Source organism: Pelecanus crispus, chromosome 8 (genome assembly GCF_030463565.1).
Source record: "Pelecanus crispus isolate bPelCri1 chromosome 8, bPelCri1.pri, whole genome shotgun sequence".
Classification (NCBI taxonomy): domain Eukaryota; kingdom Metazoa; phylum Chordata; class Aves; order Pelecaniformes; family Pelecanidae; genus Pelecanus; species Pelecanus crispus.
In genome coordinates this window covers 35,051,641-35,123,729 of record NC_134650.1, presented here as the reverse complement: position 1 = coordinate 35,123,729, position 72,089 = coordinate 35,051,641, and positions in this window count along the sequence as shown.

The window sequence follows — 72,089 nt, the reverse complement described above, 5'->3', positions numbered from 1 at the left end:
GGTACTACCTGACAACTGGAGTTTGGGGTCAAACAATGCTATATCTGGTTGAACCTCAAGTACAGGGTAGATATATATATCAATTTGGTTTTTGAATGTATGTACCTTGGATTGAAAACCATAGACATAGCACTGCATGATCCCAGTTTCCAGCTCACAGTTGGGCACCACTGGGCACACTTCTACTGGCAAAAAAGCAAGGAAATGCCAAAGAGAGAGCACCACAACAAAGCAACAGTAACCGAGAGTGGTACTGCTGGGCCCAGGAGCATAGAGCTTGCCTTCTGTAGTATGTGGCAATATCTGGGTTAGAATGCAGAAAGAGACAGACACATTTTAGCCCAAATGTTTATTCTTGCATACTACAATCTAAATGTACCCCCTATGATAAATACAGCAGAATAATCAGAAGGTACTGAATGCTTAAAATGCACCCTTAACAAAACAAAACAATGTAATGCATATCTCTCTTTATGTGTCAAACAATTTGCCTAACAAATCATAATTATGCAGAATGATATAAAATTCATCCATCGAGCCCAAATGCATGCACAAAGATTACCATGGCAAAGAATTGTGAATTTCATTAAATATGTTAAAGGCAAAAAAAAAATTCAGCTTTGAAAAATAGTAATCCTGTCTTTCAACAAAAATATTATAGGAAGCTATGAATTTGGTAGATCTGAATAGGATGTTGGTACATGTTTTACTAAGGTAATATAATGGCACACTATTATTAGATCACATTAATCATTACTGTGCCAAAGGCACTGACAGCACCACTGAAAAGGATTGAAAGGGCTGGTAATGGATATAAATTACCCATTGTGTGATAAAAGGATTTTTACTAAGAAGGTAAGAATAAAACAGCAAATTTCTAATATAACTGTTGTGTAAAAACCAAAATAAAAGTAATCCAGTCAGTAATATCCACAAAATCAGAAAGTAAGCACTTTTGAAACAAGATAAAGTCACAATAAAAACTGTATACAACGTAAAATTAATTTCGTGGTACATAATATTACTATCAATTTAAATAGTTTACATGATGACCTCTAAGGGGTATGGTCAAGAGAAAGGTAAGCTTTTTTAATTAGAATCAAGTATGAGTTTCTGCCTGCATATTTTAAAGTTTGTGGGCTTGGAATTCTTTTTCTTTTTTTTTGTTTTTTAACCAATAATGGCTTCATGACGCCCCCCCCCGAAATTAAAGACGTGTTGAGAGTTTTCTGTTTTCTGCATTAACATCACAACAAACAGCACATCTCTCAGATGGTTTTATTTGGATTCCAAATGCTATTACAAAACGAACCACGTCTTTGCTGAGCTATTTAACCATTTGATTGAAACCATTTGTATTACTAATTGTCCAGTCCTGTGCTCCTCCTTTACTCTGGCAAGTATTTCCTGATATTAGTAGGGATCAGTGAAGTGAATTGGTCAAACTACATCCTTATTTACAGCATTAAAAATCCACATATCTTCTCTGAAGTTGATGGAATTATTCTAGAATCAAGTCACTGTAATTCTTTTTGAGTCAACTATCTAGAATGAAATCCAGTAGCTCACATTCAATTAGTAAGTTTTAAAAATTGTGAGCCATATTCTTAAATGATATACATTCGTAAGTACAGACATCAATCCTGAAAACACTTACATCTATGCTTAACTTTACTCACGTGAGTAATTCCATTAGCATCAGTAATTCAATACCTGCTTATGCATTTGCAGTACTGAAGCTTTAATATGCCTGAATATCCTCTCACTTACATCAGCTATAAATCAGCACAATTCCTCTGAATCACACAGTTTCTACTGATTCACAAGATATAAAAATGAGTGGACGATCCAGTATAACAATTATAATAAGGAAATAACATAAGAATTTGATTTGGGAGCAGAAGCTATCAGAAATTTTGATTTAAGAATCAATTAACGGGTGTAGAATGTAGAATTAATTATTGGTTGTTTCCTGGGAAGCTAGACTTTTATTTCAAACTGAAGGCCAAATAACCCAATTCTGATTTCACACTGATTTCCACACCAATCTGATTTCTTAGACTTTACAGGAGCTTTTCTTCTACTGCACTGGAATAGCTCAGAGGAGAATCACATATACAATGTAGTACACCCCTCCACCCACTGATTTTCATGGGTGTTCTTCTCATGCTAATATACAACAGAATATGGTTCTTAATAATATGCATGAGATGTTCCACTGAACTTATGGGAGAAAAAACAACAAAAAGTGATAAAATTAATTTAATCATGAATGTCATGGATTTTTTTAAAATCAGCAGTCTGTTGATAAAGTAATAAATGATGATTCATCTCTAACACAATTATTACATATCAACTGCAAAAGATGAATGCTCATGATTTTACCAAGCAGATTTGTTTCTTGAAAAATCTATTTGTAGTTCACTACACCCTAAAAGAACTACAATAAAAAGTTTTGCTCAAGACATAAACATAATATTTTTGAAGATGTAAAAAAACATGTGAGAACAGATTTTTAAATCTAATTTAGGTACCTCATATTTATGTATTTTAATATGGAAAAAACAAACCTAAAACTCAGATCCATAAGCAGAAGAAAATGTTATGAGAACAATATAAGTAAGTTTTCTTACCAGTTACTCGTAAACCAACGAATCTGTTCCCTGGCTGAGGAAATTCTTAAAAGACACAGGATAGGTACTGAAGGTCGCAACTGTAAAAATAAAACCTGTGAGAAATTTAATATGTCAATACTCAGTGTTTGAATCAGACATTTAGTTAAAATATTACAATGCCAACTCAAACAGACAATCCATAGAGCAGCAATGAGTACTAAGAATTAGAATATTAATGGGATTAACACCTTTTATTTTTTAAGCCTTCATAATGTACGTGTTTGGTGGTCATTTCATTTTGGGAACTGAAAAGTTCTTTCAGTTCTGGATTGTTTTGAGAGGGAAAACCTCTCCTCAAGATAATGCTGAGGAACAGAATGAAATTCTTCTGATCCTTTCCCCTAGACAGTGCAGCAAAAGAGGACAAAACAGGATAAAACAAAAGTTGCATAGCATACTCCAGAAACCCAGTTATTCTCTTTGACATTGATATTCTAATCTTTCAAACTGAGTAAAAAGAGAACAGCTACTAATTGTATTTTTACTTTTTTTTAATTCCATTTTATAACAGAAATAAGTCCTTTGTAGATGATCTCATCTAATAAACCCTACTTAAAAGAGATAAGAGCCAGCAGTAAAAGCCAAGCCAGAATACTTCCAAGATATTTGTCAGTAGTGAATTTAGGGCCATTACATTAGTAAGCAAAATAGAAACAAAAACAAAGGGCATTCTTAGAGCAAAATAAAGTTCACTTGACTGAAGCTATAATCTGAAGAATTTATGACTGAGAATTCTAACTATGTTTATTCCTATGCATGTCTAACAAATGAAATTAAAGGTCACTTCCAAATAATACACTTTGTACATCTACATCAACCGAAATATTTCATACAGCAGGCTCTGGCTCTAAAACACCAGTTCAAGCACTACAGCTTTAGGGCTTCACCTTACCAACGCCTATTTCCCAGAGAAGCACTGACTTCTCTGCAGAGCCCCAGTGGTGGGCTGCAGTAGTCAGCTGGTACAGAATTGCATCCTTAATTTCTGTGGGAAATAATTAAGAGCTTGGCCATTTTACTGCATTTGGTTTAAGTCGGTCAGCACCAACAGGACCACACTCTGGGCAATGCCATTTGTTGTTGGCTTGAAAGACAAACAACAATTTTGAGGACTCCTACTGATGATGAAAACAATATTAAACAATTCTGCAAAATTGGAGTTCACTACTAAGCAGCTCAGCCCTCCACTAGTGTAATACCGATACAACACTTTTCACATATCCTCTAAGATCTCTCCAGACTCCACCTTGTCCCAATTAGATCCAATGCAAAATGCTACTGCAGAGTGTCCCACTTTGTCCATGCCACCTCCTCTTCTCACTCCTTTGGTTTCTCCACCACACCAAACACAGGCTACTTATTTTAATTTTGATGGTCTACCACAATGTTTCCTGATTCCCACTCCTTCCCCCCTCGCTTGCAGATTGAACCAGTCTTTATCACGCGCTTCGAAATATTTTCCAAGTGATAATTCTGCCATACAATTTCTCTGACATAGGAGAATTACCCCAGTAAAAGCTTCAAACCCCTCCTTTATAACTCACATTTCCACAGTTAACTGCCAACAATTCAGCAGTAGACATCTGGTTTGCCATCACCATTGTTTCTCACGCATAGGAACACATTTCTTTTTTGCTCTCTCCTCATGCCTAGTTTTCTTTTACATGCCAATTGTCTCTGGTTTTATACTTGAATTATAAGCCCCGAAAGGCAAAGCCGATCTTCTCATTACATATTTCACAGTATTGAGCCTAATGGGTGGTGAGCATGTACAAGCCATGACTCTGATCTGGTACCCCATCTCCCAGGGGTGCACCCAGCTACACAAGAAGCAAACCAACGGGCAGTCAAGCCAAGCACCTACAGTGTTGGCTGGAGAGAATAAAAACCTTTTGTAAATGGTTAAAAAACCCGCTTGTCATCAGATTTGGTCTTCCCAAATATGAAACCATACCTAGATAGGATTCAGGTCCCCATTTATAGAGGCCAATACCATTTTAGAATTCAAATAAGTGAATTTTGGTTACAATATTTGGACACATAGGAAAAGCAAATTCCTGGACTGCTACATATAAACATAGGTCCCATCCAACGTTTTCAGTTGCACAGTGTCTAAAAACAGTGACAGCTTGTTTGTCTGGAATTTCTGCTGTTGATGTCTTAAAACCTCAAGAATATACCTTTTTAGTGTTTACTTGCAGCTCATTCAATGTAAGAAAGCCAAGAAATAGAAACAAAGAAGATAATAAGCTGTTAGGTTTCGAAAAGATGTGATCTCGCCAAACAGGTTCTTAGTCCTCCTACACCGACATCGTAGACTATTTTTTTGCTATGCTATTACAAGGCTACTTGTGTTTAAAAAAAAAAAAAAAAAAAAAAAATCAGATTTTACATACATGCTCATGACTTGCAAAATTCTAGGAATGATTCTCAAGGGGCTTTCACTAAGATGCTTTATAAATTCTGATGACAGACAGAACACAGTAAGGCTTCATCTCTTAAGGTCCTGTACTGATTTGTTTGGAGGCTTCGTGTCATTGATCAGCATGTCAATGTCTCTTGCAATCTGCTTTCGAGTTCATGACTGTGAGTGAACCCCTCAGGTTTAAAACCTTAAATGATTTAAGGTCTGTGATACATAACCTTACGAACAAATTGGGAAAATCTGTAGCTTTACACATTAAACTGTAGCAGAAATGATTTAAAGCCTTATAAAAAGGTATTTTACTTACCTGTGCTAATATTATTCTAACACATTTGACACTGACTATGTAAAGCAGATATTTTAAAGGCACAGGCAGCAAGCTGCATGGAAACAAATTAAGATAGTTCCACTTAGGTCAAATTGGGCCAGTTCACCGGTGTCTAATACACTCGCTGGCATTAAAAAATTGCACTGTGAACCCCTACAGACCAATTTATCATGGTAAAGCCTCCCAGAGTAACACTCCTGTGCAGTTGCGCTCAGCTCAGCGAGTGAGCCCATTCCCCCGGCATACCTCCACCCCAAAGAAGAAGAAGAAACCACAAAGGCCTTCAGAAAGAGGATGGTAAAATAAAAGTACTATAGAGACATAACTGGGGCAGAAGGGCACAATTTTTGCTCATTCTTAAACATGCTTATGTAGCTCATTCCTTGAAATGAATTACAGACATTAAAGGGAGAAAGCAATCTCTCATCCCATTGATGAGTGGGGGGCAGAAGGATTTCTGCAGGTTACGGATGGAAATCCAATACACAGCAAGGGAAAACAGATGCTTGAGCATGTGCTTGTTCTGAACAATAGGACTTTTCCCCAAATACTGAGGCTGCAAAGGCTTCATCGTGAGGCGCTCAGCACCACATCCCATTCCGGTTAAACTCAATGATGAAACCCCAGCTAATCTCAAGGGGACAAGGTTTGGACCCTCTGTAAACAGCGTACCCTTTCTGATGGAATGAGGTGTCATGTTTAAATAATTATTCCCTATCAGCTGCTTTTTGAGGGCCTCTTGAAATGCCGTGGCGTAGCTGCTCTCAGCCTAGGCACATCAGAGATGCAGGGACAGAGAGATACGTGGGCAGGGAAAGAGGCTCAATGACAGGACGAAGCCAGCCCAGCAGCCGCGCGGGACACCCTTCACAGGCCTCCATGTGAACGCGCGTACATTGCAAATGCAGCATAGGACCGATGGGGCCTTAAGGGTCCATTTAGTGTCACTGGGAGTTACATGCATAAACTGAGAGAAACAGTCCCTAAAGCAGGATGTTGGAATAAATCTCAGTATTTTTCCACTGTTCCTGGAAAACGTAAGAGCTGACACCACTTTTCTCAGGCTGGGGCATGGTTTCCACCCGTGCCATCGCAGCCTCCCCAGCTGAGTCCCAGCCGTGGCACCGGTCCTCCCTCCCTGTGCACCCTACCCAGGTGCTGAGAGATCTCCAATGCATAAAACTGTCTGCCTACAAATACAAGGTATTTAAAAACTCAAATCTCACCATGACAGGATTTGCCCATGTCTCCTGGCAAATCTGTGGTGTTTGATCTAACATCCTTTCAGGGAAGCTCCTTTACACTACTGAGATCACGCGACAAACTACTGCTCTCGTTTTCCCTCCTGATATAAGAAGGCAAAAGACAGCAAAGAGAACAGGACAAGAACGCACATCATTTTAACTTCTGGGGAGCCAAGGGATTTGCAAAAAATATTTTATCAAAGAGGCACAACTCTCTTCAGCTCCTCAGGTTTTTCTACACACATTTGTGCTTCAAACATCCCAGTTTGCATTTATTTTGCGCAGCTTCTACCTTGCTGTGTTCTTCGGCACTACCACCATTAACCTGCCCCTGTTAGGGCTAGCTGTCGGTTGCAAAGCAAATCACTTAACTTCAGCATAGTGCTGCTCCTGCCTTTCATGCTCAGGCCTGATCCAAAGCCCTAGAAGTCAGGAGACATCATTTGACTTGGTGGTGGTTGGATCAGGCCCTGCTGCAGACCAGCGGCTCAGCGTGACTGCCAACATCACCCGTACCGCTGGTGGCGAGCGCGGTTTAACTGTACCTTGGCACTTGCCACTGTGGATCAGGAAAGGGGTAGGATCCAGCCCCAGGGGCTACATCATGCCCTGGGAACCTGCAGGCACACTTCCCCTGATGTCAGCAGGAGATCCACGTGGCTGAGGTTGCACCATCCTCCGGTAATCACACACTGGGGGAAAACCTTGCCCACTACTAAAGCGGGGTCCTTGGGGGCAGAGGAGGAGGGGCAGAAGCATCCCAGAGCACCAACCCCAGGGGACAGGAGCTGCTGCCCTCCTGCCCCAGTGCTGCAGGGCAAGGGGGGGTCTCCAGTAGCTGCTGCACATCCCAGACCCCAAGGACAGCCTCTGCCAGCTGGGGTGCCCCAGGGCCTGGCACACAGCTCCCCTGGATGACACCCCCCAGGTCCCCTCGCACCCATGGGCTACCCTGGGAGGCAGTGAGGTGCCCACGGAGTAGCACCTGTACCCTGCATCCCTGCCCTGTGCCTGGGGAGCTGTTCTGGGGCTGTGCTCCCTACAAACAACCTGAGCGCTGGCTCTTCTCTACCTGGTCTTCTTCCCTCAGAAAGATTTGTTTAAAAATGTAGAAAGCTAAGTCGGACAGCTGCCCACTGAGTTCCAGTGCAGGTGTTTAAAAAGGGCCAACTTACTTTCCACCTATATGAAAAACAACTTTGCTCGGAGGGAAATTGGATACCTGAGCTCTCTTCCTACGGGTTTTCTGGATACATGGGATGAACAGACATTTGTGGCAATCTGATTGAGTTGTAAGAAAACATTATGAATTTAAAGTAGTACAAAAAAAGGTTTCCATCACCTCCGTGCCTATACCATGACACATGCATCTTAATATATTACATAATAAAAAAGCCATGATGTTCCCAACCAATCAAATTACACTACTGTCTCTTTAATAAACAAATCCATGTGCACATTAACAGTGTTGAAAATTCAATTTAAACTCTTTGTCTGTTGCTGCTTACTCTAAAGATGGTCTTTCTTAAACAACAGAGCACCAAGGAGTCGTTAGGGCTCTCTCTTCATTACTTCAAAAAACCAATCATTAGACACCAGAGTATATACGTAATTAGAAAATCACTTCCTTTGCAATCCAAGCTAAGTAGTTTACATACTGTAATTACAGGGACAAAATCAATTTTTAATCATTTCACTGATTGGGCTCATCAGCTCTGTGGGAACATTGTAACCTGCTTGTTGTGCAAAAGCAACATCTGGGCTAAAACAATTACCCTTTGTTTGCTACAATATTCCTTAAATCTTTTTGCTTGCATAAAAAAATGAAAACATGAAGACAAGATATTTCGATGTCTTTTTGTCCTTGATCAACATATATCCTAAAGTACTACTTGCAATGAGAGTTTAATGTTCCTCAGAATTTACAGTTAAACAGTACACTTCCAAGGAATGTATTTTTTCAGGGAGATAAAAGTATCTGATTGTTTTAAAGAACCATTCAGCTGGCTAATTGTTCCATAGCTAACACATGGTATTCAAACAACCCACACATTACAAAAGCTCATCTGGATAATAATGGGCAACTATTATTGCAATGGTTTACACTTTTCTAATACAAATGAATGGATTTTATCAAAATTTGAAAAAAAAAAATCTAAGAAGCTGGGTATGTGTGAAAAATAGATGGTATGAATTGGCAAGGCAAGGCTAAGCATTTTGTTCTCTTAATAGGAAATGACCTCATTTACACTGGAGTAATAATTAGTACTGCTTCACTGACAGTTAAGAAAAAAAGTTTCACGGTATAATAAGGCAGCATCTCCTTTGTTAAGATCTACATTGATTATTAACCCTTGCCAAGAAAACCCAAATTTAACTCTGCATTATGTGTGCTAATGCGCTATGGCAAAAAGTAAGGGGGGCGGGGGCAGAGAGAAAAGAAGAGAGCACAAGCTAGAACTAATGCAGGATCCTAACCTGCACCCACCAAAGTCAGCAGCTGCTGCGTGGCTGGTATCACAGTGAACAGGATAGGATGTCAAGCCTTATTAAGTGAGGATATTGATGTCTGAAATATTTTCTAGTTGGTGAATATTTAATAATAACTGTTAGAGAATGTATTTGCTCTTGCCTGGATTATGAAACAAGCGTGCATCAGGTGTGTGGTCAGGCTTGTTCTGCACTTCATATTTGGCCATTCTGAGAGCCAGATCCTGCCACCTGCCTTGGACCCACAGGGATCCCGCAAGAGAGGAGGAATTACCTATAAATTCCCTACACTGTCACCATTTCTCCTCCCTGCTAGAGTTCCTGGTACATGGAGACACGGCAAGCAGAAGACAGGGCAGGTTCAACCTGCTGAGGCAGCGCGGCGCGGCCGCCAGCTGGGAGCAAAGCAGTCTGTGCTAGAGCAGTCCGAAGGCTGCTCCGCGTTACCCCTGCACGTAGATAGTCCTGCTCTCTAGTGACTGCCCTTCCTCCGCACCCCGCTCTGCCCAGCGCCGAGTGCTCAGCTCCGGCCAGACCTGGTGAGGCACTGGGGGGCACGGGCTCCTCTGCTGGCCGGGGTCTCAGTCTGCAGGAGGCTGCTGTGCTGGCGAACCGAGTAGGTGGGAGTCCTGCAGCTACCCAGAGATCAGGCATGCTACAGACATTGGCAGCCCGAGCTCCTCACGCATCCCTGTCAAAGGAACCCTGTTTCTGAATAATTTACGCAACATTTAGGTGAAAATATTTTGTATTTTATTCAGTAGATGCATTTTTTTTTTATAATGAGGCCCTCATTAAAACCAATATGTGTGTCATATTGTCAGGCAAATATATGTTAAAATGTCACTTTGAATATGAAATAATACATTTTAGGGGCTTGACTCATTAAAGAAAAATATAAGCGAAAGAAAAAATTTCTGTGGGTAAGCCTGGAAGAGAGCTGGGCAGGAAACATTTTCCTGTCCTGCAGAAGTTTTTGAGATTTGAGATCTCCCCCGCCGCCCCACATTTCAGAAAAATCACAAACTTATGAGGGCTTCCATGAAAATAGAAGGCTAACAAATGAGCAGGATACCCTGCGTCATTCTCCTTTTCCTTCCCCTCCCACCCACCACTGCCGCAGGGCAGCTGAGAGTGCAGCAAAGCCGAGGCCGCCAGCCTGGCAGGTCCCACACCTCACCCGAATGCACCCACCCACAGCCCTTAGCGTCTGCCACTGTCCCTCATCTTGGAGCTACTCCACTTGGGCAACACAACTCAGTATTCACTGTCCAGAAAAAAAATGGCTCTATGCAAAGCCGTGCCTAAAAGGCAGATCAGGGCTTCAAACTTGACCTGAACAACAGCCCCGTAGATAGCACAGGCCCTTCCCCCTTTCCCCATTCGATGACAAATTCAATCCCAATCCATCCATCCCTGAATAAAAGTAGTCAAAATTGGCATGTTCCAATTCAAAAGCATTTTGTCCGAGAGCTGCCAGTCAGGAACCATCATAATCCAAATTTACTCCGGTTTAAGCAGACAAAACTCCCCTGAAGTGATCTACATCTACATGCACAGGTTGTAAATGCAGACCAAAGATGACACAGGAACAATCAGTAAAAAGCTACAAAATAAACACAACCATAAAAAGCAAAAGTAAGCCCACAGATATACAATAAACATTGGCATATCAACGCTAACGAAGGCCACAATTATTTTCTTCAGCTGTCCAGATGTTACAAAGGAATAGGACAGCTGTGTTTGGGCAGCAGTGCCAGCAGAAGGGCAGTGCAGGAGGCCCATCTCGCCTGCCCTGCATCCCTCTTCATCCCTCCCCTCGCTCCTGCCCTGCCATGCAGGACAAGCCCTTTCAGTGAAGTCTGAGAGCACCTACTGAGAGCAGCCCCTTCCCAGTGTCAGCCCCCCAAAAGCCCTCAAGACAATACTACGCCATTCCTGATAAAAGCATTATTTCAAGAGGACTGGCATCTGACACCCACTTACAACAGACGGTGAAACAGGTGAAACGCAACGTTTTTGCTAATATCTACATAAAGACTTAGGGTAGGGCAAGCATACAAGGGCAACCCAGCATCAACACCAAATATTCAGTGTGCCAGTTCTTCAGCCACCTAAAAGAAAACAGTTATGTGAAAACCCCTAAAATAAACAACCTCAGACTCTTCCAGAGTCTTCCTAAGATCTGCAGGACTACTTCAGTTCGCCTCTGGGCTTGTATGACTTGTATGCGCAATTAATAGCAAAAGTTAGAGGGTTTGCAGGACCAAGCCCACTGTCTATTAATTGCTGAAAAGATCTGAAGTTTCTCTTTACTTGTGCTCATTTAGAGATGGGTGTTACATGCAGGATTTTGGTATGGAACAGTCAGAGGAAAATGAAAGTCTCCAATTCTGATCCTGGGGCATCTCAGAAGCACCGCTGTTGGGAATAGGTATGTGCTAAATGACAAAAGGCAGTTTTATGGTGTATCTAGTTCCATAGGAGTGCCTCGAATTATAACTGTAATTGAAGTTGGTGGCAATAGAAAAAAAAAAAAAAACCAACATAGAATACAATAATATGGTCAGGTGTTAAGGGTGTCCTGTTGGAGCCTAATTGTCACCAGGACCAACTATCCACTGATATACAACTCTACTTCTACTGAAACAATCATCGATTTGCAGTTTTAAAGAGAAGAAAATATAAAATACTTATGAAATGATAGCTGGAGAAAATGCATTTTTCATTCCTAACTATCTTGTTAGTGCATCAAATTACAAAACACCATCTGAGGCAGTTTTCACCGCATCACATAAGAGGACATTTCATAAGTGATACTGCTCTCATCACAGTCTAGTAGAGAAAGAAAGAGGGAGTTTGTTTATGGATTCTTTCTTGTTTGTTTTACATTTTCTATGTAGAAAAAAAATCCAATAACCCACAAAAAGATGTAGGTCAAATGTTCTCATCTCAAATCTTCTTTGATAAGTAGCGATTTAAGAAGTCTATATAAAAAATGTGTTATTCCCTTTCAGCTCATAGGAAAAAATGTTTCAGAAATAGCACATAAAAAAATATTCAATGTCACTAAAACTGGAATAGAAAATGTTTTATAGATTAACAAACATTGTAATGAATTTGCACAACCTTAACTGACTGTATACATAGCATAATGAAATGGTCTACATCCTTTCAAAGAAAAATTAGGTATTCCAGCACATAGCTTTAGAAAAGCATTGTTCGGAAAAACCTGCATTTTTTCCCAGCTACCATGTAATTTGTGAGATGCATTTTTAAATGATCTGCAACTGCAGCAGGCTTCATCAGTCAGATGATACAGATAGATAATTCACCAAACTGTCACATGATCTTCCATCAGTCTAAAAGATGTGAATATATTGCCACAAGCTTTGGGAATAATGGGTGCACCTGTTTACAGTGTCACCTCTGTTTGCTAATTGTCTCCTTGAGCTACATTTTACTTCTAATGCATTTATTTTTGACAGGCAGTGTCTATTTAGAAATCACATTACTTCAAGTGCAATTGTTCTTTTGTCTATCAAGTAAATGAAGTGTTGTTATACAGATTTCAGGTTCTGATTAGTGAAGTATCAGCACACCACAAAGGTCAATCAGTTATTTACCTGAAGTAACAGAAGTATGACAGGCCTCCTGGATATCCTCTAGATCATGGTATAGCTCATATTAGTATTATATTTTATATTTCAAATATATATACATACACCTTTGTATTTATATATTACATAAATGTATTAAATCTTCTAAAGCATACAGTACTGTACACATACAGAAGAACATAAGGAAAAAAGCACTCAAGTGGAAAATGTCAATGTCGACACAGATCCAACTCTTCTACCCCAGTATTTTAAGTTAAGCCAAGATAATGGTGAAAACCAAGGGGTCATTCCCTCAAACATTTTGCAATGGTTTATGCGCATAAGCTGCCACACCAACAAAACCAATGTTTTAAAAACATGCTTTTTTCATTGTGCTTCCTGCTTTTTATAGAACAGTGAGGCAAAATTTAGTTAAGGTTACTTGCATTAGCTTCAACTAATAAGATGCCATAAGAAATTAAGATGAGCCACTTGAGGTCTAAGAAGGACCACAGGGGATTTTTATTCACACCCGTACCCTCATGTCTGCAATGTTACCAACATTCAGTTAAATATGTCTCAATAGGTACAAACCCATGCCTTTATATGTATAGTAACACATTCAAGTAGAACTATGCTATCAAACAGGAAATTTTGAAAAACTAAATCAGCACATTGATCACACAGCCACTTCACTGCATATATATTGATCCTATTAAAAAAAAAAAGGGGGGGGGGGGGGGCATTTTAACTGTTTATTACCGAGGAGGACAATACTACTTCTGTAGTGGCAGCAGTGGTTTGCCAAAGCCTCATTATTTCTCATGTACCTCTCTCCAAGTTCCACATCCCATACTCAGCTCTGCCATGCAAGGACAAGGTAGAAGAAAAGCGTATGAGAGCAATACTAATTTCCCAAAACAAAGGCAAGGTCCAAAGCTAACACCTACCCATCCTCACGAAGGTCTAGGTACAGACCGGTCTCCCTACATGCACAGCAACCTCAAGGGCTTACCAGGGATTTACAGCCACCACCGCTGTTTTACCAGTTTGCCAAAAGAAACAGAGACAAAAAAGCCATGCTTGCCTTAAGTCACATTCTAAATTGGCTCCCAGGAGCATTCCTGTACCTTGTTCACTAAAGCACGGTGTATGTTTTCTCAGTGTTTAGCATATGCTATGTAACCTGAGCAGAACTTGTATTGTTCCAGTAGTTGTTTTTCTAAAGCATGTTCCCATCAGGACCATAATTACATGCAAAATACTAGAGTTGGAGTTATTCATAAAGTCATTTAAAATTTTCTCTAACACTTTCTAGCAAGATTGGGGCACATCTTGAAAGAGAATATGGAAGAAATCACAAATCTTGGCCAAAGATGCAAACCGATGATGAAAGTTCAAATTACTCCAGGTTAGTTTATGTATTCCAAGACACAAAATGCTATAGGGGAGATTCCCCTAATGTATCTTGAAGAGCAGTGTATTTTTCAAGTCTTTCTGCAAATGTAAGCACAATTTAGATAGAGTTAATCATTCATGAGCATCTTATATACCTGTATTTATGACTAAAGCTCCTGGAAACTTGAGTCTGAAGTTCTCAACGCGTATTTCTCCTGCAGCTTCTAAAGTTAAAAGTCACAACTGCCATACACTTAGCAGCAGCAGGATTCAGCCTGACGCTTGTAAAAGAGGCAATGGACGTGGAATTGGCATTTGCTCACAAGCCCAGCTTGTGTCTTTGGGAAGATGCGTCTCCTACCATAGCCTGACACTGCACAAAAGAGATCATTTATGTGGAAAGCGTACAAATTTATTTAGTAACTTTACACTTACACCAGGAATTACTGTTTTCTTTTACACAACAGCAAGCAATCTTTAGAATATTACTTTGCATAGAGGGAAGTGGATACTCTAGCAATAAAGCTGCTTGCCTAAGACTAAATCCTGCCAAGCACTTCTTTTGCACACAAACAGTCTCCTTGAAATCAATGAGATTTCTTGAATGAGCTCTTCACACAAGTAAAAGGATCAGGTCCTTAAACAGCAGAAAGTACAGACAACCACGTTAGCATAAAGCATCAAACAGGAGGAGGTCTCGGCAATGGAGTGAAGTATAGTCACCTACCACACATGGTTAATGAGATGTGACAGGCCAAATTCAGATCAAATGTAAACAGGGGCACTTTGCCTGGAACAAAACCTGCTAAAGAGGTCTAAGCTTTGCTTCATGTGTAGTATCAGGTAGTAGCAATGCAATTAACAATCATCCAGTAAATTACCAAGGCTTACCAGCATGACAATCACCAAAATAACACCACAAACACTCTAGATACACAGGAAATACGTGACCATCTACCTTCCAGCACCCAGGGCTGGACTACAGGTGACTGTCCAGCCCTGGAGACCAGAGGAGAGATTCGGCATGATGCCATCAAAAGGGATCCAGGACGTATGCATGCCAGAGAGCTTTCCAAAAACACCAAGGCACTCTTTTCCTGAATAGTCTGGGTTCCCCTCACTTCTAACACAGTCCACCTGCATGCCTCCCAGGCAGTCTGACAGCAGTTGTTGCAACGCAGGCGCCAGGCACTGCATCTCACCTGTCAGGCCCCTTCTCCCCCCTGCAAACACCTCACGGCACTGCTGAAGAGCTAGCCAGCCTTTGACCCTATTTTACCTCAACTTCTGGACCTCTATATAATTGACAATGGAAACATTTAATTCTGTTTCAGTCACTGCACTTCTCTTCTATTTTAATACATATTTTAATATTGGAGGGAAGGGGGGGGTGAGGACACAGCTCTTTCCAAGCAGAACTAATCCTCCTTTGAGGATGGGTGAGCCCCACACAGCTCTCAAATCCAAACGGCAAGAAGCTCTGGTTAGCTGGGGAGGCTGTTCATCTCAGCACGTTACAAAACAAGGATAAACAACAAATTATAACTTAGTGGCAAGTTCTGTTTTCCCCCTGAAGCCTGGGATGTGCGAGACCGGCCACTGAGCGCGTGGATAAGCGCAGGGAGTGCATATGTGCCAGCAGAGTTTATAGTGAAGGAGGAGAGCACGTGGGTGGTAGCAATTTAAAAAGCAGCTGTGTGTATGTTTTTCCCGGTTAGACTGTGAAATCACAAATGGTGGAATCAGCACTGTAAGCTTTAAACCATGCTAACCCACTTGGCTGCATTTTATTGTTAACTTTGCGTCTACATTTCTCATTTTTATAAAAAACACAGAGCTACTCCTCTGCCCCAACGACCTCCTTTTATTAATAAAAGGATAAAATTACACTAAATATTTCTAATGTAGTGATAAAATGGTGAAGAATGAGAAAGTGTTATAAAACAGGACATTTGTGGCCAGAGCCTTTGGAACGTTCATACTGTTACATATATTTTCTCTAAGTAATCAGGAATGTATTGGTATTTTGAAATTATGTATCTCTAATAACACAAAAGTACTTAAGAACAGAAATAGACAGTAATGGAAAATGCAGTCAACTGTTGACAACATATAGAATTTCAGAAAATAATTTACAGAGAACAGCACAGCAGATGAGTCAAAATTTTCACAAAAATATTTCTTGCCTCCGATAGTCCAATGTAATTCATTTTCTATCTCTGTTCATTAATCATTGTTAAAATTAGTGATCCATTTCTTCCACTCTGCCATCTGCACTCAGCTTCGTAACAAACATGACACCTTCCTGCATAATAAAACCTGACAACTACGAGGATGCATTTCCAAATAGCTTTCTGCATATTTGCACCTCTATAACTGATTCCGTTGTCAGACAAAAGTGGATTATTTAACCAGAGTTCTTTCTTTATCAATTCAGTACACAGACGTGTGCTTGTGAGGGAGTGCATACATGTGTGTGTGTATAAAACGATCAAGTAAAAATCACTTAATTTGAATTAAAACCAAGATATACCAGTTATCTTTGAATTCTCAGAGTAGGTAAAATTGATCTTATATATGTATGTTAGTTTTAATCTTCTACTATGAAGCTTAAGGATGTAACATTTGGATTGGCTTCATCTTGTAAAGTTTGCATACACAAGAATTATCCTGACACTCCAATTTCCTCCAAAAGAAAAAAAAAAAATCATATCCAGCTCGGTTTTGTTTTCCAGCCTTTGATCACTGACAATTTCAAATAAATATTTTTAAGATAAGATGAAATATCCAAGCAATGAGAAGATAGAAAAAAGTGCACAGATAAATAATTAAAATTCAGGATCTCATTTCCATCCTGTTCAGGCTAGCCTCTAATCTCCTGGTGGCAGACAGGGGACCGCAGAACAGGGTTCGGTTCTTGGTCTCTTTCCATTCCATCAACAGACTTGGAAAGCTGTGGCAGCAGGACATCTGAGTGGTCCCTTCATAAATACTAATTACGCTTAGATCCCACTGATTAACAGAAACTGCAGTTCTCAGCACACTGAAAATCAGGCTAATGGTGGGAGCATTAGGCCATACACATGCAAGTCAACAGGAACCTGTCTGTCGACCATGAGGAATCTGGTGCCCTGTTCACAGCTCAAATCCGGTGCCCTGTTCCCAGCTCTGACGGGAACTGCCCAGCCAACGGGTGAGCAGAGCTGGTCAACCATGAAAGCCTCCGTCCACTTGTGCTCAAAACATGGTAGGCAGTAAGAGGTGGGGAGGGGGCACTAAGGAACATGGAAGTGTACACCAGAGTCCTCTGAAGCTAAAACTAGTTACCAAGTCCTTTAGAATACTCTCAGTCAGGCCTGGAAAGTATACTAATCTTTATCTGGAATTGGAAAAGGCAATCTTTTCCAATAGAGAAGATTATCGTTCCATAGTTCCACCTCAAATAATTGTGCCTACAGCAAGTTCTGCAGGTGCCCTGTAACAGCAGGCAGAAGGACGAAGAGAGCGTCCAAGACAGGAACTGTTACTTTTTCAGTCAGTTTCCTCAATTTTAAGTCTTGAGCCATGGCCACCAAAATAACCCATACCCACATACATACTTGTTTACCTCCAAGCCAGGCGAGCCCATGGCCACCGAGCAGCCCTCCAGGCACCGGCACAGCTGCTCCACAAGCTGCTGCACACACACGTCTGATGGCTGCCACCTCTGAGGACAGACAATCTCTTGGGAAGAGCACCGAGGGCTGACAGCACGAACTGGTAGACAGTGCTGCGTTCAAGAGCCCATGCTCACTTCCCAGCTCTGCCAGCTGACCTACTCACTAAACGTGGACAAGCTGTCCCAATTCCAAATGTCCCCATTTTCCCATTATTAATGGAGATGCTGACACTTGCCTCCTTTGCGACCCGCTGACGAAAAAAGCTAAATGGCTTTCAATAGCATCACAGACTGCAACACGTATAAGGAAACTGCATTGCTACAATTTGGTTAACACATCTTCTCTCAGTGTCCCAATTTTCATCTGAGCACTACCACTAGTATCATTACTCTCTCTGATAAATTTGTGACAGAAGCTGTCAGTGGAGAAAAGATCTTCCATTGCTAACATCTTAAAAAGCTTATATAGCATAGACATTATAAATTACGGAATATATATTGCAATGCTTCTTTTTGAATAGATAAAATGTAAGGGAGAACTTGAGTACAAGCCCAGCAGGTCAAATCCAAATTCAAGCAACATCTCCAACGTGCACCATGAGAAGCAGCAGAACATTTTAAGAGCAAAGGACCCAGTTCCGCCTTCAGATGTATGCCTGCCGGTTCCACATGCACAACAGGCCAGAATGAGACCCAAAGTTTCTGCAAGAACTATTTCAGAAAGTTAAATAATTTTTATATTGAAAGAAGTTAAAGAAAAATGAAAATCAATCTATTTTTTTGATACGACACTGTCTAATACAACAGCAAACGTATGTCACTCTTTGGAAGAAAATCTGCATCTGACATGAAAGTGTCTGTTCAAAATTTAAACCAGATGTGATAGAGCACAGCTGAAATCTAAAGTTTGGAAAAAAAACCCCAAGACGCAGAAGAGAGATAGGAACTGACTTCTCCTGCTAGATTGCACAAGGGTAAGAAAGCCCTCTTTTTAAAGCGTTCAGACTGGAAACTTTCTAGGTACACACAAACACTTTAATCTGGTGGTACTATCTTTTAAAAATGTATTTTATTTGGGGGTCTAGAGTTGGGTTTTTTCGTTTTCTTTTCTCTTTTTATTTTTTTTTAATTTCCTCTCAGTTTGTCAATTTGGAAATTGACTGTCTAGCCGATTTATGAATTTTCTGTCTGTTCTTGTCTCGGTAAGCATTTGAGAACAACTACCAACTATTCTTTTTATTCTTCACTTGGAAGAAAAAAAAATCAAACAGGCATTGTCTCTATAGCTGCCTCTTTTGCCTTTTAGTTTCCTTTTTTCTTCACATGTCTGCATACTGACACATTCAATTTCAGGTTATCAGCACATCTGAATTACAGAATACTGATGGGGATAGAGGGCAGGCCTCTCTGGACTGATTAGCATCATTTAAGAAAGCATTCACTTGCTTGCTTCATTGGCTGCAGGGATTCCATGATGGGTGGCCTTTTAGCATTAGAAGTCAATATGGAGCAATCTCATTTGAATTAAATATGGACAAAAGAAAAGATTTGATTGTGGTTATTCATAGCTAACCTTTTAATTTCACAAAGCTCTGAAATTTGGGGGTTTGTAAGCCATAAAACTTAAACATACTTAGTTTTTCATTTCTTTTCAACTCGCTTCTCTTCTCCTCCTCCAGTTTTTATGTACTTTTTAATTTGCGCAAAACTTAAACCAGAAGCTTATTTCAAAAGAAATGTCTGGATGAATATTCAGGAAAACCTTTTAACCTAGTTAAACCTACATTGACTATAAAAGGAGGAATGCTTGATTCTAATCCATAAATGTATGTAAATCCACACTGCAAAACATATTTGTCTCTATCAGACTCATACTTGTTTCGAATGGACCATAAATGCAGCCAAGTATTTCATTAACACAAAAAATTATGTATGGCTAGTCATATTATGACCTTCGTTAACAAGACCCTACACCCATGGAAAGGTTGCAATGACTTAAGGTACAGCAACAAAATCTGATCATAGGGAAACAAATTTCTATTCTCGTATTAAAGTAAAATTATTACATGAGCCAAAACATAAAATAGTAATGACAAGTTCTCACTAACTAATAAAATCACAGAAATGTACAACATCAGGCTACAGAAATAGTTGGGAGAAAATAAGTAAAGCTTAAGTTTTCCAAGAGATTAAAAGAAGTTAAGTGCAAAATCTTACTTCCAAGTAGATGAAAGCACTAAAAGTGTAGCCAGCCCCTCTGAATATCTGATCCCTCTGCACTTGAAGACAGTGGGAGTTTTGCCATTAACTTCAATGGAAGCAAAATCAGGCATTGAGAAATGAAGTGGAAATGGCTTTTGCTGAGCTGGGCTGACTGCCATGATACAGGATAAGCTCAGCCTATAAGGAGCAGAGGATAAATATCACACTACTTCTAGCATGACTTGTCCCTTTGCTACCTATCCCAACAGACTAGGCTTAAATTTGAAATATACAGTTAACTGCAGTCCAGACAATCTCATAGATATCCTGATGAAGGAGAAAAGTATTAAAAGTCCCTCAGTGGGTGTCTCGTAGAAAAAGATTCCAGCAAATCATTCCTGCATTGCAGACACCATCAAAACTGAAATCACGATCTGTTTAAGGTATTTTCGTAGATCATGTTAAAGATTAAATCAGCCCCCAAAAAAGAAGCAGCAAAACACTACCTGCATTTACACCTTTTAGCTGTTTTATGGAAGTTAAGCCTGGAACCATCCAAAGTATTCAGAGAATTACTCCCATATTCCTCAAGGTTTTAGTTCATTCCTGCTGTTGTAATGTAGAGAGCACCTAGATGAAAGAGAATGGAAGGTAGGGAGTGTATTTCCTGAGGAAGCATATGCATTCAACTTTTTCAAATTGTATGATGTCACTGTAGCATTCAATAGTTTTAAAACTCAGCTTTTCCAAGTTTCCCTCCTGTCCCTAATTTACTAATTTCCAAAAAATTTTGATTTTAGGTTTTTACAAGCCAATATACCAGACCTCTGCACCCTCACGCAGCATTACATCAACAGCATCCTTAGCATGCATTTTGTCCGTTTTTAAATGGAATTAAGTCTAAATAAAGAAACAAAAGCGCTTGGGAGTACTTTCACTGCAGCATAAGCATTCTAAAAAGGCCCTTCACAAATGTTTCCAATATGCTTTATACTGCAACCCAATGTGCAACTTCTAAACTACACCACCACAAGTAAGAAATTAGAAATGTTGAGGGCTATTGAACACTGAATTTTCACAGTGCATCTGCACAAAGTTATTTAGCACAGATGTTTCTGTAATTGTGATCCACTGGAAAAACTCAAAGTGTTCAATGGCCCTCACACTTCCACCTGCAGAGCAGTACTGGTCTAGTACAGCTATGCTGAGCTGTAACGTATAAAAAGCAGCAGTAGAGGCTCTATCAGACTTTGTAAGATTTTCACAAATAGTGTTATTCTGCTTTGTTTGTGAAGGGGTGACATGATTTTGGGTTTTTTCTTTTTGTTTACAAAAAGACCCACATATTAAAAAGGGGTGAAATAGATTTTACATGCCTGGCTTTGAACCTGGGAATCTCCCACAGTGCAACTAATTGCATTGCCAACAAGACACAGGAGTACACCCACAAGCAGCATAAAATGTAACTGTGAGGGGTGTGATGGTAAGTCTTTATAAATAATACATTCATCCCAAGGTGCACTTGTGTCTGTGTTGTTAATGTAGGTATTTTTTCATTAGTACCTGTAAAGGTATCTGGCCAGGTGAACATCAATATGCCCCTAAAGACAATAAAAATGAGGAAGCAACAAGAGGACAGGACTTGCTTCTTAAGGAGAATGGTTAGGTATATTCAGTTCGAGCAACAGCAAAAGGAAGTGAAGATCATTACAGTGACCCTAGCTCTCCTATGCATTCACATGGCCTCAGAAATTCCCAGAAGAGCGTCACCCTACTCTAACTTTCAATAAAAAAGTGTGTCTCCAAAACAGTAGAGAGAGGCAGTATCTTCCTGCCTGCAGGAACAGCTGAGCAGAGAGCAGGCAGCACAAACCTGTTTAAAGAGCACTGAATAAGGACCAACAACTTCTTTGTCATTCCACTGCCAATGTACGAGGAAGCAGGTGGACCATTCACTTAACCTCCCTTGCAAATCCCCAAAAAAGGATTATAGAGATTTTTTTTAGCTGAGAAAACAAGAGGGAATTGATTAGAGAAAAGATTATAAGCAAGGAAAGGATAAGACAACTTCAATGTAAAGAACATCATCTAATACGGCAGGACACATTGGACTGTAGAAGTACATAAACATTTAGTGATGGGTTGCTGGTTTTGCGAAACACAAATCCATAATGTGGACTCGTATTTTGAGCCATAAAAAGTGAGGATAATGCCTAAGTTATCATTTGAAAATTGGCTGCAGTAACTGCACAATACATTTTTCAAAGCGTATGAACAACAACATGACAATTGCTCCCAACCAGATAACCACTTTGTGCTGCTGGCCCACCAGATCTAACAACCTGATCTAACGAATGTAAGCATGTCAGTGCCTCAGCAGGAGAGCAACCAGGATCACTTAATTGCCCCAAGAATCTATCTTTTTTACAGCTCCTGCCTCTAAGTTGTTCCTAGAAGTACCTTATTTGCTACAGCACTCTTCCACCACCTCTAATTTTCTGTGGAGTCCCACACAACTATGTTTTACCCTTCTCTCTCCTTTACTCCTCTCTGTCCAGGTGATCTCTTTTTTTGGTCACATGCCTTCTTCCAAGTTTATGTCAATGACACCCACATCTACCTCCTACACCTGTCACCTATCTAAGCCTTGCACATCTGCCTGCACCTGAGACCACCTCTTCTAATTACGTTGCTGCCAATTTAAACTTGAATGGATGGATAAAACTGAACTATGTGTCTTTCCTTTCAATCTCTTGCTATTCCCTACTTTCTTCATCACTGTTAATCAGCAATGCCATTTCCTTGCCACCTTCAGTGTGGCTCCTTATTCTTCATCACAAAACCTCCAAATAACTCCCAAACCTGCCGCTTTTTGCTGTACCATAGTTTAAGAAACAATCTCTTCTTTCTAAGCAGTGAAGAGTCTTCAACTTCTCCATCCTGACTGCTACTGCAGCTACTTCTACTTACTCATTCCCCAAATACTCAGCTCCACCCCAGCATAGACAGCTGTTCACTGAGTAGGCCCAAGTGTTCTGCAATAGAAACAATAAATAATTAAATGATAATGAGGAGGCAGCATGCTGATAGAGGAGGTGGCACTACATCCTATAAGACAGCACCGAATCAGTGTGCCAAGATAAGAGAGAGAAACCAGGCTGATCTATAAGCTGAATTTTCATCTGAGACTGAAAAGCAAAATTCTGGTTGGCCATAGTGAACATCTGACAGTAGTGCAGAGCACTCTGATTATATTAAATTTACCACCCTGGGAGACATTTTTAGACATGTGCATAATGTCCTTTTGAAAACTGAACACGGGGCCAGAAGCCCAAAGGCATGTAAGCCCTTGACCCTTATTCAGGCACCTAAATCCCACTAAAATGGAGATCAAGCACCTAAAAACCCAAAAGGCCACACACTTCAGAAGATGTAAGCCACAGGCATGTAGCTCCCCGAGACACTTTTGAAGTTGTAACCCCTGGTCAAATGCTATCTTAAATACTAACATCCTACCACCTCAGTTCTCACAGCAATTTTATCTCGTTGATGTATTTATTCCTGTCCTGTACAAGCTGTAAAAATAGCTTTATTGTTCCACCTTAGTTGTAGAACCTTGTTCCACTGCTGCACAATAGGAAACCTTCTTAAACAACTATCTCAGAGCCATTTTGTTAAACTTTGTAAGTACAGCAAACTTTAAGGTATTTGAGTGAAAGTTCGCAGGTAAGCACACGCTCCTCTTATAACCATAGAGCTAATCAAGAAACATGAAAATAACATGTATTGCACAAAACATTCATTCAGACCTCTTTCATACTAAACCTCATGGTGCTTAAAACCTTGGCACGTTTTTGGGTTTCCAGCTATTCTCGCTGCACAACGACATGAACTGAAAGTAGCTGCCTAGAAATAACCATTTTTAAAAGCTTTTGGTCTCGATTCCCTCTGATTTGAAACTCTGATCCTTTTCATGCAGGAAAAGGGACATTTTAACCTTCAAGAGACAAAATTTAGTCTCAAAAAAAAAAAAAAAAGAAAAGAAAGAAATGTTAACAGTCAAATGGTAACAGGGAAAACAAGAGAGGAATTAAAGCTGAAACGTCATCCTTAACTCACCCCCACCGTGCCCAACTCTTGCAGGGGTCCTCTAACAATTGGTAATCCTTCATAGTGTACCATATGTGCTGCAATAACAAGGCCCAATGAGGTACATTAAGGATGTCATTTCAACCTTACCTCCTTGCTTCTGTGAGATGAAGGGAGACCCTTAACTCCATTTTAGCATTGTCTAGTGACTGAATAAAAGAAAAGTTGTACTTTCCTAGGACAATGCTGCTCAGTTTTGTAGTGTAAATAAAAACGGCTTAAGTTAGTCAGCTGCTAACCACATGGTAATAATAAGTACAACAGACCGAAGTTCACAATTATTTCAGATTTACTCTCTTCCTGATCTTTCATTTTTATCAGCAAAACATCCTTTTGGCAATGGGAAGCTAAGCTGAAACTTAAATGAAAGAAATGCAAGAAGTAAATGACAAAAGACACAATTTTATGAAAGGAAAATATTCAGACCTCAGCCTTGACCTTGACCTTTTACTGTCTTTTAACATTAAACATTTGCCCCACCTTCGAAAAGATAAATGTGGCTTTTGATGACAGCCTATGTTATCTGAGGATTAAAATAGCCCTCTTGCAGTGCTCAACATTAAAGTCTTCCGCATTTGCAAAATTGCAAACAGATGCAACTCAAGTACCTGCAAATAATCTGCCAAGACCAATTTCAAAAGGGAGATTTCAAAATATGTGGAAGTCATTAGGACATGTATTATTTTTGCAATGAATAGGCGCCAGGAGTGTCTCAAGAAGCAGATGGGTGCTACTTTGTTTATAAAAGATCAACAGAATATTTGCCTGTAAATGAAGACGTATAAGCTATATGAAACAATTATGTTAAAATGGTGAATGTTTCAAAGCTAATTGTAATGGTCTTTTAAGATCTGAATTCCTCATTTCTTACAGCATGCTAAAATATCATTTTAGTTTTGGTCTTGATTGATATAATTACAAAAATGGCAGAAAATTAAAGCAAATGCTGTCAGTTTTGCTGTTGTAAATGTTGTCACTTTATCACTTGTTTACAGTTGCACCCATACTGATAAGTGAATATTTTTCAACATGCATAAAAAATACGACCTTAATCTCATGGGAAAATACAGAAAGGACAGTAAAAACGTTAAGCTTAAAAACAAAACAAAACAAAAAATCCCAAACTGCAACATACTACCTAATGACCAGTAGTTTTAAAATTCACATCTTTATAAATTTCCAGCTTAATAAAAAAGAAGATCACAAAGGAAACTATGACTATATATAACACATATAAATTTATAAAGAACTCAATAAACATTAATGCATTATCCCTGCAACAGAACAATAAGCTGTAGCACAATACGGCTGGTTAAAATCTCAGTGTTGTATTTCTCAAAGTAATATATTTTAAATCAGGCTTCCAAATAATAATGCAAAAATTATCTGTCCAGATACTAAATCTGTTTGGCATTATTTACCATGAAGAGGATGTATAAACTGCAAGAAAACCACATATTTTACTTGCCCATCAAAAATATTAATTGCTTGGGCAAAGAGAATTTTGCACTGTTGATTAAGATAGCTATATCCAGAAAATTCCAGTGAATAAGTATTTTTACATTTGCCTCAGTACTGGTAAAGAGTATCATTACAATCATAGTTTAATACATGTATTAAAAAAATGGGGGGGGTGGTATTTTGTTTTTTGCTGGTTTGGTCTGGTTTTTGTTTGGCTTTTTTTTTGTTTGTTTTTACACAACTAGGCTTAAGTAAATGCAAATTTATATGAAATGTTTACGTCAAAATAGTAATTCAGGATCTGCTGACATTGTAACATACCAACTACCAACAACTGCGTGGCTACTTTCATTTATTGCCATTAACACAAAATTGTGATACAGCAGGCTTAAAACACAGTGGAAGCCCTCAGAGTGCAGGTTAGGAGACCCAGTGAAAGTCAGAGAGTAAATGCAAATACTTTTCACACTCTCAAGGTTTCACTAGGTTCTGCAAACTGCAATCTTCACTTTTTTTTCAGTGTGATGAAGTTTCTGCTAGGACCTAAAAACTCTGTTCTTCACTGATAATCTTCCAACTGGGGCTTCTACTGTTAGTGTATACCTGTAAGATAGAGAGAAGGAGAAAGTAAGAAGAAAGAGAAAGAAATTTAAAAAGCTGCTAAACAGAAATAATGAAAGATAAGCAAGAAGACCTAAGCAAAGGGAAGAAAAGAACAACTAACAGAGCAAGCAAAACATTAAAAACTATACTTTGAATTAAAAAAAATGCTTCTACATGTGAATAAAACATCACAGCATGGGATTAGTGGAATATTAGCTTGTCAATATATAGGTTAGATAAACATACTAAAGGTAAAGCATATATAAGAATGAATCTGCAGTTAGTGGAAATGTTTTTTCAAAAGTTGCATTGGCTGCTATATAAATACAGTGAAAAAATATCTGCTGCCTTCTAGGAGATATGATTAAAAACAGAAGTGAGCTTCCATCTCCTAGCTCAGGGTGTCCAGTCTCAGCATTATGAACAAAATCAGCGTTAAGTTTCAGCTAGCTCAAGGCTAATGGGAGTAATAGATGAGTAAAGACTGAAAAATCCAACACAAAAATTAATAATAGCCTGGCAATTTTAGAGCTAAAAGGCTTTGGAAACTGCAGGTCACTCAGTGCATGTGGGTAGTTGCCACCCATGGTCAGAGCGAGCCACATGAGCACGAGTCAAGGGAGCGTAGCCACAGTAGTCCATGCAGTAGGTAATTCAACACAGGCCATCTTTGTGCAAAAACCTCATCATGGAACGTATTCACCTTTAAAAGTACAGTTCTGTCACCAAGTGCTGCACTTTACATCCCTATTTTCAGGGGTGCTTCATGACCACCTCCCCTTGGGACACCTGTGGGCAGATCTACTGAAGAGAACAGTGGCCAAGGAGCGTCTAATTCTAAAAATTTCCCATTTTCCTACGGCATCAGGAAGCTGGTGATAACAGCTAGTGGAAAAGACACTAGCACAAAGACACTAACACTAGCTAGCTCCAAGTGGATAAACGTAACCCAAATGAGGTGCAGCAATCAAGTCAATGCCTTCAAAACTGCTTCTGACTAGTGTCCTGGTCCCACATGGTGAAGGGGAAGGACCATCTTATCTGAATCATACTTCCTCCAATTTATTAAATTGCTCCATTGGAGCTTTTTTAAGAGTTATTTCCATTTTTACTGTAACCAGCCCAGGTCAGATACAACACAGATACTGCCTTCTGTTCCTAGCCCAAACACATTTGGGAATCAGATTACCAGAATTCAGCCACAGGACTATCCCTTTACCTCCCTCACCTGAAAGGGACACCTCCCTTCCACTGCCCCCAGCCCTTGCTTCAACACAGGGGACCTGACAGACAGGCGATAGGCTGCAAAATAGCAAGCCACAATAGTAAGTTTTATTTGAAAGCAGTTGCCACGTTCCAGAAATAGCAGGATTCCTGTTTGTTTGGAAGAGGAGGATGTATTTATACTGCAGATACGGTCTGAGCAAGAGGTTGTCTTGCTGACTGCTCAGAACATGTTTGTGGGAGTTAGATTTCAGCTTACGAAGGGGTCTGTACCATCTGGAGACTCCTACAGCCTCTTGTCCACTTCAGAAGCTTTAAAGGGATCCCATAAAGGTGCATATTTAGAACTGCATTTGAGGGTGGCTGGTTGACTTATGCCAGACTAGGCATTTATGTAAAAAACAACATTTGCAGGTACTGGTACCATAAAGCTGCCCTGAAAAACTCTGTATTCCAATAAATTCTGTTACAACACATACTGACCCTATTCTGAGCAAAGCATACAATTTTAAAATTATGCCAGCCTCTGCAAAACTACGTGGGATGTCTTACACCATGAATTAATATCCACTAGAGACTTAGCTGAGATCATCAAACTCATTTCATGTAAGACAATGAATTAAATCACCCCAGAAACTAAGTACCTGAAAAGCCAGCGTGCTATCAAGCAAGCTAGGTCCCTATAAGGTAGATTTCCTTAAGCAAAATATTAACTATAGTTTCAGAATACACTGCTTCTATTGTTTATATGCACCACATAATGAAATGCTACTTCTGTTTTCACCAGATGGTAGCACATATAATTTTCAGGCCTTCAGTTCATATCATAATACAAACAATTGGTATGGCAAATATTACCGGTCTATAAACACTTCCACTGTTCCACAGCTCTTACACAAAAACAATACAATTTTTCCATTTCACTGTTGAAACAGAAACCATGATAATTTCTGATATTTTAAAAAAAAAAAAAAAAAAGCGTATTTGGTCACTCTTTTCTGCCTGAAACAAATGAAATGATCAAACCTCGGACTGTTTGGCTGCTTCAATTTTTTAAATAAAAATCAAATATTAACAAAACTATGCAAATATCAAAATGCTTAAATGGTACAATACAAGATGTATCCTTAATACATTTTAACAATAACACATGCTGTGTTCCTACACTGGAATAACATCATCCATATGAATCCCAGGAATTTAGTATATCTGACAGTTTCTCTCAACTACCCATAACATTCTTTCCTGTCTCATTGTAGCTGGCAAAAGAGAATTCTATAATTGAGTGGTACAGAACATGTGCCCTCCCTGCTAGAAGATGACAGATGGATTATAAAAACTTCAAAGCAGAGCATTTGGAGCACCAGGGGAGAGATAGTGGGTATTTGAACTCTCAGTCTTTACCCAGGAGACAATGGCACTCTGACATGGTGCATATATCAAGGAATGGTGTAACTAGATAGACATAATCTTTCTTTTCAGTAAGTATTTAACATTCTGTTACGAACAAGTTTCAGCCTAGCTAAAGTGCAACTCATCTTAATACTAATCATCGTAGCCTGAAAGGCTACATGCCCCCTTTTTTCAATTTTGGTTCAACTGCTCCTTCATAAAACTGTTTTTTAAAGGACAGAAGCAGAGTTACATAGGTGCTTGGGTAGTGGAAAGGCTATTTTTAATCTTAAAATCAATGTTTTACTGGGATTTAGTATTTGTATATGTGTAGGTAGATCTGTTTTGCTTGCTGGAATGCTTATTTGCATTGTCTGCATTTAAAGTGCCACTCTCCACCAGACTTTACATACCACATGTTGCTGATCATTCACTAAATAGTTACTAAAGTTAACTTAAATTACTAACATCCCTAAAAAAACCCCTTATAATTCTAGGGGCACAAATACTTTCAAGGAATTGATCCTTTCACTCCTGCTGCTATACCACAATGATGGCTGAGTGTCTGATGCCATGTTTATTAAGATAAATTATAATCTGAAAAAAAAAATCATCGTTCTGCATCCTTTAAATGCTTGCTAGAAACATATAAACACAGTGAATCCCATTCACACCAAAGGTGTGTTCAAAATTTCTTAAAGTTAACAATAATTGAATCAGCATACAGATTTTCTAAATCATTACCTTCCCATACAAACATAGGGTTTTGGTATATCTTGAAATTGCTCATCAGTTTCTTTTTACTGCTACTGTTACAGCCATTGACCCTGGTTTATTAAGAAATTACTTGCTCAAATTGTTTATAAAAATACCTATGACTTACTGTAAGGTCAGAAGTAAAAACGAGTTTAACTCTCTCATTTGTCTGTATCACAAAAATCACACACACATGATTTGACACAGTTTGCAGCCGCTGTTCAGGCAAGGCCCAGGACTAGAATAGCAAGGGTATTATTGCAGGTCAGAATTGAGGGGTACTGGCAGAACTGCGTGTGGGAAAGCTTGCATAACAGCCACACTGTGCCAAGCTTTAGCCTTTGTTATTAGTCCCTTTAATGAACGCCATATTCACACAAAATTCAAAAAAAAAAATGCTGCATATTTTAAGTAGAGTGAATACAAAACTAAACAATTGGAAGATTCAATGCTACAAGAAAGCCACACAGTAACTATTCCCATTCTCCTACAAATGCACTTAATAAAGTAACATGCGAGCAATTTTAAATATTTGATCCTTTTATTATACAGTTGAAACTAAAAAAAAAAAATTAAAAAGCAAGCAAGCACTCTGGAAGATGATGAGGCTGTAGCTTTTAAACTGCAAGTAAAAACAATAGCACCAAGATAACACACAGAAAACCAGAAGCAAGTAACTTTGCAGCTGTGTTAATATAAAATGACATAGCTCCAGTAGTGGAAGAGGCTCTCTCTAACACGCTGCCCAGTACTTCATCACGGATGGCGCTCTAACTAATAGCACTGTGGCAAACTGCTAAATTGCCTACTAATGTATATTCTTTCCTGCACAAAACATTAATCCCAGTCTTTACAAAAGGGGAGGAGGTGGAGGACTGTGATGCTTTGAAGGAGACCTGTTTTGAGAAACCCTTTTTTAAGTGCATTTTCATCTTTTCTTTTTTCAGTGATCTTCTGCCATACTGGAATGTAAACACCACAGGAATAGACAGAATCTCGAATTAAAGATTCGGATGCCTTTCTTTAGAAGTAATCTTCAAAGAATGTACATCCCAAACATCACAGTGGCTCAACAAGCTAGGAAGCTAGCTACTGCATGTAAAACTGCACAGGTCATATCTAGTACTTACTACCAGTTGGTTCCTGAATTGCTACAAAGATAAACAAAAATGTTTTGTATCTTAGTATATTTGACAGGCAAGAGTATCAGGGACAGTAATATTGCTTTAATGGAAGAAAGCCATTCTTTCACAATGGCACTAGTGTACTTATACACACTGTGTTGTTGAATTAAAAGTTAGCTCAGCAGGACTCTAGCTTTATTTCTGTTAGTAGGCATCCACCATCAGTCGTCAACGCTAGTAGAGAGGAAAGGCATGTCTTATTTACAGATGCTATTGTGCAGACTTTAATAATAGTAAATACACAGAAGACAGACTATTGTGGACGGAAAAAATCTTTGGTTTAATGAACTGTCAACTCGTCCATCATAATGTTACCCAACCTAAAACCACCAAATCTGGACAAGCTCTTTGATGATATAAAGCAGGCAAGAGGTTTTGTTCACACGCAACAAAATGGAAGAGATTGCTGCCATTAAAAATATACTAGCCCATGCTAGCACTAACTGCCACACATTTGTTAGATAATAGCTTGACTTTTTTCCTATGAGAATAGCCTTCTGCAAGAAAGAGACATTTAATCAGAGTGATACATGACATCCAAAAACTGTAACCAAAAATTATGGCATGAGCTAAAAGCAAGTTGTCTTCCTGAAGGCAGAACACTGAAACATCTTTAAGATTAATTCTGGGAGAGAATTTTGAAAGTCAAATGCTGAAAGATATTGAAAATACATTAATTATGCACAACTCGGGATCTAGGAGAGGTTAAACCCCAACTTGGCAGAAAATTGAATCCTTTTATTTGATACAAACTTTGTACATCGTGATGTTGTGTCCTGCATTCCTATCTCCCTAGATCTACCAACAGAGCAAAAGGGCTGCAAGACAAAGGAATCGGAGATTTAGCTGTTCCAGTGTCACCCTGCAAAGAAATTAAATTGAACAGGCACTGTGGAAAACGGCTTCTTGGAACTGTTTGTGGCAGAGGTCAAACCTCAGACCTACCTGGGGCAAGTGTCTATCTTGTTCTATCAAACATTTATAACAACTTTCTTAAGTGGTATTCAAGGAAAGGAGACTTCACAGTTGCATCTGATGACTCTCTCAGGAACAACTGTCATTCACGTGCATTAATTTTCTCTGTCACCTTAAGCACTAACCAACCTTTGAAGACATGCTACCCTACCTTCTACAGTGCATATTTTCCAGTTTTATCAGAGCTGAATTTTAATCCATTACATTAATTTTGTGTGTGTGTACGCATGTGCATGCATATGTGTGCATTTTAACACTGGGGACCTTTGCTTTCTACTTTGGATAGTCTTAATTTTAATACTTCAAGCATTCATACCAGAATGCTCAAAATTTTGGAGGCTAATTTTGAATCATCCACTTTTTGATTCCCAGAAGGGCCAAGCACTTACTTTCCATTATAAAATGCAACAATAGCTGTGCTGAGGAAATCAAGTCCTATGTCTCTGTGGATTATTTTTCCAAGAATCAGACACACCAAATAAATGTCCTCCTTGGCAAATGCAATGTGAAATCTATGTATTAGACACGCATTCAATTTCATTCTACACATAGATACTTAAATGAAGATGAATCTTATACATTTGCTAAAGAGTTGATTGGCCTGTTTGATAACACGATGCTCTCCAAAAGGTCACCCATTTGTCTAACCGTAGAAACAACCATTAAAGCTGCTAAAGAAGCAGCTTCCCAGAGCAGTAAATTTTGAGGAGGTTCTCCGTCTCCAAGGTCCAAGGTAATTCCAGAACATAGCTGTGAATTCTGTTCTGGCTCAAAGTATGGGAAATTCCTTAAGGTAACAATTTTTCCTTTTCTCAGAATACTAAAGGTCACAGTGTGACACTTTTAATTATGGCAGGAATGTTCAACAGAGTGGGTAACTGACTTCTCGAAGTGAGACTGAACCTAACAGCCTCTGTGCCAGCCAAATACTGCTACCCCACAATGTCAGGCACCCTACTTCCCTAACCCTCCAGAGAAACTCTTGCCATCCTCCCACCCTTTGCCACTGCCCCATCCCCATACACGAACTCTCAAATTTCCCACTTTCTTCAGCTTGATCCCCACATGGGGATGAAGTCAGCTCTCTGGAGTGCTACCAAAGACCCAGAAGGCAGCAGGAGCTGCAACGATAAGCTATCTTTAAATCAGCCAGTCAATCAGTTCTCTCAACCATCAAGTGATGCAAGCACAGTTCTTGGACCAAAATCCTTGGTTCCCGCTGTGTCAGACCAGCTGATTTAAGAATTTGGTTGCCAGACTTTTCCTTTAGATAACCATAAAGACACTACCATAAAAATTAAATATCAGCACTCCTCTAAATATATTTTACACTGCCTATTGCATAATCTGATCCTACTGGCGACAGTGTCAGAGCACTGCTGATGATTTTGGGGATGCTACACCAGCCTTGCAACTTCAGTTCATTTTAGGTAAGGAGAGACCCCTCCGCCAACAGAGTCTTACTCTTTTAAGAAACTATAAGCCCAGATGTCCTAGTTTAGAGAAGAAAAGGACATCCTGAAAGAGGATGTGGGGATAAACAACATAAAAAGGGAGCACGCAAAACACCCTTGATTCCACAGCAATTTTTAAAATCTCACTTATTCTTTTTACCAGTTTTCATAATAATTTTTAATATCTAAAATTTCAACAAACATTAACCAGAGCAAAATGACACATTATAGAGAATGTGGTGAATGGAACTGGACAAAGTGGCCCACTTGCAGGAGGGAATGTGAATGATTCCTGTGGACTGCTCTTACAAAAAACAGAGAAGTTTCACCCAGAACATCATAAGCATTTCATTCTGATTTACCTTAACAACAGACCTATACTTTCATTTCCTTGAACTACTTTGGCAACACAAATAAATCAGAAAATAGTTTCAAAGGGACAAACAAGGTCTCACCTTAAGATCTCCTGGATGTACACAACCTTAACCCACTGTTCACTGGCTCCCAGGATGCAACTGTAATAGCTGTAAGTAGAGCACTTAGTCTTTTTACTGACGTTATTAGGCACTAAAGGTTTCACTGCTGGAGGGTGCTAGTTCTCTTATCCATGTCAACCAAGGTAACAATTCACAAATAGAAGGTGATGTAACTAGAGCATGTTGTGCTCCACTGGTCCTGGCAAGTAGTATTGACTACCCTCTCACCATCTCCTAGCATGGGGAATATTGCAAGTGAGGTTTTTTGCCAGTAGGCTAGAGACTTTAAAGAACAGCATTAACCACACAGCAACTCAAATAGAGAAGTACTGAAATTCACTGTTGGAGCAAAAATCACGCTTAAAAGTTCCTATCCGACTGCCTAATATGCTTTCCTACAAGACTTCATTTTCCCAACAGCTGTCTCTATCTGAGAGTTTTCAGTCCCATGCAGACAACAATGCAACTCTCTTTACCTGAAACAACTGCTTCAACGTACAACTGCTTATGAATCAAACAGTTGCTAATGGGGAAACAGAGCTCTCCAAAAACAGGAGAAAGCAACAGGCAAAGACCACTGAACCCAATTGTGGCATGTGGAGATACCATGAAGTTTCACTCCTCTTTGAATGCGTATTTTCTAAGACTACATAAGAAAAAACTATTACATCAATTCAAAACTCTTGCTTAACAGCTGAAGCATTTCACCAGGGGAGTCCTGCATCAAAACCATCCATGTGGGAAACCTCAAGTATATCCCTCTAGAAATACAACCAAATGGGAAGTTGTTTTCCATGGCTAATCTGTACATATAAAGAGTAAAGCTTGCTCTAAAGGCCTAGGCCCACTTGCTGCCAGCTTTTCCACAATCATGGTATTTAACCGGAGACCAGGAGTATTTTCAAGAGCAAAACTTGCTCTAAAGGCCTAGGCCCACTTGCTGCCAGCTTTTCCACAATCATGGTATTTAACCGGAGACCAGGAGTATTTTCAAGAGCAAAACTTGCTCTAAAGGCCTAGGCCCACTTGCTGCCAGCTTTTCCACAATCATGGTATTTAACCGGAGACCAGGAGTATTTTCAAGAGCAAAACTGTCAAGCACAGAATCTATCTGCAAATCTCTGGGGAAGAAACTGCTGCCCAGGTTTTGTGAGCTACATAGTTGAAACAATCTCCCAAAGGCTCCAGAAAAACTCCTTTGGTTAGGGAGCGATCACTGGCTGAGCCATTCTGTTCAAAGACAAGACTATGGCTGGAGGGTAAACTTGGGGTGAGGAATCTGTGCTTCGGCCCAGCCAGAGTGAGCGAGCAAAAATGTGGCAAATTAGCATCAACACAGAAAAATGTTAAGGTTTAACATCTGGGGAAAGCAATCTAAACAGCCACATACAACAACGCCGAATTTGGAAATGGCTTGTTAGCGCAGAAAAGAGATCTTGGAATTGACAGTCCTCTGAAATCATCAGCTCAGTAACATACAAAAAAAAGTAAACACATCTTTAGTCATCATTTAGAAGGGTACTGAGAACAATAGCATCGATAGCATCCTTTTGCTACAACAGAAAGCCTTGGTGCACCCATATCTAGAATATCGTGTGCCATTCTGGCCTCATCTTTCCAAAAGAACATAGCAGAGTTAGAGGTACCAAAAAGGTCAAATAAAATGATGAAGGAGGTAGAGTGGCTGCTCCACAGGAAAAAGGAAAATACTTCTTTTCACAAACATTAGCGAGCTTGGGACCATGCTGCCGCAGGAGGTGGGAGAGACAAACAAATGCAGACTGGACAAATCTGTAGCCAGAAGGCCCATAGATGCATACTACAAGGATTAGGATGTACCTCCAACATCCCTACAATGACTGTGGGTACAAGGATCTTAGGAGGCAAACAGACCACCAAAAGCATCTGGGCTCGCTTGGCCTCCCTAACCAGCACCTCTTGCTGCCAGCATCAGGCAGAAGAAGGGTGAGATGGGCCGCCGGTCTGGTACAAGGGCATTGCTTCCATGCCAGCCAAAGTTACCACTCTACAAACATAGAGCAAGACACTCCTCCATCTACATTCACTCAGCCAGACCAGATCCTCTCCACTTTTCCTAAGCAAATTATTAAAACAAAGGCATATTTCTATACTTTTCATCAATAAGTATCACAATGTTTCTTAAAGGTTGTAGAAATCCTTTTACCCACTCAGCAGACAGATATGCAAGCACTTCCTGAACTTCAGAGGTGATAAGTGCCCCTGTTGCACCCACAAGACTCATTAGTAGCAAGAGGTGTTCAGCACCTGTAAAAATCACCTTCTAATGAATTTCCCAAGGTGATGTTGAAAGTCAGAAAAAAAATCAGGAACTAAGCTCTGTCCAGTGCTTTATCAACAAATTTAATTTTCAGGTGTCATCCTTTTTTTTCCTGATATTATGGTCATTCAAGCTCATATTTCACAGATGGACACCTTTTGCTCCAGGCACATACTACTTGATCTATTTTAGAAATCAAGCACACGATCCTCAGATACGGCCAATCCACACACTCGCAATGCAGGATAATGGTACGCAGAGGTCACTTCTGAGCTATTCAATGCCACTGCCTACTGGGAACTACTTCTGTGGGTGCTATGCACCCAGAACTGCAACTAGGGTTTATAGGGCACCTTCGCCATTCCCTCTTCCCACCAGCAACAGCTCTTTGCCCTCTGAGAAAAAAAAAACAGGGAAGAAAAAGTGGTACAAGAACCTAGAGAGCAATGCTGAAACCTTTGGATTCAGGTGCTTTAGAGCTGGATGGTACCAGTGTTTTGGCAGCAGTGTGACGTTCTACCGAACAGAATTTGCCCCCAAATCTAGATTATTTATCTAAAAGGGCACTCCGGCATATAAAACCAATTCAATGCTATATTTTTACATATGATATAAAACTTCCTCATTTGCCCCCTTACAGAAATATCAAAAGTCAGATCTTGTCCTGATTTATTAAAGTGAAATTGAAGTGGTATAAATGTGGCAAAAATTTAGAAGGTTGCTAAGATCCTTACCAAAACACCTGATCACAGAGGCCCATTTAGAAAAGAGAATTACAGGTTCTTTGGCCTTAAGATGCATGACAAAGCTTAATTGCAAAAGCAATGCAAAACAGGCTGAAGGGAGCTGGAAGACAGGTACAAATAATTGCCAGTTTTTAAAAAGCATTCTGCAGAATGTATTTATGGTCCTTCACAATCACTTCAGTATCTCAGGAGAAAAAAAATCTGAAGGAAAGTGGTAAGGTGTCAGTGAACAGAACTGGACTGTTCATCGCCTGGGTAGAAACCCAAGTTTCTCCAAGATAACACTAGGAGGAGGAGAAAGTCAACCTGAAAAACATCCCCTTCCTTTGAATATCCACAAGCAAATCCACCACAGTAACATTAGCAGAAAAAGAAGGGGTGGAAAGGACGTGCAGCGTTTACATTAAACTCTGCCTTTACGTGTTTCACAGCGATACAGGAACACAGGGGTTCACGTTTCAGACAGGACTGGAAACAAACAGTCCCCAAGGGAGTCCTTATGAGCAACAGGAAAAACCAGCACCCAGAAGACAATGTTGACAGAAGTAATGTCAGCAAATGGTCCTTTCACCCTAGCAGACACATGAAGAGGCCCGTATGTCCAAACTGGAGGTTTTCTAAAGAAGAAATCTAAAATGTGTTTGCATCATCCATATATAGAATACTTCAGGCTACAATCATTCTCAGCAAGAGATTTTCCTTAATACTTGTCTACATCTGTCAGTTCATGCTGATACATACTGTAGTTTTATTTTTATTGATTTTAAATTTTAACAATGTCACAAGTTAATTCGCGGGTCTTTAGAAGAGACCAACAGTAACTAAACTATTCAAACATCTTAATGAGTCTACTTCACCAGAAACGAGTATCACAATTAGTATATTCATAACTAGTTTTTTATCATTCTAAACTGCATGTAATGTATGCTCTCTTCTACACCCCCTCCTTCCACTGGAGAGGCAAATAGCTTGTATTTTCCCTTTATATGAGCATCTTCCAGGCTTATAATTTTCTCCTCCTATAAGCTTTTTTTTCCAGGTAATGGTGCTAGTGCATGGCGCTTTGCTTTGGAGCCAATTCCACACTAAATATTGATGCGTAGCTTAATTAGGGTCTAGTAAAGGAAAATTAAGGGTGGGGAGACTGGATTAACAAAGCCAAACAGCGATGATGCAGAATGTGGACCCAAAAATGCATTTAAAAAATTCTACACGTTTTAATGAGTAATAGTTGTGTGCTTTTTAAATCATTTTGTAGCTATGGCTTCCAGTCATGAAAATATATGCAATCTCATAAAACGTCTGATATTAGCATGCCTCTTCAAGTGCAAGTGAGTTGTCAATAAGACAATTAAGACAACATCAATAATACACACTGCATGTTATTATCTGCTATTCGAAATCTCAGCCTATCCAAAGATCTCTGGAAACAAAGGGTACATCTGACATTGGCAAAAACAGTCTCCCACAAGTGAAATATGTAATTCTGAATGTACGCAACAGCACCGCTACCTGTAAGGGAAAAAATGAATTGCTTTTAAATACAGTATAAATAACTCCTGGTAATGTAAAACCTGGCTCTATAGAAGAAACGGTTACAATAGAAAATTAGCAATCCTATGCTTAAATCAATCACTTCTATCACATGATCCAAGTCAATAAAAGTACTGAATAAGTGCTATCATTGACCTTAATCAGCCAACAATTGGCACACAGGGATCAGAAATTCTAGTGAGGAAATCAGTTGTCCCTTGTAAATTTTAGGGTTTGAGGGAACCACAGACTGGCAATCTCTCACGATACCTTTCTGTCCAAACCACACAACATTTTTAACAGGAGGAAGGAAGAAAGAACTGAAGTTAAATACGCAAACTTCCAGCACGCTTTTTCCGGTACAAAACTTAACAGGTGCTCACGCACTCCCATTTCACAACTGAAGAACACTCTACTTCCCCACCCTATAACACAGGAATTGTAGCTAAGCAGACAATGAAAACAGTCTTTAATGATTTCACTCGGTGGAAATAACCTATCTGGAAGTGAGGGTGATGAAAATTGTGCTGCACAATGATTAATTTGGGCTTTAATCCTGATGTCCCATTTCATCTGAAGTTGCCATAAGCTCAAAAGGAGAAAGAACTACATAACTGGGACCTAACGTTTTTATTTATCCACCTCATAAGCTGAATGTGATTTCAGATTGAACAGAATAGATTTCCCTGTAACTAATGGACCAGATATATTCATACAATGTCCTTTTATTGATTTTACTTTCCTCTACCTATTGTTTGCATTTTCCTTTGAAAAACACGTAACTGTCGTTACACTGTAGATGTTCTTTACAATTATTATATCATTCACTGTTTCTTAACAAAAAATACATGCTTTGCGACAGTGTGCTTTCTAATGAAAGACTCCCCACTAGCCTAACTGGAGTCTCAATTGTTAGAACATACTGTACATTTTGGGAGCAACAGAAGAAAATTAGACCCCTTTGGAATTGGTTTGTTTGGTTTTGAAATATGTTTCTTTAAAAATTTAATAAGAGAAAGAAATGGCTAAAGGACAGACTTCATTTTAGACACTTTCTAAACAATAAGCCTATTTATATAACTGATCACATAACGAATTTCTAGGCACTTTACAGAATGAAAAGCCTTTTGCACTGCAAAAGTCATACTGCACGCAGCTTTCAAGTTTCAGAAAATAAATATTCAAAGGGATATAGCAATAAAAATATATTAAGTATTTTTAACCTACACTGTTCTGAAGTTTTAGACGGTATCTTCAATAACCACAAAAATTTCGTCAAATATCTACTAAGGGTAAGTATGTGAGCAACTTTAAGTGTACTGTCATTGTTTACCCTTTTTTTTTTCCCCTCTTCCTTGATTTATATTTCAATTATTTTGTTCCTAAATTACGATTATGCAAAATACGATTTGTTTTGGATGACTATTTGGAATGTTTACAATTATTTAATACAATTTACTTAACTATTTTCAAACCAAATGATGTGTTGAATTAAAGAAGGTTCAAAACTCGAACTGCCTTCATCTGCTCATTTTTCAGCATACTGCACTGACAGCTGAGAAGAGCACATTTTCATTTTTACAGTGTGCATGGTGCTCCACCAGGTTGCACTGATGAAATACGTGATTTTTAGAATCTTTTCACAAAAAGACAACTTTGTTTCATGGAATCAACATTCAATTTATCTGTCATTATGGTAGCTACCAGATGAATGCAGACAGAGGTTAAAAATAAAAATGTAAAGCTATACTGTTACCTATAGAACATATATAGAACTCACGGTACAGCTTACCAAGTATGAGGCAACGATTCAGCTATCAGATTCAAAAACATTTTCAAATAACCAAATAATCTTGCATGCAGGAGCAGCCTTCAGAGATATTCATATTTATGCACAGCCAGCTTTTGGCAAAACCGCGATGATCTCAAGTGTTTCAGCTCTTCACCACAACTAAGCCTAAGGGCACAAGAAAGGGGTGAGGTTTATAAAGTAGGAAGCACCCTGACATAAGTATCTTTGACAGAGTAAAGCTTCCAGCAGAATCTCAACCAGGTGCAGCCACTTTCATTAACCAAGCCTGAGATTACTCCCATGCTGACTATCAAGTCCTATGAAAATATGAATTATCTGCGTGCACCACAGCAGTGTTCATCCACACGCTTTGCCACTGCTGCACATCCTTCTCAGGATTTCAAAACTGTACATGTAATTACCAAAATTCTCTGAGAACTTACACACATACATACCCAAATATATTTTGTAGACTTGATTTTTTTAACTTGACCACACTGTTTAATTTCCTTTTAAAAGGGAAACATTTCTTCCAGTCTTAAAGATGGGACAAGGCAGAAGCCTGGGATTTCTGGGGCGCACTGGAGACAAGCTGTGTTAGGACTTCCATTTCTCGCTTTTGGTTTCTACTCAAATCTGTTACTTCTGGTTGTACAACCAGTAACAGTCAAAGCAAACCAGCATCCATCGCTCAGAGGCAAAACACAGTTACCAAATGGAACGCACTGCATATTTCCAACTGAAATTCTTAGGACAGTTTTGGAAGCTCAGCCTTAACTGAAGTCCTCAGGGTTTGGGTTGGTTGGTTTGTTAAAATAAAGGAAAAGTTCAGACAAAGGGCTTATATTCCCTATGTAAGGCAGCCATTCTTGGAAGACCTTAACCCTTGGTAGTGGAAACCAAGTCACAATCTCAGAAGCCCCTTCCAGGATGGAACATGCAAATACAGCTTAGCAGATTTCAGTATCACTGAAGTCAAGGCTACCCCTTTGATACTCAAAGTCTAAAACAAGCCTGAGCCAAATACTGCCTTGTCATGAATAAACCGAATTCAGATATTTAATCAAATTTGCATTCTGTGTGATGGAGCATTTACATTATGGCTATCACTGTGATAGCAGAGCATTTGGTCAATATGGCATCTCTGACTGCTACTATGAAGAGTCAGGAACTGTTCTGTCTGCAGGTGGCAACCTGAGAGACTCTACACAAATCCAGGTATGGTCAAGACAGAACTGACAGCAGCACTGCCTAGAAGAGCATTGGAGGGTGTCCTGGGGCTTGCCTGATCACCTGAAATTCAGAGGCATTTTCCTGGTACACAGAAGAAGGTGCCAGGTTGTGCCACTGAAGAAAAAAGTATGTCAGTCTACCAGCCTTCAGCTTTTTGAGTAGGGAGAGTTTCCTCAGGATATCACAGGAACAACTGATGCAATGCCCACAAGGAACACAAATCAGCATGCGGTCCATGGGGGGAGCAAAGCTGACAATTCTTCAGCTCCCTTCAGAAGATGAAATCTTGGTTCCAGTGAACTCAATGGTAAAAGTACCCACGACTGAATGGATTGAAGATTTCTTGTTAGACTATAAAGCCAATAGGGAAAACAGGAAAGAATTTTACTTAATCACTCCTTATGCGCTTCAATAAGGAGACAGTCTAGTCCTCCCTCTTATTATCAGGGTTCACCTAAGGACAGGGACAGGATTCTTCTCTGGTTTATTTCAAACCATCTTAGGCACATCTTTCTTTTCTTCCTTTCTTTTAATGCGAGAGCACAAACCCTGAAATCTGTGGGCTCGCTCAGATTCTAGCTTCTCTTGGTGGGTCTGTCACACAGATGAAGACGGACTGCAATTTGCTGTATAACCTATGCTGTGCCCCAAGCTGCAGTAGCACTGCATGGTTTCATGTAAGTGACATGTCACAGTCAATAGCAAGTGTGTCTGCTCACTGACAGGCACACCACGTGCGACACCATCTTCCAACACCACTCTCTTCTGCAGCCTCCGCCTCTCAGGGAGAGCATAAACAAGGCTCAGTAGCAAGGAGCACAGAACAGGCATTTTATGGGTTTTGTCAGTGTTGTGATATGCAGCTGCTTTGGAAAAGTATTACCGCAACCGAGTGTCAAATGTCACTCATGTTTCCACTGTGACTGTGAACATGGTACAGTGCATAAAAACCAAACGTGCTAGTTAAACTATGTAACTCCTGAGCAGTGCCCTCCATTAAATGTAATTGCATTATCTGACAAATAATCAATGTTCAGATGACACTCAGGAGGCCTAACTGCTAATCTTGGGCTAAAACTATCTGATATTTGCCTTCTTCCTGAAGTTTTATACTGTGCCTGTGCTTCAATATCAGCCCCAAAGGAGAAGCATCATCACAAATAAGGTCCTGGCTTCCAATATGAATTTGCTAATAGTGCCATTAGAGAGATGAGGAACATAATCTTGTTTTGGACAAAAGAGGGCTCTTAGCCTTTGGTGGGCAGAATGACATGGCACCTTGTTTATGTCATTACTTAGGATATTTAGCATGTTAATTTTTCATTGTTAGGCTTAATTCTTCAATATTTGGCATAGATCTCTTATTTTACCAGGAGTTCCAACAAGAAGGGAAAGTGCAGTGACTTTGATATCAAGGTCTGCAAAGAAAATTAAAACAGCAAATATTAGTTCAGAATCTGTGAGAGTGTAAGAGCTATTTCATATAGCTGTGGATTGCTCTGATCTGAATGCATAGAGGATAGCATTCTCCCAGGCTACAATAAAAGACTTTTCTCCTGTCCTTTCTCCACCTTCCCCTTCCTCACTTGGGCCTCCAAGTCGAACCTTCCGTGGTCCGCAGCCCCTGCGTCCCTGATGTTCTACCTCACCAACATGGGAGTACGTACTGGTACTCAAGCTCCTGCCTAAGTGCTGGCCACTCACTACAATTATTTGCTGTCTTCATCACCCATATGGTAATACAAAACCCCTTAGAAGTCCTCTGCCTCCCACACTTCCTCCCTGTCACCAGGATACCCTCACAGGACCTGCTTCAGAGACCCAGCTTCGTTAGCTTCAGAGCCAAGAGTGGTCACAGGCAATGGGAACGGTCCTGTCGCTTTGGGTGTCTGAAGCGGTTATGCTATAGAAAGGAGATGACGGAACGGCACCAGACAAGCCTTGGTTGCAAGAACAAGAAAACAAGAAGAGGTGGTGGAAAGAACAAGACAACTCTTCAAAGAAGCAAGGTTCTGTGACGTAAGCTTAATTAACATTTACATGAATGCTGTATTTGTTTATATTTAATACATCTCTAAATGCATAGATTTCTAAAGGTAATTCAAGACCACGGCTATTCTAAAGTATGAAAAGCAAGTCTTCCTTTGAACCACATTTTTTAAAGAACTACTATTCCAGCCAATTTAAAAAACAACTATGAGACCACACATGACTTTTAAAATCATACAGATTATTGATGGGAGCAACAAGAGATTTGAAAGAAAAAAAAAAAAAAAAAAGAGGTAATATGGCTCATGCAGGTTTTCAAAACACTGTAACACCTAACTCCTAAACTAACAGAATTGTGACCAGAATTTTCCACTTCTTTGGCTTTTCCTAACTTCAGAGGACCCGATTCAGCACAGACTTAAGTACATGCTTTAACACTTGATAGCCAGTTTTAGCAAAACAACTAAGCACGTATTTCAATACCACTGATTCCACACTAATTCAGGATCAAACACTACTACAGAAAGGTTCAGTATAAGATCAACTGAAGCAGTATAGCTGGAGTCATAACACTGTACCAGTAAGCTTTTGCACTGAACAGCTTTAATTGATGTTCTTTACATGTATGTGAACATCATGTTTACAAAAATCTGAAAGAGGGCTCACGAAACAAATGATAAAGAACCACAAACTACTCACAGCTGAAGGAACATACGATCCTCCCCCCAAACACTAAAGAATTCCTAAAAGCTACAGAAACTTTTGTTTACAGCCTTCCTTAGAAAATTTAAACATGTAAACCACAGAAACGAAACTACTGAACATAATAAAAAGATGAGACCATTTTAAAGTTTTCTTATTGTCATACCAATTTCTCAAAGATAAGCATGTTTATTCCTTCTATAGATACCTTCACATCATGCAGTTATAAGACAGACATGCAAGCATCCTATAAAATACTAAAGTATTATTCAGTAATTATTACTTACATTCTCCTTGTGTCCTAGCCAAACTCTGCACACACCTGTTTATAGAAGGATGGGGTGCCTGTGCCCAGGCAATAGGTGTTTCAGTATGGACTTCAACCAGAGAGCGGCAAGCCCTAATAGAATAATAGGTACCTGGGTTACCCAATCGAAGGGTTTAAGTGTTGGCAATATCGTTGATAATAAACTAATAAGATAGAAGAGCCTTCTACACCTAGATGTCCAGCAATGATTGGACTAAATGAGGGCTGAAGATTGTTTAGAATTAATGTTGTTCACATTTAAATACAAATTATCTTAGTAGGGTTTTGCATATTGATCGTGCACTGCTGTTAAGTCCTCTTATTTCTATAGAAATAAATGATCCCTACTCAACATATAAAAGCTGTCCTAGTACTAAATAATGATCTCAACAGGGGGAAAATCCTAAATGGAAGTAACTGGAGGGGACTAAATTCTACACTCTGCAAGTAGGCGGCCAAGAAACACCTAGCACCCAGAACAAGGTACAAATGGCTTCCAAGCCTAGCAAACATTCGACTTAACGAGGCTAACTTCAATTTTACACAGATTATGCTTTCTGAACAGAACTGTACAAAACACACACACATGCATCCTAAGAGAAGATGCAAAGAGTTCAAGAGACTTCCCCTCTTATTTTTTAACTGATTTCCTATTTCAAATAAGAGGAGATTATGAAAGGAAGAAAAGTTGTCTTCACATCCAGCTTGAAAAGGCATGTGCAATACTCCTCCTTGCTTTATCTGCCAGCCCTGTTTCTCCTGACAACATGTTTCCCTAGCACTGTGGCAACCCACAGAGAGACCCTGAGAAAATTTTTTGTAGTCAGACTCCTGCTCTGGTACATATACATGTAGCTGGAAGCATGCTGAAAGCCAATGCTTCTCCTTTAACTTATCTTTGGTTTGCTCTGTTTTGTTCAGCTCCACCACCAGCATCAGACAGAAAGGTGGAGAGATTATTGGCATGTTAAAAAAAAATTCCAAGGGTATTTTCATTAACAAATCAGAAAGTGTAAAATTGTACCATGATTTTTTTTTTTAATAATAAAGCATTTGCTCCAGAATAAATACAATTAAACCAAGAATAAAAGTACAATTAGTAAAAGATATATGACGTGTCATAACAACAAGCAACAATAAAAACTGTCTGAGGACTTATTTGTAAATCTGCATTTGCAAAGGAGCAACATAAAAAAGAGGGTCTTTCACTCTGATAGGTAATATTTTATTTGACTCAAATATATGAAACACGTCTTCAAAAGCCCAATCTCCCAACCGAAAATCTCGTCAAAGCAAAGCATACCCAGAAAAATAGTCCCTGTCTGATTAAAAACATCAATATCTTCTGAAAAAGGTACATGAACAAATGTCATGCAGTTTAAGAACATGGACTAGCCAGACTGTTTTTACAGAGGCATCAAATCTACTCTAGATGTTCATACCAGCTACAGAGCAATGAAAACTGTGTTACATTACAGACTGCATGTAAACAGTTTTCAAATCCAGCTGTTTTTATTAAAAGTGTAAATCATAAATTGCAATACCTTTCCCAATGTCAGAAAAAGTCTGCACGATAATTCATTTCTTTCCACAACAGAAGTTATCTCATCAAATGCAAGTTATGTCTAACTTAATGGTGGATGTGAATTTGCTGCAAAAGTTGTATGCGGTAAGTAAAAGGTTAATAGCATGAAGTCAATCAGTTAGTACCCCGACGTATGAAGTAGCCAATCAACAGTTGGTGTTTGAAAGAAGCTGGGATATCATATTTACAAAGCAGTATTTTTCTTTGCTTGTGTGATGATGACTTCAACTGGAAGCAAGCTAAATTTGACTCATCCAGCTCACACCTGGAAACAAGATACTGAATCGCTGACAACTATGGAGCCGGTCATTGCAACATTCATTAAGGTCTTCAATTAGTGAACTCAGTGGTGAATGTTGATCATAAAAGCACTGAAAAAGTATTTGCAAGCTTGGCCCTATGAAATCCATGATTCTCTAAGAGAAAGGCTGTCACTTTTCCAAGGGTACCCGAGGGTCCCCATTTCTCATCTGTATGATAGGTTCGTGGTGGCAACTGAGTGACACTGAATGAAGGCAGAAAGTCAGGCAACATGGGAAACGGGAGAGGGAGACGAGCACCCAGACCCTCCCTAAGACCCCTCTGTTATTAGTGGCAGAAGCCCCCTGGAGAGATGCAATGCCTCCTCAGGTTGCCTGAGTCCGTATATTCATAAAGCAGCTGTCAACAGCCACAAATTTGGGCTGTCCCCAGAATAGCTCTTTGCCACTTATACTGTAAAGCAAAATAAGTTAAAATCCAAACTAACTCAACACTCATCACAAACACCTTTTTAAAAAGAATTTAAGAGTTTTCATGCAAAGGGTAACCTAACCGTCAGCCAATATTTTACTCCTAGGATTTTACTATGGTTAACCTACCAAGGATCTAGTTCTATACATTCTTCACCTGAAAAATTTCTATGGGTTCCAGCAGCAATAAAGGTATATAAGGGTTGCAGACATATCCTCAAATCCACCTCAGCCTTAGGAAGAAACCTCACAGCATTGCTGCATCAGAGATCAACTCTAAATGAGTAAGATGGTTTAACCCAACTACAACAGGTATTTACACACAGGTTAAGGGTCTGACCTCAAACCTTTGGAAGTGAACTACAAGGTGCTTGTGGATTTTCATGGACTTTGAACCTGCTCCGAAGAAATATTCTGGCTAGCATTTTTTGTACTATTATGACAGAGGGTAGTATCTTGTCTATACCTTAAAACACAGTATAATTTTTAAGATCAAATTAGAGAAACACCATTGATGTAGTTTAGGTCTTGTAAAAACCAAAGTTGCACAAAAATTGAAGACCAATAAAAATGTTTCCATGATTCTTTTTTTAATCCCATTGAAAACAATTTTTCGTTGTAAACATTTTTGCTAGCCAAGCACTGCAGCATTGTGCAACTGCATGACAGCCAAAGAGAAACTGATGAAAAGCTGACTAGATTGATTTCATTTTTCCAACCGGAGTGAAATACGTAAAAGGAAATAACAAAATGGTGAAGTTATTTTTATATATAAAAAATGTTCACATTTAATAAACTCACATGGAAACTGCACAGCCAATGGTAACAGCTTTTGAAATATATCTACAAATCCCTTCAGTTCTGCATGGAAACGAAGGCAACAGTGGGTTCCTGCAGCACCTCTCCCCCTCCTCTGGGACCACAGAAACACTCTCTCTGCTGGAGGAGTCAGGTCTGAGCCTGCCCAAACTCCGTATCACCCATTCCCTCTCTTCCCTGTGACCTCCCAGGTTTCTGTGTAAGTCTGGCAGGGGGTTACCACTGGAAGTCAGAGCTAAATTTATTCCCTTGGCTCCCATCCATCACTGTTGCAGAGCAGCCAGAAGGGGAACCAACCAATACAGCATGGGATCTGCCAGAGTTGTGCTGCCAGAGAAGTTAAGAATGAAAGACACAGGAGACAGAAGCTATCAAAATGAGTGTTTCTGTCTCTAAGGAAAGAAGGGTTTCCTCCCTTTGCGGATCCCCCTTCTACAGATTAAGACATTTTTTCCTCTCCTTTTTAAGAAATCCCAGAAGAGAAACCTGCGAGTTCCATAGGTCTTTTACATCTCACATGAGTTTCTTCATGAGGGAAGGAGCACTAACAACGCAGTATCCCTTGCATCTCTAAGGCATTTGTTGGCATTTACGTGGCATTTCTCTCCGTTTCACGGTACTACCGGATAGAGTGCCATCCACAAGCTCTGCACTGTACACAGGTCCAAGGCGCTTGCAGTGGAAGGGTCTAAGCCTGCGCCCACTGCACCTCCTACAGCTAGACACTCGGTGCTCAGGGGTACGTAGGAATCAGTTAATCAGTTCTGTTCAAACACATAATCCACTGAACAAAACAATGGCAACAAAACTCCATTTTGAGAGGAATATTCTTCAGATTGTCAAGATGTGCCCCATCACCAACTGACTTTTATAATCACTGGATTACAAACTTTGTAAGAAAGGTATAAAGCTGAGTAAGGAACAATTTTCCCATATCACAAATACTTTGAAGATTTCACAATTTCCTCTTGTTCCCCACCGGGACTAACCTGATACCTTTTGCAACTTTTCAAAAGGAAGAGCCAGCAAGACAACACTAAGAACATGAATGCTCTCACCACATCATACTCAGCAGCACAGGGTGCAGGACTCTGAAACAGAATCAAGTTGGACCCAGTCTCTTACATCACACTTGAATGCCTAAGCCAAGAGTCAGTCCTCTTCTGAGCCACTGAATAATTAAATTATTATTTAAATTGGAAAAGTGGGAAGCAGGAACTTAAAAAGACGCACCCTGGAAGAGTGGGTGTATGTTATGTATTGTTATAAGAGCACTCACCTGGGATGTGAGAAACTTGATTTGAAGAAGCTGATTCAAATCAGATATGAGAGGAACGATCTGAATCCAGCTCTCCAGTGACCCAGGTGCATTTCATAATCACCAGTCCATAATGAAGTGCAGAGATGCAACTCTCATTTTGAGCAGAAATTCAATTGTGGACCTGAGAAATCCTTCGAAGATGCAGCATGTTGATGCACACTAATGAACTGGCATTTTTCAACGGCAATAAGAAAATTCCAGCTAGTTCTGGCCAGAAGCTATACTTCCATATTTGGAAAGCACCTAGCATGCCAAAGAGACTACCAAAACAAGCAATAGATTGAAATTCTAATCCAGAAGTGGTTGTGGATTTCCTATTGCTCATTTACCTAATAGCATGTCCATTTATCGCATACACATGCATATCGCTTTGCGTATTCGAGTAAAAGAAAGATGCTTGAACATTTGTTCTTTAAAACAATCAAGAATATTATTTTAAAATATCTGAGCTATTTTAGAAGAAATTTTATGGTAAAATCCGAAGAAGGGAGTAGTTAGAGCAGGAGAGTTTTGTTAGCTGGTATTACGGTACTAATAAAGATGCTGGGTTATCTTCTACTAGTTATTTTATTAGCCCTAAGAGGAATTACAGTCCTATGGCAAAATCTCAATGCATCAATGAAGAAGAGATCCCTTAAAAAGGTAATAAATAGTCATTTTATTATACATTTCAATTTTGGGTAGCCTCTAACCTTTGCATTTTTTAAACTCAAAAGGATGGATTTCTTTTTGTACTTGAAATAATGAAACAAGAAAAAGTATAACTAGGATCTCTTTTTGAGAACATCAGGCGCTGGACTGAGTTCACAAACAGCGGAGTTACACAATGTATTTACAGTGAAACTAGGAATCACAGGAGACTCACCTGGTATGGAAGGGAAGTTTTACCTGCTGACTCAGTCCTACCCCAACTGAAACTGATTCTATGATTCTATGAAATAAGAGGAGCAGACGTGGATCCTAGAAATCACATCAAAATCAACCAAAATTTTGCTAACCTTTATGCACTTTCCTCTGAGAAGAGAAACCCATCATTTTCCTCGAAAATGTGGGATATATTCCAACAAAACAAAGGTTCAATGAGAAGTTGCTTGTACCATCAGTTTCAAAACTAGTGTTGCTTTCCAACATCAAGTTAACCCTCAACATTGAAAAAACTTAGAAGTCATCACATGGACTGAAACCCATGAAAACATTCATACCCCTGAGGGGGGGGGGGGGGGAAAAAAGACCCAAAGAGAGCTTATCTACATGCAGGTTTTCTTCAGAATTGTTCCAGCACTGATATGGTTGAACCAGGGCAAACACCTAACAAAAATCCGTGGCCACTAGCGTAGAAGGCAGTTTCTGCTTCTTCTGTCAATTATAAACTAATTCCAGACAAGGCAAGATTTCTCCCTAATTCACTCAATCGACGTTTCACTGTCACATCACTCCCTCGAATAAAACTGGTATCAAACCCAAAATTTTGCATTGCCCTATGTTTTAATATTTCTATGGACCCCTGAAGATAAAACGTGTAGATCTAGAGAGTCAATTTTAACAAACACACATAAGAATAAAATGTAACCATCCATGTGGAGCTATCAAAAGACACGTTAGGAAATTAACATCCAGCCCACCGTGTTAGCCTTTGTTAATAGAAACCTGACTTTACACCTCCTTGCTTTCTTCACCCTAGCTCTCAGATGCTCTTTCTCAAGGCTTCCCTTGAAGTCATTTATCCTTTCCTTGCTGGTAATTTATTCCATATGTTTATTACCCTTTGCATGAAGTAATTCTGCCTGAGTTTCCTATTTACCCATGCTTCTCTAAATTTTAGATTGAAGTGACCTATCTGTATCTATCTATATTTACCATTGATATTCCAATGACAAGATTGATGGTAACAATGTCTGCACAAATCTATGGAGACCAACTTATGAGAGTGAAATAAAACAACGTTAATAGAATATGCTATCATTTACAAAAAATAAATGTAAGGCCAGCCTGGCAACCTAGCACAGTGCTATCGCATGGATTACCAGGACTAATTCCCAGATCAGCAGGGGCCAGGACTACGGAGGAAGCAATACACATAGCCCTGTTGTGACCGAGTAGACTGTGGTACTTGATAGCAACCCTTCTGTAGCATCGATGAGCTCAACAGGCCTCCCATCCTCCTCACAAAGGCTCACAGTGGCTGCAACAGAACATCCCAAAGGCATAAAAAAGGAGGAGAAGTTTGTAACAGCGCTTATCACCGTTAAAAAAAACAACATGTAAGAAACTCTAACGAAATTCACATTAAGGCTGAACCAAGCTTACTATAAAAGGAAGAATCAGGACTGCCATTTACCCCTTTACACCACGATACCCTGACCCATTTGAGGCTGATGGCAAGGAAGGCTCCCCGGGACATCCCTGGCTGCTCCAAGGCAGAGCAGGGGCCGCAGGCAGCCCCCCCTAGAGCCAAGCTCCCCTGCACCCCTACTCAGGCCATGGGGGTGAAAGTCAGCTCGCACTCTCCTTTTTCTCCCCCTCTCTTGCTTCTCCTTTTCACACAACTGAGGCAGGGCCAGATTTTCCCAAGCAGCCTTCCCCTGGCACTGTGCATAGCCCACTCCAGATAACCCCTGACTGATCTTCACCGGCTTCCACCCTCCCAGCAAGCGCTCGCTCCCTCTGGAAGTCCGAGATGCCTACAGCCGGACAGTTTAACAGTAATGTATCAAAAACAAGCAGCTGGTTTGAAGAAGCTAGCTCTGTTGCTTGCCCCATGCTATGGGAGTGCTGTCTAAGCCATCATTGTTATTTTCAGGCACTGCTACCTGCAGAACTCTCTGTTAATGTCCTACCATGACAGGCAGCGCTGCTTTTTTCGTTACATGACAAATACTTGTAAGGAATTACCTAATTTTGCTTTTGGTTATACAAGTCTCAAATACTGCAATGCACAATGGAGAAAACATCAGATATGAGGCTGCTGTGGCTATTTTAGTTCTGTTTTCTTCATCTGTGTTTAAAAGACAGTCAGATTATAACAAAATTGTTTGTCTTTAATATAGTTCAACTTGACCTGATGAACCCATCTCTTTAGAAAACAATCTCACATGGGGTATTTAGATTAAGACCTCTAAAAAACAGCGACTTCAAAATACTTTCAAGGCCCCATCTTACAATTTAAAAAAAAACCACAAGACAACTAGGCTAATTATAATTACTGCTCTATAATTCTTTTGCTTTTTTGATGCATCTGGTTATCTAGTAAGATGCACCTGAAAATTAGAGCAAATTTAAATATAAGGGAAAGGTGCCAAATTCAGAATACAGGAAGAATCTTCCCTCTAGGAGCATGTTTAGTGACAGCATTGGTGCAGTTGGGCAGAGGCAACCCAAATCCCCCCTATTCCCATGACTCTTTCCTGATTTGAATCTCTGCTACCTCTGAAAAGATGTTTCAAATCTCTCACTCAGTGCTTGGCTTCATTGCTTAACCTGCCAACAGGAGTGAAAATGTCACAGCAGTTATTGTGATCCACTCAGATTTAGACAGACACTACTCTGTTATTTCACGTTAAGCAACAAACATCCATCAGATCATTACAATTTTCACTTGTTTCTACACAAGGTCAGATTCTGATCAGCATCTTGGTCAAAAAAAAGTTCATACTCTGTATTCGGCCGCACAACTGGAAGCTAGAACCTTATATCCGTACAATAACCCTAAGATCATCCAATTAAGCCTCTCAGAATTATTTTACTTTTACAGATTTTCTTTCAGTAGCTCATCCTTTTTTCCTCTTCTGCGAACATCTGTGCCCGGAGTGTCTTCACTAGAGAAATTTGGATTTCCATCTACAGTTGCCAGAAATAAGTTTATTCACGTTTCTATAAAAGAAAGAATATGTATTCTATTTTTTCATCTATGTTCTCCTTCCCTGAATCCAAATTGCTTGCACCTCTGAAACAGACACATAAAATATGTCAAAAAAGATGGGGTAAAGAATAAGGCAAAAAATGCAAGGTGTGAATGAGAGGATAGAAAAATGGCTTTTCAAGATCATACTGCTTTTAGCATTTTGAAGAGCCGATACACATCTATTCAGGTATCTGAGAGAAATTCAGAGTTTAAAATTTAAATTTACTTACAAAATCTATTAGAACACACTAAATCAGAAGATACTAAAAAGCTTTAATTGTCCTCATCCAAACCAGAAAAATAAATCTATTTATGGCTTGCTTCTCCATTTTTTATAAAGTTCACATAAAATCCATGCACTTTTTTTAATGCTTTTTTTTTAAAGTCAAAGCACTCTAAAAACACCTGTGCAATTCAAAGTCAACTTTAAGCAAAAATCAGCATTTGGAAAAATGACTTCTACTGATTTTCCTACACTTGATGAAACTTGTGCTTCCCAGGGAATAAGCACAGCCCATTTTAATGGACCAGTGGATTTTCCACGTCTCTTCTCATGCAAATCTCTTTGGTCACCTAAGGCTCCCATGGTGGGTAAACAACCTAATGTGTCAGCTTTCTGTACTGAAGATCACAATTTCTGATCTCAGCACCGTCTTCATTGCTGCAAGCCAAACAGTGGTACTGATGTTGCAACTTCAAGCTACTCTCTTCTGATAATGAATGGGTTGGGTTATTGGCCTCTAGCATGGACAAAAATACGACAATCAGCCTCTTCATTATATAAAAGTCTACAGTGAAGACAGTGCCAGACAACTTGCTGAGCATTACAGCTCAAATATGTTCAGAAGTCGAAAAGCCTGTAGAACAATTCCTTTTTCTTCTTTACAGTTGATAAAGTCATAGTCAATTTATTAAAAGTGTTTGAATACAGTATTTCCATCATAGCAACTTGTATCTTCAGGAACTCATTTGCAAAACACAGCTTTAGCATGCAAATATTTTAGATACATTTCCTGCAAATGTAATAGAGAGACTAACCTTTCTTACATCTGCAGTTGTTAATTGTCACCATTTGAACAGCAAATGAAAACAAAGTTTAAGCCACTGGCACTTTAAACAAATCATATTAAATCTCATTTACCTGCAGTGATAGAAATTCAAAGTCACAGGCAAAATCTGAAGACAGAGCAGATACGAGAAAGTGCACCCAATTGCAGGGTTTAGCAACTGTACCAAGGCTCTCTTCTAGTGCACATTCTGAAACAGCAATCGATTCTCTAAGCACTTGTTACCAAACTGGAGACATTTTCTTTCTTTCTACAACATTCTGAAAACTTTAAACAACTCATTTATGATTCTTTTCTTCAAAAGATTAACAGCGCATCCACTAGAAGATGAATTAAAAATAAAATTAAAAAAAAAAAGCAGAAAGGGAAAAACAGAACAGACTAGGACAAACATCTCAAGCTATTTACAAATATTTTTATAATGACTAGAACTCACAGAGCCCTCCTTAGAGCTGTCTAACTTAAAGAAAATAAAAATAACAAAAAAAAAAACAAACAAGCCAAAAAAATGCATCAGCTGTTGACTGAACACAGGGCCTGATTTTCAAAGCTGCTGAGCACCCACAACTCCATCTGAAGTCAGTGGAAGTGATGAGTGCTCAGCAGCTCTGCAAATCGGGCCCAAACCGTACAGGGGTCTACTAGCAGCCTAGCAGAAGTAGTATTTAGGGAAGGGTTTTTGTTGCCTAAACGAGGAGGTTCAAAGTAATCTGTCAAAGAAGTGCTGCTACGTTCATGAGTCGTAAAGCTAGCTAGCTCTCATCTATGGGAAAAAAGTTAATTCATAGGGCTTGCATTTGTCAAGGAGCAGGACGTCAATGCTATCATTATCAGGCAAATCAGCCAGGCGTTTAATGGTAGAATCAGGAGACATTTGCTCTCCACTATCAGAATGACATCATAACTAAAGCAGCCTTCAGCGAGGGGGGAGAGCCAGGGCAAGGCTGGGGCTGCACGCAGACTTTGCACTCCTGCTCGGCTCGCCCCACCGATCGCTGCTCCCCTTCCCCAGGAGGCAACGCTTTCAGCTGCCTTCGCTCCACAACTTTATCCTCGCAGCATCTGAAACAGCAGCGTCTGATTTTACAAAATACTTCTGAACCTGCACGATCCAAAACTGCAATACTGTAAGCCAGCCACTCAGTTAGGAGGGGATGGGTTTTACACATAATCTACAAATTCACTCTAAAAATTTCTGGCATTTTTAATTACTTCAGTCATCTTCATCCTCTGTCAAATGGACACACACACACACACATTAAAAAACGAGTTGTCTCTATGATTTAAGAAGTAACAGCTTAGTTAACTAAGTCAATTTTTAAGCATAAACAAACACATACACACACAATCCTTGAATATTCCGAAGTATTTAGTGATGATCTATTCAATGATCAGAAACATAACAATACACATTTCCCTTCCACAGTAGCTGTAATTATACAACTCAAACAGCACGAATTACAAACTGTTAATCTATTTTCTTTAAAAATATCACCACAGGTACACAGGCACGGTACAAAAGCCTCACCTTGTAAAAAAAACTGTGAGGGAAAAAGTTATGAAAGCAGACAGAAAACCTAAAATCCCTGAGGCTACAAAAAAATCCCGCTATTGAGAAATAACCCAAGAGACCACATAGGGAATGTGCAGCTTTCAGAAGCACTTCTCATCTTATTTGCACTTAACCTATTGATGTACTTATGCAGGTCACTTACTTTTCGGATATGTTTGAACCCTTTATAATCATGCAGATCGCCGCGGTTTTCACTTGGGCTTTTGGTTTTTTTTGTTTGGTTTGTTTTTTTGCAAACAAGTTTCATTTAAAAAAGATCCAATTATGCAAATCTGCTCCCGGATAGGTAGTGAATATTCAGTATGACGGTGATACTGTAATAGTTCAATGCAACGCACTGTACTGGACAGATTTATGAGGCAACGTCACTACTACGCTCTGGTCCTCGCTGAAGCATCTTGAAGTTAATTAAAGCTGCAATGTCCACTTTTCCAGCCACCCTCCTCATTCAGGTTTACTATTTCAACATCAAACCGGCAAGGGGGCCTCCCCCCTCTCTCCGTACATTTAAGCAGCCTTCCACAGTCAATGAACAATGAACAAAGATTTGAGTGATAGGAAGGGGGGGGGAGGAGAGGAAAAAAAAAAATCTCCACAGGAATAATCAAATCCGGTTTAAACAAGTAAAAATATAGTTTCTAATATTAAACTAGAAAAGAAAACATTCTTCTCCAAGCGAACGTGCAGAGGCGCTTAGCCAACCCCTTCAGAAAGGGTCTAAAAGCAGCCAGTCCTTTTTATTTCGAGCAGTGAATGAGCCCAAACAAGGCTTCTAAACTTAATTATGACACTTAAAATAGTCTTTTTCCACATAAGCGGGGAGGCTCGCCGCTGCTATCTGTATCAACCGGTCAAATCAGCTCAGCAAACACGGCCCCTGTTGGATTTATTTTAAACTGCACGGGCGGGGGGGCGGCGGCGGGGGGGAATGCACAGCCCCGCAGAGCGCTCCAGCCGCGGGCGGCCGGGCAGCCGCGCCCGCCCCGCCGGGCCCGCGCCCCGCGCCCCGCGCCCCGCGCCCCGCGCCCGCCCCCGCCCCGCGCCCGCGGAGCCCCGCGCCGGGCCCCGCCGCGCCGCCGCTCCCCGGCCCGCCGGCGGCCGAAGTGAAGACGAAGGGATCTGACAAATCACGTCGCCGCCTCGACACCGTCTCAGACGCGGCCATATCCGCCGCACGCACCCCGAAACAATGCCCGCCGCGCAGGCAGGCGGCGGCCGGAGCCCTCCCCGCCGCGCCCGCCCCGGGCGCCGGCACCCTCGGCCCGCGCGGCGCTCCGCGCAGGCGGACGGCGGCCCCGGCCCCGCCGCCGCGGCGGGGGGACGCCGGCAACTAACTTTTCGGATGGAGCCCGTGCGAGCCGCCCCGCGGGAGCCGCGGACCCTCCGGAAAAAAAACCATGAATCTTCGCGACCTTTTATTTTGCGTTAAAGTTCGCAGGCGGCACGGCTCCCCTCAGCCCCTCTCCCCCCTCCCGGCGCACACACACACACACGCACACGTATATTAATTATTTGCAAAACTGCAACAGATGGGCGCATTAAAATCTGGATTCTTTCCTACGCAGCATCAAAGAATCTCTCCTTCCTCCCCCCGTTAATCCCGCCGCCGGCCCGCTGCCCCCCCCCCCCCCCCCCCCGCCGGCCCGGCACCGCGCAGCCCCCGCGCAGGCAGCGGCGGCCTCCGCGCCCGCGCACAGCGCGCCGCCGGGAAGGGGATGCTCCCCCCCCCCCCCGCCCCGGGGATTGCCATTTAAGTTTCCTCCTTAACCTGTTACTTTCTCCGGGCGCTGACAAAAGCCCCGGCGGCGGGCTGGCAGGTGCCTCCCCGCTCCCCGCGGCGCCGCCGGGCGCGCTCCGCTCCCCCCGAAAGGGCTGAGACCTGGCCTGACATTTAGTGCCTACTTGAATGTCACAACGCTCCTCGCAGCATTATGCACGGCTCCTATTCATAAGAGGTCGATTAGAGCACAAAATGGCAGGTCTCTTAGGCACTTGAATCTCACAAGTTTGACACATGGTATGCATCAGCTAACTTTGATTAAAAAAAAAAAAAAAAAAAAGAGGGGGAAGTTTACAAATTACACCACGATTAGCCGGGATCCTAAGGGGGGGGGGGGGGGAGGGAGGGAAAGCGGCGCGGGGGCGGGGGGGGCGCGTTTAAAGTCACTTCAGCAAAGTTTGCTCCGCAGCAACCCGTTAAAACAAAAAGTTTCTGGGCAAGTTAAGGGCAGGGTCGGTGCGGGCTGGGGACGGCGGGCGGGCGGGCGGCCCCCGGGCAGCGTCGCGGCCGCCGCCGGCACTCGCCTCCCCTCGCCTCGCCTCGCCTCGCCTCGCCCGCCCGCTCCTTTTTTGTAAAGTAACGGTTTTAAAAGAAACGAGAGAGAAAGAGGAAAAACGTAGGGTTTTCTTCAGGCTAAGTTCTATAGCGCCATTCAATGGCTTCTCCGCTCCTTTCATTATTTTCTGCTTTTCCCCTGACAGCCCTGCTTGCAAACGTCACTGCTATGGATATTTAATTATACTGTATTTTTTTAATCACGGTGGAAAACGCAGGCCCCATTGCGATGATTAAAAAGAAATAAAAAAAAAAACAAAACCATACTCCGGACTGACTTTGGAGCCTCTTTGATGGCTCACGGGAGCCTCCCGGATCCTCCAAAACCCCCTTTTTACCTTTGTCTTTCTTACCTTAAAATTTAAAGCAAAGCGTAGAAGAAACTCCCGCACGTAAACGGAGCGTTGTAAAAGATTGTGTTCAATGAATAATGAAGCATGTCCACATGATTGACTTGATCATTTTCTTGTGCGGAGGGGGAAAAGTGCGGCGCGGGGCTGCCGCGGCCGCCCGCTCCGGGTAGCCCTCCCAACTGCTTCCAGCACATCCCGAGCAAAGAGCGCTTTATTTTAATCTGTCTCTTTTCAGAATAACCCCCTTCATTGATACTGATCACCCAACATCACAAGACATCCCCATCTCTCAGCGTGGACTCCCCCTATCTGGTAGGTGAAATGCATTGTACCATTAAAAAAGCACTCCATTGTCGTCTTGGCATAATTCACAGCAACTAGATAGGTCTTGCGGCATTTAGCTTTGATGAGCCAAAAGCTGAACCCTTGATATAATAATCTACAAAGAATGGTCTGTGATCGTCCATTTTTTCTCCCTGTCTAGCAACTAAGAAACCATTTAACACGGCGCAGCTTGGTCGTGACCTTGAGCCCGTGTAAACACCCCGAGGAGCCCGCGCCGCTCCGCAGCCCCGCGGCCAGCGCCGCTGCCCGCGCCCCGCGCAGCCCCCGCGCCCGCGCAGCCCCCGCCCGCGCCCCGCAAACCCCGCCGAGCCCCCGGGGGCAGCGCCGGGCGCCACAAAGCGCCCTTCTTACCTGCTCCCGAAACTATGCAAAGTCTGCTGCTCCTGGAAAAGAAAAAAAAAAAAAAAAAGAAAAAACTCCCGGGGAAACCTTGGTGGACAGGGGGACCGGAGCATCAGTCACCGCTCCGGCGTTTAAGAGAAGTAATCAGCGATAAAGTGACGTTGATCTGCACTGTAACCTTGTGGCGTATTTAATGTAAATAAGCCAGTTATGTTGCCAATCGCATGCATACAAACACATAAAGGTCCTCAGCGTTGCATTTTGATTCTTTCCATTAGAGCCGACTTTATTTACATACACTATTTAGGGGATCATGATAATTCTAAAACAATACTAGTGCCAAATGATTATGAAAATATGATTTTAATTAATCACGTAGTAGGCAAGGAAATTAGCATACGGTAATTAAACTTAGAGAAAAACGTCATGGAGGTTCTCTGCCTTATGGGTTCGGAATAATCATTAAACGATGGGTTTTCAGGACTTAATTATCAAACAAATAACTTTTTTAAAGCAACTTTACAAGGTTTATCCGCAGGGCAACGATTTAGTAAATAATATATAACCGAGCAAACAAGGTGCAAATGTGACTGGTGAAATAGGTTGTGTTTCTACAAAGCAGGAAGGGGGGGGGGGGGGGGGGGGGGGAAGCTGAATAATGCAATTATGGATTCTGTGTCCCATAGTTGACAAAAGCATGGTGCCTCAATAGACTCTTTGTTATGGGATTATATAATGATTGTGGTGTAATTATGGGAAAAAAGATTTAGTAATAATAAAAAGTATCAAAATACACCAATGAGCAGCTTGTTTTAAAGAAAAGGCTTGCATGTGACATTAGGGGCATGTTAATAACAAAAAGCCAGGATCCGAAAGGGTTGACAAATAAAAAAGACTGTGATGCGCATGATTAAGAAGCGATGGAGACAGATTGATTATTCAAAATGCCGAGCCACAGGGACACTTAAAACATTGATTCAGGTAAGACTAGTTTCATCTTGACTGAAATGAGTTCCCTGAAGATGACTGGCATACATTTTAAATCAGTTTACTACATAAAAAGCATAACATCACAAGCTGAAACCTTCTAGTTAAAATAGGAGTCCAAGAACAAAAAAAGTTTATGTTTGTGGCAATTCCCACAGGGACTATGGAATTGCAGAGGAAGGGGTATAGATTAATTAGCTCTTCCTAAACACTGGACTTAAATGTACCCATCTTTTATAATCCCTAGCCTCTGTTTCTGGATTCCGTGGTCCAATCCCACTTCTGCAGGTTATGGGGGTGATATTAATAACCCTAAAGGTACAACAGGACTTTTTTTTTTTTTTTTTTTTTTTTTTTTCCTGGAACTGCAGTAAATTAACTTTCTATAATAACTGAAAAATTAGTGAGATTTTTCCAATTGACTTTTAAGTCAAGTTTATAAACAGTTGTTCAGAGCTATTCAATGTTAAAAAAAGAAAAAAAAAAAAAAAAGATTCCCATGCCTATACGGAAAAGTTTAGGAATTCACTCTGCATTTTCCAATTTGATGTGTCTGAAATTCTCTTTGAACAAATTCCAAAATACAAGTTTTTTCTATAGAAATTAGCATAGCAATCACATCAATAATATCACTATCTCTATGGGAATGATAACTGGAGCAGTGGGGGTGTTCTTTATTTCAATTCTTCGTGGATCAACTGATTATATTCTGTCTTCTTTTGAACTTGTTATTGTAAGTCAAGTGATTCTTTATAAGTGACAGCCCTGACAAAGAGACGAGGATGGGAAAGCAGGTCGAAAGGAAGTCGCCATATGGACTTTAAAAAAGGCACTTTTTAAACAAGATAATGGGGAAATGGATGTTGCCTTTTAACCCTGTCAAGGCTGAACATTATTAGCAGTCTCATAAAAGAATGAGCTATACCTTTTTTTTTTAAATATCAGATTTCACCTTGTGATTTCCATGACCTAGGGCTTCATAATACAAACCGCACAGGAGGCGATGGTATTTCAGAGGCAGGGGCCAAATCAAGCACCTGGAATTACTGGCCAACAGGAGATTTCAGAGCACCGCACAAAGAGTTACAGAAGAATGAGAGCTCAGGAAAACCCCATGGTTCTTTTTCCTGAGACAAAGATAAGAATATTGACTAGAGATAGGTGAAGCAGCAGCTGACAGCAGAGGAGCTTTAGACATCTAACTGGGATTTCCTGCTCCTCTGGCATAAGTGCATGATGCTCATTTAATGACAGCAAATGGAGTGAAAACGAAACATGAGCATGAGGGCTTTGACTCTGATCCTTGCAAAAACGAAAGTATTTCTCCTCCCCTTTCTGTTCTGGAGGGAACAGGAATTTCCCTCCAGAAACTTTCAAGTGGACAGAGATTAAGAACCATCTCCTAGGAAACTGAGATTAAGTACCAAACCCTCGCTAAACTGAGGGCAGAGCTGTGGTCCACCACTGGGGAATGTCCAGTCAGTTTGGTTTTTTCGTAGTCAGTTGCATGGTCCAGATGACCATCCAACTCAACTCTACAGGAAGAAAATGTCAACCAAAGACTTCTTAAAATCTGAAAGAGCAGGCTACTGTGGGCAGGCAATGGTGCTGTTAGGGGAGGATGCTGTTAACAAGACTGATCAAAACTCTTTTCCCCAGGGCCTCATAGACACGATTATTTGGGCTGGGATGGCCAAGCCTTCCCAAAATGGACCGTGAAGAGATAATGCAGGTCCGTGAGCCGAGTACATCCTAAAGACAAAGAGACCTCCAAGTTTTATTGACTTAGTGACAGGCTCCAGCACCTAAGCAATGTATACTGGTTAGATGGGATTCAGAAGATCTCAGACGTGAGCTCAGGGAGACTTTGCTCCAACCTCTCTCAGAATTCATAGCATTCCCAGACACCATCAGCACTTTTGTAGTTCCCTCCAGTATTGCTTCCTATACCTCCCCATCTTTTTAGTGCTGTTCCTTTCTCCTCCTCTTGCATCCAGAGAAAGGTCTTTTCTCTTCAAAGCCTTCATGTCCTCTCAACTGTCCCCAGCTACTTCTCCAGCTCCTCTGGTTGAATTTATTCCCTTCTGTACCTCTCCATGAGTAGACAGGAGAACACTGCGGCTTTAAAACTAGGCAAAAACACTACAGAGGAGAGAGGGAAAGAGCAGAGAGATGTATGTTGTTTGCCTTACTCTGCAAGCTTCTTGCACTGTCTTAGAGCATAGTGGGCACCTTCTCAGGGAGTGGAAGCTATCAGCTGTAGACTTGTCAAACCTCAAAAAGTAGGATGAGAGGAAATGAGAGCTGAGTTCTTTGGCCAGGCAACATTACGGTTCCCCGTGATTTCTACCTTTGTAGAATGACAGCCTTTCAGAAGATCTCCTTTCAGACAGACATAAATAAGAGGCAAGAAAATCCCAAATCTCACAAGTTTGATGAGCCCAAAGAAACGCCCAGGTGGAAGGAGTATTTTATGAGGCTTTACACAGGAAAGTAGCAGAAGACAAGTGGTCATACAGTAGTTTACACAATGGGTGGGGGAGAAACATTAGCTTTATATATTTAAATATTTATAAGTTGTTTGCTTTATGAGGAAGGACTGAGGAATAATCCTGCCTTTGTTCTTAAAAAGTGTGATCAGCATTTCCTTCCTAAAGAGAGGTGATAAGCAACTGGGCATTCTTTTAACAAAGGCTGCAGAAACCCATTGAAAGCTTAATGCCTTTAGGAGGGGGTCTGTTTTCCGAGGACGAGAACGAGCAGAACGTCAGGTCTTTAATATTGATAAGGAAAAGCACATAAAAGGAATCATCTAATAGCAGAGACTTTAAATAAGGAATTTCAGAAAACTTACAGTGAATGTTTCAGCAAACTCTGGAACAGGTGGTGCGATCTACATGGCAGTCTGAGCCAGTGAAAACACAAGTCATCCAGCAAGAAAGTTGCTGAAGCATGGTTCAAGAACACATAAATAAAACACTTTCACAGGAAAAAGGGAAACCCCTTCCAAAATGCCTGTTACAAACACGGGGGGTTCCTGGGCAGAACCCCAGCAAACTGACAAGGTGGATGGAGGTTTTCCCACTCATACAGACTGTGTATGCTTCCTGGAAAAACGACTCTGAGCTCCCAGCTTTCAAAACAGACCAGAGGCACAACCCATTTGAGAGCAAGCTGTCTATTTCCCAGGGGCCATGGCCAAAATAAGCATCTCTGAATAGATTTGATCAGCAAAGATTGTATATACCATCATCACAGGGATTCAGTGGTAGAGGAAATCAGAATTTGTAAGAATAATGGAGGTTTTCAGAAGATAATTCTGCATCCTAACAGTCAACTATCATTGAACCCGACACCACAAACAAATTGCATGGGTCAACTAAAAGCATATACTAAGGCCAGTAGTCTATGTTGGCTACGTTTTGTGACAAAGTCATTGCAACAATTCATCAAAACACAGCCACCAAGAAAGGATCCAAAAGAAAGTACAAAGTGGACAGCAGGAAGGTGTGCAATGGAAGCAGCATCTAAAGCAGGGAGGGAGGCTCACCTCCCTCTCACAGGGCTGGCAGCGCTGACCCTTTTCCTTTGCAAAACAAGGGCGAAACTGGAATGAAGAGAAAAAGTCCTTCAAAGTATTATTGAGACTGACAGACTGGTACATGGCTTTGGAGCTTTCTATGGACAAAAGTGGTCATCTCTGTATTTCTATAGAACCTAAGAAGCTGAGTAAAGTGGTGGAAAAGAAGGGTTCCTTTTTTTTCCTCCCAAAGCAAAAGACTTTTTTTACATTAAATAGTGAACAATGTTCTCAATAGATCCACCTAGTGGAATCAAGCAAATTCTGCTTCCAGAATAAAGACACAGCTTTTATAACCCCTTGCAAGACATACTTAAGTGACCGTCTCCCATTCAGCACAACAGGGGCTCAGATATCCTCTGAAAAACCAAGAGTGAAAGGTGCAGTAAGTCTCAGTACAAGCAAAATATAGAAGATCAGGAGACAACTGTTGCTCCAGGATTTAAACTTTAACATTTAAATTTATGTGGGATTGGTATAGCGGGTCTACTTCCCCAGCTGTAATCACTAGGAATTATGATTGACCAAGAGGAGAAACTGCTGGGAAAAAAATACCGAAAATGATAGCTGAACTTCAACTTTAAAGTGCGTTAGCACTGACCTAGCTCTTGGAGCAAATTCACATATAACCTGTTCCAGGCTGTCAGAGCTCTTCAGGAGCTATTTAAAAGAGATAGTGAGATCTTATTGCTGAGGTAAGACTCAGGAATAATTTTGGGGGTAAGCATTTCTTCTTACTCAACTAATCTAACCAATATACCACTTTTCACCACTTTCCTTAAACTTCTCCCATTTCTTTCCATCATTTCCATTTCTTTCCCAAAGATGACAGCAAACCCTAGGCTTCTAATGATTATAACCTCGTGGCTCACCCCAGCACTCAGGCTGCTTTCCCTTATTGATGAACATCAACATTCCCCACCGGTTGCTTTGATGGATCCCACGTTCCACCCCAGTACTCCCTTTCCTCTGCTGGTTGCACACAGCCTTCCCTGTGGCCTGCTGCACTGCACTGCCTGTGCCATGCAGCCCTGCCTGCACCTCCATCCCCGCACATGGGCTACCCTCCTGGTTGCTTCCACAGTCACCTCAGGCATTACCACATTTAAGCCATTGTGCTATCAGAAAATTTGCAGATCAATGCCTAAAGCAAACAGCTAAATTTTAAGGATCTGCTAAAAATGTTTGTGTCGTGCCTTTTAAACTATGGTTTCATAATTTGAGCCCCTCATGACAGTAATTAGGGCTATTACACCAGTGCTACCTTTGCCATCTGACTTTGCCTTGGCCCATCTGCGAGGCGCATCGCTTACCTGTGGCAGAGAGCTCTGCACACAGGTGTGGGGCTGTTCCCTGGTGGCAACTACCTCACGCTTTGTGGGTGCCAGCAGCAATGAACGCTGCAATGTATTTGTCATTTGTTGAACTATAATATTGCCTCATATGCAGCTGCTTCAGTAGGTGCCGGTGTCTGGACAGAAATACCTTGTCTCCATCAGTTTGGTGACTCAGGCTGAAGAAAGTCCGGCGTATTTTGAGAGGATCTTAAAGATCAAAGATCCCTAGCAGACCATGAGCCTCTCCTGGGGAGGTTTCCCCAAGCAATTCAGTGAGCAAAGGCATCTCTCCTCATGGTCCAGCACACAGGCTGCTCTGTGGGGCGGCCTCAAAGATGGCGCCTCCCCCCTCGCCTCAGCAGGCAGCTGCCCCCCAGCCAAGGCCTGCCCTCAGGGCCTGCCATGTTGGCAGCGCCATCCCCACAGGCCGTGCCGTGCCAGGGCTGTCCCAGGCGGCAGAGCCTCACGGTCATGGCAGCCAAGAAACACTGCCACGGCCCTGCTGCGTGGGGATGGGAGGGGATTGAGAGACTCGGGGTCAGGGCAGAGCTTGCCCGCAGCTTCACCTCAAAGTGCAGCCATCCTTGCCACACCGAGCCAAAACGCGGTGCCCTGCCCTCAGCCCACAGGGCCACGATGGCAGCACAGCCAGCATGGCACGCCTGAGGCCCCTCGCCTCCTGCTCCCACCTACCCCCAGGGACACCGCCCAGGGGGATATATAACAGTCTCTCTTTAAAAATAATAGTATTCCTAGAGCTCTTATTAACTGCCGCTGCCACGCGTGTCTGAAAAGCCGCGACTTATGCCCAATGAGCTGTTGTATCCTTACCACAAACATCAGCTATTCAGTTCAAGCCATAGCCGCCCACGGGCTTTCCTCCATCTTCCCTGCGTCCGCAGTCGGCGGCACGGCCGTGCCTGGGGGAGCCGGGGCAGGAGCCGCAGAGGGGCCCCCAGCCAGGCACCGGCGGTGGGCGGGCAGGGGGGGGCGGCTGGGACTGGAGCCAGGGCATGCGGGAGGTTCAGCGCGGCCCGGACGAGCACGCTGCGGTACGGATGCCCAGAGAGAAGCTGGGATGGAGATTCAGTGTTGTTGCTTTGCCTCCAAGAGTTGGTGTTATCAATTCCAAATAATACTTATGTCTCCTTTTTTTTTTTTTTTTTTCTTTTCCCCTAACTAGCTTTAATGAAAAGCACAACCTTCTCTTTTTTTCTCATTTTGCCCACTTGGCCATGAGTGCACCTGCCCCTCAAGAGGGTCGCTCTGGATGTCCAGGTACGCTGGCACAAGACCAAAAAAGTCTGCTAAAACCGATGCCTGAGAGCATGAAAAATAATTTCCTGAGGGGAGGCACCACTCCTCCTGCTCTGTCCCCTGGCTTTGCCGTTAGGGAGGCTGCAGCGGCAGCGCGGCGTCTCCTCCAGCCTCTGCTCGCTGGCATGGAGAGGGCTGGTGCCGGGCAAGCGTGGGGACGCCTTTCCTCCTCTGGCAATGCACAATGCGGCGCCGCAGGCCCTCTTGCAAGGTTGCTTTCTGAGACCACTAATAAAGCGGAGAGGACTATCTCACATCCTCATAGGAGACTGGACACTTGAAAGTGATTTAGGCGACGTCCCCGGAGAGCTGCAGATGCTCTGGGAGCGGGACAAAGGACTGCGCTGGCTGTGATATGTATGTGAAAAATATACATCAATACAGAGTGACACCAGTGCAGAGCAGAACATCTGAAAACTGATGAAGTGGAGAGCTCTCTGTGTAATGCAAAGCACCTGAATGATGTGTGTACACACAAAGATTTGTTCAGCTCTGCTCATATCCAGCCCTCTTGGACAGTTGGAGTTGATTTGCCATTTTCCTGCCAAAATATTGTTCCTATACCTCAGCACCTGGCCTTTCTTCAAAGAAATTGCATATGACTCTCCTGTCCTCACCTAAACCAGTCCAGAATATGAGTTCAGGAGAGGTTAAAGGGACCTTCTTTAATAACAAACATGTTTCTAATAATTTAAAGCCTCAGAAATAAAGGCTTGTTCTGTCTTTCAAAATTTCCTCTGCTTCCATAATTCTGTTCATATATAGCTGTTTCCCCACCTACTTCTATCCATCCTTGAAATAAAGACTGCTATAATCAACACAGCAGCTTAGAATGAGAGGGTCACACGACATGAAGCCAATTAATGTCTGCACAGCCAGCAGAGGGAGGCAAAGAGTATCATTATTTCTGCTTACATCATTTTAAACAGAATTTTAAGGATTCCTTAACCAAATGCAAAACTGGTTTCCTAAAAGGCAATACTTTAAATGATTAAGATAGACACTCCCACCAAAGTTTTACAATAGCAAAGGTGATGTCAGAGAACACCAGCACTATGACCTTTATAATTTCCTTTCTCTCTGTTAAGCTCAAAAAGCTTTAAGGCTTTGGGTATTTATTTGCAATTTTCCCACCTGACCAAAAAGTTTTATTCCCAAATAATAATTAATTTTACATCAGAAACTTGGGCATTGTTTTTCTGGAAAGAATCTATGCATAATGAGATGAATCTGAAGGTAAACCATCTCTCTGAAACAACTGGGAAGTCACACAGCAGTGTAGGAGTTGTCTTCAGATGGTTGAAAGCTTGCTCTACCTAAAGAGATGAGAAAGGACTGCTCTCTCCATTCAGTATTCACCACTCCTTCTACCTAGGTATATTTACCCCATGGAGGAGAAAAAGGGTAAACAGGATGGAAACTTCCAAGTTAAAAATTAAATACTGGAAGAAAAAGTGGGAAGTGAAAGGGATGAAAGCAAAAACTCAGGTATTCTTACGCCCTACAAATTAGCAGTAACAAAACCAAGGCTCTTAATTTTTCTAGTTTGATAGGATTTCTATGAAAGCCTCAGAGAATTCAAACAACTTACCCATTTCCCAGGAATGTTGCAAGCTTAGGGCTCTTTCTTCTTATTATTTCATTTCATCTTTATGTTGGATTTAAGCTTCAACTGATGCTATTTAAGAGCGTCATTTTAAGATATAAGTTACAAACTGGAAGAGCTCTCACGGAGCACAAGGCACAAGCATGTATGACCATGTTGGTTTACACCTCTTTAGCCAGGACTTGTCATTCCAAAATCCTACAGATGTGCTAACAGCTGCAGAGGTGGGTGAGGAGCTGGAGCTGCCCGGTTGCTGGAGCCATGCCAAGGAAGCATTGCACTAATGAGGGAGAAATGGCTGAGATGGGATAGATCTCAATACACAAAGAATGGGAGCCACTGCGTGGGGTAACCTGCCATCCCCGTGGAGGTAGTTTGCATGGAGCTTCTGAGCCCACACTGCCAAACTGCATTTATAAAAAAAAATGCAAGTTTTTTTTCTATTTTTACAGTAATTTAAGCTAGAAGCAAATCCTCAAAAGCAGAATGATGCACCAAGCAAAATCAGTGAAGCTCATGGGCTGTGCAAATTGCACAGAGGTGTGAATAAGACTTGTTATGTCTTTTTAGGCATCAAAATATACCTAACAATATGTTTCCAACCAAGCTCACAGGCATTTTAAAATGTGCTGCACCCTTCTACCCTCTATGCCCTGTGCTCGGACTAGCCAATATATGAGCAGCAACATAGGTTTGAGGTATGTCTTTGTGCAAATGGGCTCATGTTACTTCTGCAGTCTGGGTTTTGCAAGCATTGTATGTAATTCATTTCCAGAATATGGCCCATTGGGCAAAATTTAAGTTACACTAGTGAAAATCTTGAATAAACCCTTGGAAGCTAAAACTAATCACCACTTTAGAAATGCAAAGGTGATGAGCTTATCTGGTTAATAATAAGCCTTTTAAGAAAAAGTTATCAATCTGTATTTAACCGATAGACGGGAACTGGTTCAAAAAGAGTCTTTCCAATCCATCAGGTAATGAATGCCTATTAAAAAACTATAAATAAGCATTCACCCGAGAGCTTGGAATGGCACTTTGAGAGCCTTTCTGGTCACTCAGGTAAATAATGAGCTTTATATAACCTTTCAGCAAAGATTTTTTTGTAAATGAGGAGATGAAATGCAGAAAAGCTTCTGATTAATGTTAAAGTTGGGGTACAAGCCAATGCACAACTGGGAATTCAAAGTTAAAGCTGGCATTGTTGTTCACGCACATTGTTTCCTCTAAGGGCTCAATGTTAGAGACTCCGTTGCCTTTACTTCGACTTGCTTACGATGGTTTCAATTTAGGATTTTATTTATATATGGCATTTACATTTATGAGTATTTTGTGCATTATCTGTTGACACAGCAGCCACTAAAGTCAATAAGAATTGTAGAAAAGGGCAGAATGAAGGCCCCTAACTAATGTACAGTCACCAGTGAAAATTACTACAGTGGTCTCTCATTATGGTCCCTATCAAATCTGCAAGCACCGTGTTTGCTCAAATCTTAAGATAAAGGGAAAAAAAGTAAAAAAAAAAAAAAGATAAAAAACCAACAAACAACTTTCTGGTATCTCATTCTGTCGATATTTACTACTCTCCAATAAAATCACTCTTACCAAATATTTTGAGCTTTCTTGACGACTAAGAAAAAATATACCCGTAAAGAGATCCATCAATGATCTTAAAATCAAATAACCTGGCAACCAGGATATATGACAAAATTAAATGTAAGCCCTTTCCTGGATAGCAGTACAGTCCTCCCTAAAGAATTGCTCATCAGCTGTCCTCAACACCTAACACCCTAGGACAAGAAGAGAAAAACAGGTTTCACACCCTGAAGGTTAACAAACTTCATTTATTATATACTCAGAGAATGAAGATTGTACTGCAGGCTCAAGGATGAAAAAGTGAAACTTCTCCCAACTATAACCATGGCAGTGTTTCACAATAAGATAAACATTTGAAAAGGCTAAAATGCAAACCAAGAGGGGAAAAAAAATGTATAGTGTTTGTATTCAATAGACATCTTTCCTGACCCTCATGATTCTAAAGAAATAGATCCTTCCAATTGTTCCATATTGTGTTAAAACATATTTTTTGCATTTATTAATAATTCAAACATGTTGTTGTTTAAAAAAATATTCACATCATGTGTTCATAGTTTCCATATACATATGTCAAACTTTATTTTGTTTTACCATTATAATCTATGAATGGATTTACCCTTTGTTTCTGTTTTCAAATCTCTGAGGAATGTTTGATTAGGTAGGAGGGTTTGTTTTATGCATTACTTGTTCATCATTGCACAAGTGCAAAGGCTAAACAAAGTTGGCATACTTCATACTGATTGGTGGAAACAGTGTAGTTAAACAGTGTAGTTAATACAAGGGAATGAGTAATTTCTCACCACAGCTAATCAGCTGCACAATAGCTATGTATCAAGCAGCGCAGCTATATATCAAAAATGCATTTTAAGGTAGCTTGTAGCTTACGTGATTATCTAGTAGTATCTGTTACAATCATTTCATATTAACACACTCCTTCTGTGTTTATTTAATAAAACGGATCTCGTGTGCAGCAGTCTATATACATAACCAGCCAGAATACTAGGAATTATCAAGTTAATGGCAAACCCAGGAATGTTCTAGCTGATATATAATGGAAGATATGTCCAGGTTGTTCCGATTTAACAAATGTCAGGTGAAAAAGAAAAGCAAGAACACTGAAGATGACAAAACAGCTTCTGCTGCACTGAAGAACTTAAATCAATATAATAATTCTATATGTATCACCCTGTACATCTATAACTAAGAAATAACAAGATAAATACATTGTAATATTATTTACTGGATGTCTTCTGCATTAATGCTTTTCCATCTTTTTGTGATGATTTGTACTTTATTATGACTTGTAAACCTGTCATTCCTGAAGAACGTATTTTTAACAGCTCAGCGTCAATACAAGTTCAGAATGGTATCCCTCTGTTTAAAAACAAGGTTGGGTTCAGTAGGAGTTAACATTAACAATTCAAGAGCCTGTAGGAGAAATTAGAAACATGAGTGCTCCATAATGATGATAAAATCAAACTGGCAAATAAATGTATTCTCAAATGTCATAGTAAGAAAATGGATGAATATATGCAACTAAAATGGTCTCTTAAATTTCAAGTGCATGGCCAGGATTCTCAAGAACTTGCTCCTAAATAGAAGAAGCTGAATTAGAAATCTATCAAGTAATCTCACTACTGCATATCTGCGCATGTAATGCAAACTTCATGAAGTCCACAATTTCACCCTACTAGACTAATCCAAAGCCCACTGGGATCTTTTCCTCTGAATTTGATGAGTTTTGGATCAAGCCTTTCAAAGATAAGGAGCGAGCTGGAAACAAAATGATGCCATAAATCAGAATGAGTGGTACAGAATTAAGTAGTACAAAATATAGCTTTCAGTAGTATATTACACTAAGGTTATAAAATAAAATGAAACAACACAACTATTGATGCATAAACAGTAAGGAGAAGGATACCTAAATGTTTGTGTTATTAAGGAATTAGTGAAATTGCAGTGCTTCACTTTCTTAAAATATTTAGGCTCTATTTTGATATTCACACTTAAGGAAACACTTCGGCTCTGATAAAACCAAGTGGATAATTAAAAATTATAATATTAATTGTACCCTTAACACAGATAAGTAAACTTGGAAAGAAAGTTTTAATGAGTTAAAGTGAAAAGGCAATGTCTAAATTAACTGAGTAAATTGGCAAAGGGAAATTTATTGTATATACTGACCCCTTTAACTTGTTTTAATGTCTGAATTTGAACTACATAGATTAGTTTTCATTACATGATACATTAAATTATAAGGATAAAAGAATTCCACTCAGAATCTGCTTTCTAGGACAGGTAACAGTGCTTAGAAATTAATTGTCCTGTAGTATGTTATAAGAGTAACTTGAAATCCATGGATTCAGTAAAGATTCCTGAGGAAATGTCAGCTATTGGAATATGTTTAGAAAGTCAACATAAAAGACAAAAACATGATCACACTGAACTTTGTTCAAAATGCAAAAAGTTCCACAACATATTGTAGCTGTGGGAATTCCCAGTACTTTGGAAGACATCAGCTCCTGCAAAACACATCTGCCATGTGTCACAGCCCAAAGGTGTGGGGAGGGTGATGTCCAGGTACACGAGTACATCTCAGACACACATATGGGTAAGAGCCGTGCTGGAGAAGCTGAAATGGTTGATCTGCTGTCATCTGAAAAGGCACTACATGCTTATGAAAAGTGCATGGCATATTCCAGAACAACTTTTGGATAAAATAATTTATTGCCCAATCTTGACTGAAATAACTGTGACGTAAAAGCCGACATAGATGCATACCCCATAGGGAGCTGTCTGACTGTATCAGTTTTTAATGTATCTTTCTGTTAAATCAAAGATCCAAATGCTAAATCTAGCACTGAGGGGCATCAAGGGAATTTGTGACATTCCTCAGAGGACTCAGTGTCCATAAACTAATGAATGAATAAAACCGATCTCAATATTTAGTTTCTCATTTGCGGCAAATGTAATATTGATGATATTTTATTTAACTGTTTC